The sequence below is a fragment of the Lathyrus oleraceus genome, chromosome 3 (genome assembly GCF_024323335.1).
Source record: "Lathyrus oleraceus cultivar Zhongwan6 chromosome 3, CAAS_Psat_ZW6_1.0, whole genome shotgun sequence".
In the NCBI taxonomy this organism is placed as follows: domain Eukaryota; kingdom Viridiplantae; phylum Streptophyta; class Magnoliopsida; order Fabales; family Fabaceae; genus Lathyrus; species Lathyrus oleraceus.
The window spans coordinates 424,029,327-424,101,415 of NC_066581.1; the positions used below are offsets into that span (position 1 = coordinate 424,029,327).

General features: G+C 37.2%; 3 protein-coding genes across 5 annotated transcripts; 1 reads left to right on the forward strand and 2 right to left on the reverse strand.

The window, feature by feature from the left end:
• Positions 1-20,912: 20,912 nt before the first annotated feature.
• On the reverse strand, positions 20,913-22,452 carry LOC127129357 (stemmadenine O-acetyltransferase-like). Its single transcript, XM_051058566.1, has one exon. It carries the CDS (start codon positions 22,420-22,422, stop codon positions 21,097-21,099), a length of 1,326 nt encoding a protein of 441 aa, XP_050914523.1. The 5' UTR covers positions 22,423-22,452; the 3' UTR covers positions 20,913-21,096.
• A 4,123-nt stretch (positions 22,453-26,575) lies between these two features.
• Positions 26,576-32,461, forward strand: LOC127128022 (mediator of RNA polymerase II transcription subunit 21). 3 transcript variants are annotated; one of them, XM_051057280.1, is made up of 5 exons: positions 26,576-26,770; positions 27,742-28,005; positions 28,728-28,805; positions 28,939-28,990; positions 32,074-32,461. In XM_051057280.1, the coding sequence occupies exons 2-5, from the start codon at positions 27,796-27,798 to the stop codon at positions 32,154-32,156; spliced, it is 423 nt and encodes a 140-aa protein (XP_050913237.1). In that variant the 5' UTR covers positions 26,576-26,770; positions 27,742-27,795; the 3' UTR covers positions 32,157-32,461. The 3 variants fall into 3 exon arrangements, with proteins under 3 accessions (XP_050913237.1, XP_050913235.1, XP_050913236.1); XM_051057278.1 differs by having other exon boundaries at positions 26,576-26,758; XM_051057279.1 differs by having other exon boundaries at positions 26,591-26,783.
• Positions 32,462-37,272: 4,811 nt separating this feature from the next.
• LOC127129358 (stemmadenine O-acetyltransferase-like) lies at positions 37,273-38,711 on the reverse strand. Its single transcript, XM_051058567.1, has one exon. It carries the CDS (start codon positions 38,681-38,683, stop codon positions 37,358-37,360), a length of 1,326 nt encoding a protein of 441 aa, XP_050914524.1. The 5' UTR covers positions 38,684-38,711; the 3' UTR covers positions 37,273-37,357.
• Between the last annotated feature and the right edge of the window lie 33,378 nt (positions 38,712-72,089).

The following is a 72,089-nucleotide window of genomic DNA, read 5'->3' on the forward strand; positions in this document are numbered from 1 at the left end:
CTGCTTTTCTTGAACCCCAAGGTTTTCTCTATTTTTTATTTTCTTGAACCCCGGAATTTTCTGCGCTAACGATCCTCGGATCTCTGCATTTGAACCCCGCTCTCCTTTTTCATTTTCTTGAACCCCGGAATTTTCTCTGCGCAAACGATCCTCGGATCTCTGCATTTGAACCCCGCTCTCCTTTTTCATTTTCTTGAACCCCGCTCTCCTTTTTCATTTTCTTGAACCCCGGAATTTTCTTTCCTTGTGATAACTCCGCTGGCAATCGTCGGAAATAACACCAATCACCACTCTGATGGCGACATATCAAAGGGTACATCTTCAACCAGACACTGACTGATGACCGGGAAGAAACTCGATGTTTACAGGCATCGAACGATGATGTTTTACAGGACACCAAAGAAAACTCGACCAAACATTAAACAATGACTGGGAGAAAACTCGATGTTTACAGGCATCGGACAATGATGTTTTACAGGACATCTAACAATGATGTTTACAGGCATCAAACAATGATGTGGACAGGCATCAAATAAGGATGTTTACAGGCATCTAACAATGATGTTTACAGGCATCAAGCAATGATGTTTACAGGCATCAAACAATGATGTGGACAGGCATCAAATAAGGATGTGGACAGGACATCGAACAATGATGTTTACAGGCATCAAACAATGATGTTTACAGGCATCAAACCATGATGTTGACAGGACATCGAATAAGGATGTTGACAGGCATCAAACAATGATGTTGACAGGCATCAAACAATGATGTTTACAGGCATCTAACAATGATGTTTACAGGCATCAAGCAATGATGTTTACAGGCATCAAACAATGATGTTTACAGGCATCAAACAATGATCGACCAGACACTAACTGATGACTGGGAAGAAACTCGACGTTTACTGGACATCGAACGATGATGTTTTACAGGACATCAAAGAAAACTCGACCAGACACTTACTGATGACTGGGAAATACTGTTGCTCAAAAATCCCGCTGCTGAACTCCTCGGAGTATCGTCTTCACTGTCCGGCAAAACCAATCCTCAAGCGGTAACCACGGCTTGAATCGCGCTGATCGCGTAACGTCCTCTGATTTTATTTCCATCTCTGTCCGACGGAAACATTTCCTCCAATATCGCACTACTGGGGAACATTGCTGATCTGACGTCGTGATGCTAAACTCCACAGAGTAACATCTTCGCTTTCTGGCACAACCACCTCTCAAACGGTAACCACGGCTTGAGACTAGCTCTATGCTTGCAATATGATGCATGATTGATTTTTTCTGCGTAATGTTCCATAATTATGGAAATGCTACGCGCTTTAGTATTTTTCTATGCAACATGCTATGCTATTTTTACATGATGAATGCATAAAAAGTATCCCCCTTAAGGGACTCTGCTGAGGAGCATGAGACACTCCGCTGAGGAACTCCGCCAATACTCCAATTCCACCCTGCTGGGGAATAACACTGCTGCTAGGAAAAGGTAACCCTTGCTGGGGAAGAACCTCCTTTGCACCCAATCCGTTCGGGAAACTGCTGGGGATAAGCACCACCAACACTCTGTGGGGATACAACAATCTGACTTGCTAAGGATATCAATCCCGACTCTGCTTTGGGAACCCTCACAGATACCTGACGACTTCATTGGGGAAATGCTCACAGATACTCCGCTGGGAAACAACAACCTCCATGTCTGGCAACTGGGGAAGCATCAATCTATCGTCCGCTGGGGACAACCACTCTGACCCTGCTAGGGAAACGCATACTACTCCGCTGGGGACAACCCATGCAATCCATAGGTAGAATCAACTCAGCTGGGGATGCACAAATCCGTCCGCTACGGGAACTTGTCCAATCCACTGGTAGGATGAACACTGCTGGAGATATATTTCATTGAAACCCGCTCCACTCGGGGAGTAGCAACCTTCTGGCCTGACTGCTGAGGAAACACCGTTTTACCTCTGCCGGGGATAACCATCCTGACTCGGCTGGAGAAATCACAGACCCTGGATCTGCTGGGGAGTTAGTCCTCCGATTCTGCTTGGGGACCTAGCCGGGAAATGAGAAAAGTTGGTACAAAACACCCGTCGACTCGTCGAACCATGGTATCCACCTCCCAATCTCATATCAGCTTTCCACTTTTGAGCATTCCCAGACTCGTCTGGACCTTTTCTGCTCCATCATCTTGTATTCCAAATCACTTCGTGCCCAACGAGAAACGTACTCCTGGGATTTATACATAATTTCGATTTTCCGACTTTGAAGAGTCTTCTTGGTTAATTCCAAAGGTCGTCGGACGTCTCGCGTCGTTTCTTCACCGTTCTCTCTTCATACACTCGTTCCTGATCGGACCCTGCGGGGAATTACATACTTTCAAACCTTCCGACTTTGAAGAGTCTTCTTGATTATTATCAAGGATCGTCGGACGTCTCGACGTTTTCGCCATTTTCGTTCCTGAGCGAACTCTCTGGGGATTTGCTACAAAGCTTCCACATCACAACCTGCAAGTGAGTGAAGAATATCTAACAGTACCTGCAAAACAGACCGTCAGATAAAACCGTGCCCCAGGCGTGTCAAGATTTCAACACTTGGGTCACTCAACCTTCCGAATAAGATTTCAAGCTTTCAATCTTATAAACATGCATTGGAAGGGACCTGTATGTCTTAAAATGCAAGATTCTTTATCAAAATAATCGGATGTTTTTGCAATCAAAGCGGTAATGAAAAAACAAAAACAAAATTATTTGACTGAATGTGCATTTTATTGATTTGAAGAAGTGTGGCTCCAATTGAGCAATACAAAGGAAGCAATTCCTGAAAAGAGGTAACTGCACAAAAGGAAAAATCTATCCTAATGGCAATGTGAAACCCGTGATCTCATCGAGTTCCAACTCGGTTACACCCTATATGTCCTCAGACTCTCCATGCTTTCTGCCTTCTGAACAAGACGATTCCAACTGATCCCTACCGGGTATTATCCACGATGCTTTAACCAAAGCGCAAACGATCATGCTAGACGCAGTTGTTCGTTTCAATCCCTCTTTTGCCTGGACCGCCCTTTCGGGTTTTCAGTCCACCGGGATACCCTTTTTTGCCCAAGTCGCCTTTTCAGGTTTTCGACTTGCCGGGTGTACATTTTCATTTTATCCCTAACTTTTGCCCGAACCTTTCTTTCTGTTTTTGGTTCGCCGGGATGCCCATTTTTGCCTGGACTATTTTGTTCTTTTCGTCCAGCGGGTCTCTTTACACGAAGTATTTTTTAACTGCGTCCGCATTCACAGGGGATGGAAAATCCTCGCCCTCCATGGTCGTTAACAACAAGGCTCTTGTCGGAGAAAACCTTCTTGACCACGAATGGACCTTCATAATTCGGTGTCCACTTGCCCCTTCGATCGTTCTGAGGAGGAAGGATCCTTTTCAGCACCATATCACCTACGTGATATACCCGAGGTCGTACTTTCTTGTCAAAAGCACACTTCATTCTTTGATGATACAACTGCCCATGACAGATGGCTGCTAGCCTCTTTTCCTCAATCAGGCTCAACTCTTCATACCGGGTCCTTACCCATTCCACCTCTTGCAACTTGACATCCATCAGGACTCTCAAAGAGGAAATCTGAACCTCCACAGGTAATACCGCCTCCATTCCATATACCAATGAGAAAGGAGTTGCCCCAGTAGACACACCGAAGATCAATACCCAGGATACCAGTTTCCTACTCAATCACACCGTCGTTGGTGTATTCAAACGTTATCCGGGCAACAAAATCTTATTCTCCTTAACCTCCCCATCAGACATCAGAATCCGTTCGGATTTGGGGTCAGGCCCCTCCTCCGGGATCGGTCACTCTCAATCTTTCGATTTGAGCACCTCGAGATGTCCTCATCAGGGAATTCAAACTTCATCGGTTGACAATCCTCAATGGGTTGCAGAGAGATGTAATCAGACAATACACTCCTCCCTTGATTGCTTTCTGAGAGTATCCAAAATCAGTCAACATTCTTTTGCACTCTCGCAACCTGTCCGGTCAATGCTGGATTCTCAAACACATACTCGATCGGACCCATCTCGGAAATCCACAAAGTGGTATGAATCAGTATATACTGTCCCAGTCGGCGAGCAGCCTATGCCAAAGTACAGCAAGTTTTCTCGAACAGTGAATGTACTGTTTCACAGTCAATAAACTTTTTGCTAAGGTAAATTGCATGCTCTTTTCGACAAGACTCGTCATGCTGACCCAATACACCTTGTAGACCCCTCGAAGGCCGTCAAATACAGAATTGACAATTGTTCCTTCCACAGGAGGCATTAGAATCAGAGGTTCCTGCAATTTATTCTTTTATTTTCAATGCCCCTTGGCAATCATTATTTCACCTGACCGTTTGATCTTTTTTTCTTGTATGGGTTCCCACGTGACTGTTAAAGGAGATGTGAACCATGACATGTAGTTCAATCCACCTAGGAAACCACGAACCTCTTTTTCTGTTCTCGGTTCAGGCATTTTTCTTTTTTTTTCTTTTTTGTCTTTTTTTTTTTTTTAAAGCAGGATGAACCTCGATTCCTCCCTTACAATGAACCCCAACAGCTTACCGGATCGCACTCTGATAGTGCACTTATCTGAATTCAACCTCAGTCTGAATTATCTTCACTTGTCAAATAACTTGGCCAGATCTGCCAGATGCCCCTCTTCTGCTTGGGACTTTGCTATCATGTCGTCAACATAGCATTCAACTTCATGATGAATCATATTATGAAACAAAGTCACCATGGCCCTCTGATACAGGCATCGGCGTTCTGCTTCTCTAGGGGACAGTCTTCTCTCCATGGTAGCCTGTTCACAACGTCACCGGTATCCGACCCTGGCATATCCTGACATGACCAGGTGAAGGCATCCACATGCTCTTTCAACAAGGCTACCATCCTGCTCTCGATTCGCCTCTGAAGCGGCCTCATTTTCCTATTTCCTTCTTGACCTCGGCGGTACCCCAATTCACGATCTCAATCGCTCCTCGTGCGGCCGAATCACCTTCTCCTCTTGTTTTGACAACCTGGCTAATTCCAGCATATCACAATCTTCTTCGCCTTCTTCTTCAGCCTGATTGCTCGGATTGTCGAAGTCATATGAGGTGTAACCAAATTGTTATCAACGAGATCCGGAGAATTATTTTTGAATTCGGAACGAGACAAATCAAAAAGGAAAAATGAAAACAAACATTGCCATTTTTATTTGTTTTTAAACTGCAAAAATAAATGAAAAACAGGGAACACCGCTTTTTGACTGAAAAACATCCATTTATTAATGATGCAGAAATGCAAATTTAAACATGAGGTGGCCCTTACAATGGACCATTACGTGTCGGGCAACACGTATGGCTTTCATGCAGATAAAACTGAAAACAGAAAATCATTACTCTTCCGGACGAGTGTCAGTGATGATCTTTTTAAGCCTTCCAGCTTCCTGGTACGCACGATTTTATCCATTGATCAATTCCCCAGTCACTGTCAGTTTCTTTACCCACTGTATAGGCGTGATCTGAATCTAGCATTCCGGCACTGACAAAAGTGAACGACGGACGACGTCCTCTGTTCTGCTCAGACGAGTCTTGACCTGGATGATAACCAATCCCAAACATATCCGCCTTTACCATAATGCCTACGATCTGTCCCCAGCCTGGGATCCCTCCATTTCTCACCACTTCCAATGCCTGCTTATAAGAAGAAATGGACGGCTTTTTCTCTTTTCCAACACCAATGTCATTTTCCACCTTGACGGTTTCAGCTACCAGACTGGGTGTTTCAAATTTTCCACCGTCCATTTCCTTCACCTTCTGGATCATATCCCCCATCGGTACACCACCCTCTGTGGCGATGGCCATACAACAAGTATCAACACTAGGGAAAGTTCCCTCTTTCCTCCGAGGTTTTGGGACCACAGGCCTCGGCATTTTTAACCGATCCCCATTCACCAACCCAATCGTCTTCCTATCCTCAGAAATTGCATTCATCTCCACCTTACCATGCGCGGGCATATGATTAGCATTAACATTGGGAAATTGTGCAAAATTAATGGCCTTGGAATCCACCAGGTCTTGGACAGCATGCTTAAAAGCTCTACAACCCTCAATGTTATGCCCAGACGCCCCCGAATGGAATTCGCACTTAGCATTCTCATCGTAGTTGGTTGGCCTCTGATCAGGTTCTAATGGAGCTAATGTCCTCAATTGTACCATTCCGAGATCTTTCAACTTCCTCAACAGAAGAGCATACGGTATGGGTGGCCTATCAAATTGACGATCAACCCCCTTTCCTCTTACCTGGTTCCCAGCTCTCTGTGCTCCCGGGCGAGGTGACGGATGTCTCGGTGGTACAGATGAACCACCAACAGGAATGGTTGCAGTGGCAGCATAAGGGTGATAACGATCCTTACCGCATTCTCTTTTAGTCTGCGCACCACCTGATTCAACCTTCTTCTTGGGCTGACCACTGTCAAGGGATTTCTTCACCACAGAGCCAGAGGGATTTGTTACTTCGGACGACGGAACCTTTCCCCGAACTTTCTCCTTGATCATCCAGCCCTCAATCCTTTCTAATCTCTCGGCCATGGCTTTCTGCCCCAAGGCAAGCCCTTGCACAACCCTGAACAAATCCCTCACCATCTCTTTCAGTTCGAGGATGTCGGCGTTGGGAGGATCCATCAGTTTGGATTTATTGCCCCTAGCAGGATATCTGAGCAAACGAGCTATGCGCACCGGTCGACACCTACAAAATAGCAAATGGGTTAGTATGCATGAATGCAACGTCTGTCCATATGAGGAAGATTCTGTCCTTTGATTCTGGTTTCATCGAGACAGCTAATATTTTGACATCCACATTCTGAAATTCAAGATGTCTCTCAACCAGATTCTCAATCAATAATACTCCCCATATGGCTAGACGTGAGTTTGATGCAGATGAATGCAAAATGAGAATGATGTATGAATGCAATGCACTGGGCCATCCTCCAAGTCATCTGATCATTTGTTGCTCTGAGTCACAGCCTTGATTTCTGAACTGATCATAACCATCTGAGGGAATATGTAACCACCAATCTGACCCACGGGTTCCGAAATAAACGGAAGACAGATACATCATCATCATCATCTGACAATCTTTGAGCAGACATTCTCAACCATCTGACTCGGCCCGGGGAATCCTGAAATAAACGGATCCCCACTGATAAATAACTCGGCCCGGGGAATCCTGAAATAAAGGATCCCCACTGATAAATACCACGGACAGCACTCCGGCGTCTCGGCAATAAATGGCCATAAATCCGACTTATAAATATAACTCTGATCCACGGAACCAAAAGTCACCATCTGAACATGCATCTGAAAGAATCAACCCTCCCCTCACAGGTAAATTCTAATCAGGTCATCCTAAGGCGGATAATGGTCTCGACAATCGAGCGGAGATACTCAATGGGTTTGCCCTTTCGGGTGTGCCATTGTAGCTCCCTTAAGATCGTCTAAACCAAAGATCCGGGAAATGATCGGTCACCAGAGTCAATAGCCCAAAAGAGATAATCCAACCTAAGCGGAATAACTCCACCCGGCAAGACTCTCTCAAATGAACCTCGTCCGGCTTGTGGTATGTCATATCGCAACATCATGCCCAACCGACATGTGAGCGACGCGAGACCACGCTAATCCTAGGTGTATACTCGGGCCTGGGTTTTAGCCCCACTCAGAACACCCACCCCAAACAGAGGAACCACCTGCATAGAGGACGGCAACAACATGATAGTATGATGCATGCAAATATTTAATGCAAATATGGAGGGTTAGAATAATAAATGCAATAAATAACACACACAAGCAACCTAAACTAATCCTAGAACGCTAGGAGAGACTCGCTTAGGGACGATGGACCAGCACAGGTCTACATCCTGTAATTCCCCAGCAGAGTCGCCAGCTGTCGCATCCTGCGAAAAATCAACCGGCGAAGCTCAAATAAAAACACAACACAGAGCCGCCACTGCGCGTTATTTATCCCAAGATAGGGAAAGGAAACGCTCAGAGAAACCTGGAAAGGAAATGGTCTCGCGACCAAAGAGAAAGGGTAAGGGAGTCGGTTACGCAAGGGGAAGGTATTAGCACCCCTCACGTCCGTCGTACTCGACGGGATCCACGTCCTAGAATAAAGAAAAGGTTGCTAAAACATCGCACACACACAGGGAACGCAGGTGGGGTTAGGAGAAGGGAGCTCGATAGGACATCGCATCCTATGCCTACATATCTCATCTGGACATGAGAATCAGAGCCACTGTAGTTCGGCTTACGCACGCCAAACAACACAAAACATACAAACAAGCAAGGGTGGCAAACATGGAGCCCGACAACCACTTGATGGAATTACGTCGGCATCCGAACCAAAACACGCACCAAACGGCAAACGTGGAGCCCGACTGCCAATCACTGGGCTTACGTCGGCATCCGAACCAAAACGCACAATCAGATAACAAGTAAACACACACAAAAAAGAAAAAAGGTTGCCCGGAGTGGTCTCGCACGACCACCTGCCTACATACCTCGTCTGGAACAAGGATCAGGGCGATGTAGTTCCCCTGAAAGGGACTAAATTACTAGCCAGAAACCAGGGGAAGACACACTACTAGGGAGCTGGACTCGAGCCTAGTGTTGTCATGCATCGTTACCCTAAGTTCAGTTTTCTATCCTACTTGCATAAGCAAACTACTCCTATCCAGGAAAGAAAGTAAGCACACAAGCATACAGAATAATTCAAGCATACATCAAATGAGAACAAGCATCTCAAACAGATATCCACATAGCACGCACTATAACCACACAAGGGGCTCACACAATAGGTTTGACTGCCTCAGCAAGTCATCTGTACGGGCTGTGTTTGCTCTTAACCTTGCCATTACAAGGCTAAGGTGAAGCAGATGAAAGGATGAAGTGAGGATGAGACCTCACAGCTCTTATCCCTGACCAGGGAGAGCTTCTGACAAATGAGCATGGGTCCAGAATGGGGGAACCCTTCTATACTCAGAGACTCTTACACAATGTGCACTGCACAAGATCTTGGGCTTGTGATCTCAATGCTACAACCATGTAATGGGAGCAAGGAGAAGACTCACAGAATAGTGGGGGATAGATTGCTTATCCCTAACTTCCACCAATTGCCTCTTTTAGAGGACTTTCACCTGCTTGGCACGAAAAATAAACAACCACAATCATTGCCTCTTAAGGAGGACTTCAGACATTTGCCCGGCCAAATAACAAGCCGGGTCTCCCAGACTACATGAAGTCAAGAGGACCTACCTCAAGCAAGTTGCTTAAGCAAAGCAAAGCAAAAGTTCACAAGGAACTGAGCAACTAAAAGTACCTGGAAACAGTCAAACACAGTTAGTACTCAGACATACAAAAATAAACAGCAAGTATTAATCAGTCAGACTATACAAACTAATGCACAACAAAGGCAAGCTATGAGCTCAAGCCCAAACTTCACAACCTACAAAACAAAGTTATGTTAGTGTAAAAACATCAAACAACATCAATTGAATTGACTTGGATCATTCTCCATAAACATTGCACCTTTTCATCCTGAAAAATCAATCAAATGTTAGAAACTAGACCACTAGGCCAAGCCTAGGGTCCAAAGGCAAGAAAAATTCCTAAACAGCAAGGTATATCCAACCAAAGTCAAATTAATGTCAAACAAAAGCCAACACAATTAGTCCCATGTTTATATCATTCATCATGTTCATTTTATGCACAAAACAAATCAAACTAGTTCAAATGGAACACCAAGCATCCAAACAGAACTATTGCATTCAAATCCATATCAAAACAATTCTAAAAATTCTCAAATAATTTACACCTAAACAGAGGATATTCAAGGTCTAGCATGTCAAATTTTAGCCTAATTGGACCAAGGGAACTATGTCAATGAAAATCAACAAAAACAGACACAATTACATGCTCCAAATCACAACATCAACACATGCTTCCACTTCAAAAATTCATAACTCAATCAAAACAATAAAGGAATGGATGGGACCAAAACAGGGATGTTCTATCCTGTGTCTATTACATTCCTACCAAATTTCATGATCATTCAATACCATATGAGCATTTCACATCCAAATTACAAACATGTACCACATGGACTTGCATATTTGACCAACAGAGATGAAAAATAGCAATCAAATTGAAAATGCCACATAAAATTCCACAAAAATTCACATAGCTTCTTAACATGTTAATGAACCATCATGCAAAATTTCATATCATTCTAACAAGTCTAGGTCATTAAAAAAAATCCAGCAAGTTGACACAATGAGGTGTGACACAAATTGTCACACCTAGGTTCCAAAATTCATAACTCAAACACCAGGAATCCAAAATTCATGAAATTTACATGTAAATAAACATCAACCAGTCTACAACTACCACATAAATTTTCAAGAATTTATTTCACAGCATGAGGATTTCACAATGGATATGGTAGAATGTATCAAAATTGCACACATGTTAATCAACCCTAGGTCAAACTAAATTCTCTCCAAGCACAACTTCCAAAAATAGGTCAACAAAATTCTACAGAGAATTAGGAAGTCAACACAAAAATTCCCATATTTTTCTGATTTTTTATGAATTTTTTATGAATTTTCTAAAGTTTATATGATTTTTTAATAATTTTTTAGAATTAATATAATTAATTGGATTTTAGTAATGGCAAAGTGGTGAATAACTGGCGCGGGCGGTAAACGTCTTATTTGAATTTTCAAATGGATTTTCAGATCAAACACTCAACCTTCATCGTTTTCACTCAGCAACTTCCAGAAACCTATGAACATGAAGATCCATGAACCTCAACCAAAACTCTCGTGCGAATACTCGTTGGAACCGTCTCACTACGCACAATCCAAATATCAACCTAATTTAACCTAAAAGTTCCTAAATCTCACGGATCGATCGAGTTAGGGTTTTGGTTCGAAACTTAAAATCAAGATTATGCGAGCTACAGTCATCCATTTCACAAACCAAACACATCACTACGATCTACAATCAACACACTATATAACGCATACAACAATTAAGGCATTGGTGTGATTCGAAAAATTGCAAACCTGGAATGGCAGCGTTGAATTTCTGGTTCTTCACGTGTTTTGACCTTAAACAGATGCAGTAGTATCTTGTGGAAGGTGAGTAGAACACTTGAATTCAGTTCATGTTGCTCCTAGTGCATGAAAACTCAATTTGCCATTGATGAGTGCATTTTGGACAGTCACGATTTGCACCTCTTTTCACTCCAACTTCCACAAACAGTTGATGATGATGATGAAAGGAATTCAAACCAAAAAGAAATTCGAAGATTGATCAAGAATGGATGAAGTTTGATGAAGTTTTGTTCAATGTGTTCTTGAGAATTTGAGAGAATGTGGAAGGTTTTTGGATCTGATTTTGGGAAGTGTGATATTCTGTTATGATTAGATGATGATTATGAATATATATGATTGCTTAATCACCACTTAACCATGTTTAATTAACCAAATGGAATGTGTTAGTGAAATGGTTAATTTTCAAGTTAGGGACAAAATGGTACTTTCACATATGAGCCAATGCCAGCTCATTGACAGCTCACACACTCTCAAAATGACATGTGTGAGCTGTTGCAACTTGTTTCACTCTCATTGGATGCATATTTTGGAAATTCACTATGTGATGGCACTTTGTCCAATTTTACAAGTTCATTTTTCAAGCCAATTCCCAAATCACAAGGCCTAGCCATGTTATGATGATTCCAACAACTTTCAAATACCATTTATGAGGTGTTGCAAAAATCCCCACTCAAAAATTCCAATTATTTCACAAGTTGGACAATTTTGCCCTTGGTCCATTTTAACTGTCCAGTTGAAAATTGACTTTTTGCATTGACCACTTTTGAGAAAATCCAATTATGCACCATGAAAGTACATGTCAAATGGAGTTTGTGCATATAAAGAACTTGCAATTTGGACAAAACCATGTGGAAATTATGGCCTCCTGATTATGGGTCATTTCTGAAATTCACTGAGCCCTAATTTTCCAACCATACATGGGATTTTCAAGTTCTTGGACTTTTTGGAAAGGTGAGAACAAGATCTACAACTTTCATGTTGAACAAATTTTCATTTGAAGCTTCCTTGGACACGTGGTCTTGAGGTCAAAAACTTTCCATTTTAGGAAACTTCAATTACAAGTCACTTTCTATTTTTGGCAGTTTTTGTCCTGACTTGATTTTCTTCATTCTTAAGCTTTGAGATGTCATATAACACTTGTTCCAACATGAATGAAGTGTATCCAACTCATTTCCACCTCCAAATCCATCAGATCATGTACAGTTGACCACAGTTGACTTTTCATCTGACAGATGAATCTGGCAATGCATAGATCAATCTGAACCCCAATCTCCTGATGAAATGGCCCAAGGGTGAAACCCTAGCCTCAATAAGCACAATATAATCAAATAATGAACCCCATAGCCATCATAGACCCCATCTCTTGATCATGCCCTGATTGGCCCAATGCAATTGATTAGGGTTGACCAGTGATCAAAACCCTAATCTCAAGGAATCAGCTTCAATACTTGATGAAATCAAACCACGATGATGATGATGTATCATTGTAATCAAGATGAAGACCAATATCCTTGGAGAATCATAAAACCCTAATTTGAACTGCCCCATCCTCAGATGATCAATGACCAGTCCAATGAAACCCTAGCTTGCACTTTGACTTCCTCATTTTCTGATCAAGACTTGGGAGGGTGACTTGCACAATGTAACCACATGATATGCAATATGCAATGCCTAATGACCTAAAAATGATATGCAAATATGTTAAGCTAGTCCCAAGAGAGGAGGGCAAATTTTGAGGTGTTACAGTAAGGGTCACCAGACTGTCAAGATCAAACTTGTCCAAATATTTATGGATCTAACATCATTTTAAAGGAAAAATTGCAAGGATCACAAATATGACCTCCATTTTTCCATCTCTCACTCTATAATCAGAAAAGTGAAGATCAAACTAGAGGTGTTCAACCTGAGTTGCTTCGAATCAAGCTCAAAACAACTTAGTCATGTTGCCTACATTGGTAGGACTTTAACTAACACAAAATTCAGTTTAGATCTAGAATATGGAGAGAGAATCGAAGAGATGAAGTTTTGAGAAATTCACCTTCTGTGTGCTGCTTCTGAGCTTGGTTCTTGATGCAATTCTTCGTGCTTTCTCTTCCTCTTGCTTACAGAATCTCAATGGAGTGGAAAATGGAATGAATCTTTGGAGTTTTTGTTCACAAACTTGAGTTAAACAAAAACTCGATTTCTCAAGAAATCTTCAAATAATTCTATGGTGTGAAGTTATGAAAAATGGCTAGCAAAGCTTGGGCAGTGTCCTCCTTTTATTCCAAGCAAATGATCTTTGATTTATACACTAAGCAATTGATATGTGCACCTTTCCAAATTTGAATCAAAATGAGAAATTCTTGGTGCATGGGTGATTGTACAGGCCCAATTAATGATTGGAATCCACTATAAATCGTGTAAGGAGGTTGTTGAAGTCATCACACAAGACCATGCAAAGTTGTGCATTATTTGGAGCTCAAAACTGGCCAAACACAAGCTATGGAAAGACCTCATGAGCAAATCCCACATTTCTCATCCAAATGATGTGATATTGGACTTTTTGGAAATCTCTCGTCATAAGGAACAACTTTTATGTTGGGACTTTTTCAATTTGAAGCTTGGAAAATATAGGTAACTAGCCTTAAAGATGGAGGTATCAAACATACTTAGAAAATTTTCTAAGTTATAAGCCAAATGCCGTCTCTTTCCACCTTGAATAACTTTTGATGTGAGCTTCAAACGAACTTGGATCCTTCTACAAAGTTGTATCTCATTTAATTCACTTAAATTTGACCATATGTTTGGTACTATTTAGAGTTTGGTTGATGGAGTTATGGATTTTAGAAGTTGAGGAAATTTACTTGTTCAATGATGAAGACCAAAATGGACCTATAATATTTCCTCATGGTACATGACTTTGAAAGTAAAATTTGATCTTTCTCAAAGAAAAAAAGTTGAATAATACATCTTTAAATTAATCATGAAACTTGGATAATCTTAATATCATAAAAAATGAGGAAGTTATGGTTCTTGGAAGTTGACCTTCTATCTAGGGCACAAACAAACTGACCTATAATCTTTCAACACAAAAAGTGACTTTCCAAGCAAAATTATATCTTGAAGACAACATGAAAGATATTTTTAATGTCATAAAGAGTAACTTTTCTCTTCGAATCATTTTCATATGACAAAAATTATAGGAGATAGGATCCAGGAAACCCTTGATTTGACCAGTTGACTTTTCTGGTCAACTTCCTTGAACTAACTTTCACACTTGAAGTTACTTTTCTATTAGGGGATCATGGAGAATCATATATTATTATAATGATGTAAAATGAAGTATTCCTTGATATATTTGACCAACTGTTGAAGAAACTTTTGAGGAAGGCACACAAGATACCTAGATGAATTAGGGATTCCTTGACAAACAAACTTCAAACTCTTGATCGAAATGACAAATAAAGAACATGGGGATCCATATATGCTGTTTAGAACCAATGTGGACCTTTGCTTGCTTGATCTCTTGCATTTAGGGTCTCAAATCCTAGTTGTGGGCTTGGTGAGGCACAAATGGACACGCACACTACCTACAAAAGAAATAAAGTTATACTAGACATATTTTTGTATTTTGGTTAGTAAACAAAGAAAATAAAGTATGATACAATCATATATGCTTGGTGATCTCGCCCAATGCAAACCCAATGAATGATAGGTGAGGATAATACCAAGGTGTAATCCCAATGCCAATTCAAAGCTATGAGATGGCATTAGGGATCTTAGGGGTTAAAATTGGGGTCTTACAGTAATGACAGTCCCGACGTTGTTTCCCTATAATGACATCAAGGCAGTTTCGTGGGTGTATGACTCCATAGTGTATATCCATGGACAAAATATGCAAGAAAAGCCTATGATATCCAACGAATCAATGATCGATATAGCTGGAACCGGTGGGGTCACTGGAAGAGGTAGGATCTATTTTCCCACACCTCTCCCAAATGACAATAATGGCCCTTAGGCCCAAGACAAATGCAAAGAGATTGATAATCTTCAAGTGTTGCATCAGTGATAATTTATCCTCTAATGCGTCATATTTTGAATCTATTTACCTATGGATAGATAATCCTCAAGTGTTGGTCCATTGTTCATAACCCTAATTTAATATAACTTTGCTAACTTTGATTATTACTAACCATTGTTATTATCATTGGTATGTTGTTATTTTCTTTTATGTCATTTACTTTGTTATTTATATTTAAGTACTCATCATCATATCCATTGTATAAACTCATCATGCATGTTTATTTTATTGTCATTTATCTTTATTGTTATCATACATTAAAAACAACAAAAACATGATAAAATGATAAGACCGAAAATAATTCATTTCACTTAATCAACTTGGACTTAGAGGATCTCATCCTATGACCTTTGCTTGGAGGCCTTTTTCCCATTATCTTTGTAATACTCTGTTGACTTTGGATTGCATTTGTACTTACATGTCGATTTTAAGAATGACATCATGGCACCACCTTAGGAGGACATGTTTGTAAGACCATTATCCGTTGTGTAGCTTATGTCACTTTTGCACACACAAGACTTTCTCTTGGGCTACCTTACAACGAGACCCTTTTATTTTGCATACTTATTGAATTCCATTAACCAAATTTCATAATCAAATAAATAAACCCTTGATCCAACATCAAGTGGCATTTTCATAATCAAATTCAAAAATACAATAAGACTATTATTATTATTGTGCACCACGAGCCTTAAGTGATGGGGGAATGCCTAAGAATGGAGCATTCCTACCCTTACTCTGGTTATTTTGGATGCAAGACACTTGGCTAGTTGTCTAGAATATTCACCCCCTCCCATAAACTTTAATGCAATCTAATCACAAACATTATTTTCATAAACTCTTGTTCAAGGTAAAAACAATTCAACCCATCAAACCTTATTTTTTGTGCCTTAGGGCACCACTCTGAACACCCTTTCTCAAAGGTAAAATCAACCAACACATAAACATTTTCTACTTTGAACTACGAAGCTATGATTCCTCATCATCTGATGAGTGATACGTAGGCACAATGGCCACAATCCTTGGTGAGCATAATAAATAAAAACTCCTAGAGTCCAATCATTTTTTATATACACTTTTGAAAATAAAGCAATAATTGTTATAAATACCCGCATACATAAACAACTCAAATGGTTCCCATGAAGTACCATGGACTTAAGGGGTGTCAATACCTTCCCCTTGTGTAATTGCCTTCCGAACCCAAATCTCGGTTGCGAGACTGACTCCTTATCTCATTTTTGCGCTTCCCGTGCGCATTTTTTTTCGAGGGTTTTATCGATATTTTCCCCTCGCCTCTCTGATAGTGACATTATAAATAAAATTTGGTGACGACTCTTCTGATTTTTTGCCATTCGAAGGAGGGGCATCTTCTCTTTCGGACTCAGTTTCATTATCGTGAAATCCACGATAGCGACACTTTTCAGGTGTTGTTTGCAAGTTATATGCAAGAGAAGTTGTGTGTTAATTTTTCAAAGGATTCTGACTATTGTGATCTTCCATTGTGGATTGTGTATAATGAAGAGATTGCACCTAGATCTTAGTTTTTATTATTAGGCACCTATGATGTTTTTAGGAACCTATGTTATATCAGTACTAAATTAATATCATGTATAATGTATTTTCTAGATGTATATTATACGAGGTGCTACAATAATATTGTTGTTAGGAGTGTCATTCTTCCATGCCTAACACGCATTGATGTGCAAGTTGTGGCTAATTGGCTTTATGATTTAGTGACTGACTAAGACACTGAGGTCGTCCCTATGGACACCAGAGTGGGTGGTGAGATATATGACGAGTTAGATCAAAGAGAGTGACACTCTCTAACACTTACGCATCATACCCACGCCCTATCTCCCAGTCATCCACTTCTCATCTTCCACATTATTCACCTGCACACACCACACATTATTATACTGACACTTTTTCAAGTTCATCATCATGGGTATGCCACTGCCTCCTGCACATGCTCCCCGTCAAGGACGAGGCCGAGGCCGGATTGATTCTCTTATGTTCAGGTTATACCTCATTCTCTTGCTCTAATTTCCTGACGTTGATGACAATGTCAGATTTAAGTGTAGGAGAGGCGTTTACTGCTTTTATTCAATTTTCTATTATGTTTTAGTTTTCTTTCTTTTATGTTATTACTATATTTCCTTTATAGCATAGGGTATTGAGTCTTTTGCATGTGTTTTCGAGTCTTTTATGTGTGGTTTTCTGCTTGTTATTGGATTTCCTGATTACTTGAGCCATACCGAAATTTTTTGAAAAATTTGAAAATACTTAGGAAGCTTAGCCTAATTTGAAAGTATATAGGCTTAAAATGAAGTGAGGCTAGGTTAAGGAGAATTTGGAAAATCTGACAAAATCGGTATTGTCCTAACACCTCTAGCCTCCTGAATATGCATGTTAGTTTAAATTTCCATTGAGCCTTAGTCTTGAACTCCTATTTGGTAGTAATCCTTGAATATTTTTATATCCAATCAGACACCATCTATAGGAACACATTTGAGTGGGTTGGTCGATGAACAATAAGTGAATGATCGGTTACTAATAATAAAAAAAATGAATAGAAAGGGAATCTCGTATTTACTAAGTTAGGTGACCCTCACCTGGTCATTTAGCCCAAATAAGTGGTTGAACCTTCAAAAGAAAAAAATGCATCTTTGTAAACGAAAGAAAATTTGTGAAAATCTAATGAGATGTGTTAATCATAATCACTAACAGACCACCTGCCATATGTGTAAGATAAAGGGCCTTAATATGACTGTCCCAAACGAAAGAGGAAGAAACAAGTAGGAAACTTATACTTTGTTTCGATGGAATGGTTTGACATAGTAAGCATATGAGGGAGACTTGTGACCGCAAAAGTGGTTTGTGTTGTCACAATATTCTTAGTGTCGACATTAGTACCTATCGAGTCAATTTTAGTCGAACAGATTTTTATAGCCACGTATGCGTAGTTGATTGCTTTGTTTCCCTTATGTCTTTATGCTATTGTTGTATTTCATTGATTAATATTCTAGCTAACTTGCTTGAGGACAAGTAAGGGTTCAAGTGTAAGGGAGTTTGATAACTCATAAAAGTATCATATTTCCGACTTGATTGACATGTTATTTTGAGTCTTTTTCTTTCCCTTTTTATGTTTGTATGCTTGTACTAGGTGTATGTTTCAGGTATCTTGGTTGTAGGAGTGTTTGTGCGAGAAAACGGTGCAAAACACAAAAAAATGGGAGCAAAAATGGCATTATGCTCTGTTATGACGCCCAACTTGTTGTCATGAGGTCCGTCATGACGTGGTACCCTGAAGACCGTCAGCACTAATGGACAAAACCAGAAAGAAGTTGACTGCTGGCTAGATGACGAGTCATTCGTCATCTAAATAACACTCGTCATCCTTCCATGACTCATGCTGATCAAGGCCTCCAGGCCATGGTGCTCATCATGGTGCTGCAGCTCAAAAATTTTAAGGACGTTTTTAGACTTGGCAATGTATATTTCCACCACTTTCTCCTTTTCCTCTTGCACGATTTGGGACAACCCTGTACAAATTTGAGCACTATAAATAGGTCCTTTGAATTCAGTTTTCATATCCAAGTTTTTTTTAGAATTTATTTTAGGCAGAAATTACTTTCATTAAAGCGGTTATTTTCTCACACTGAGAGATTTCTGCACTTTAGATTTAGATTCTGAAAATTTCCAAAGTGTTATTAGATCATTTGTGTTATAATCCTGTAGGCATTAGGTTTTCGTATTTTTATTCCAACAATTATTTTGTACTTGCTTAGAGCTTTTTCTTTATTATTTCATAATTGCTCACTGCAATTCTAGGTTCCATTTTGACTAATTTTACTACTTTCTTTATACTACTTACATGTGCACTACTTTATTATTATTATCATAATTAGTATGTCTAGTATGTTTAGTTCTAATTTTCAGTATTGTTTCTGTTATGTTTCAATTATGTCTGACTAAATCTTTCGAGCACGGAATGTGAGGACCGTCATATTGACAATTCTCACATATAAGTCGTAAAAATTATGATTAAAATGAAATTTATTTATGCACTGATTTTATTATATTTTTAATTAAAATATTCACTATGAAAGCATAACTTACAGATACTGGTTCCGAATCGAAAGAACAAAACCTATATCTGACTTAGAAAAAATCAAATTTTAATTATTTGCACGGCAAAAACACCATTTGTTTAATTAGTAAAAATACAAAATTTTAAAAAGGGATTTTAAGAACATAAACGAACACGCGAAAGCGAACGTTTATGCGCTTAAAATTCGGTATTAAACGAGCAAAAGTCGGTAAAACTTTAAATTTCTTTTTTCACCTTAAACAAATTTTTGAATAATTAAAAGTAATTGATTTTCAAAAATAGAGTTTTTCACTTTAACACGATGAAAACGTGAAAGCGATATTATATATTTTAGGCTAAAATCCAATTTCGGTTGCACGAAAGTGAGCAGTTCCTTTAAATTAATTCTTTTTATTATAAAAAAACATTATCCCAATTTAATCATAAACTAAATGACTTTGCGAGTGTTGTTGGTCTATGAGAGCCACATCCAGGTCTCTGTCTCTTAATTGAATTTTAAAACTAGTTTATTTCATTTCTTTTGCATCCGAAATTATTATCATTGGCCTTAGATAATGATAGGTTGATAATTGGTCTCTGTGGATTTGATTTTTTTTATATTACTACGATATTTACGTGCACTTGCGAACCTATCAGAATTCGCTTGAGTTGGTCTCCCATATTTTTTTGTACTTATTAGTTTGTCTTGTCTGTATTGTATAGGATTTTTTAGTGGTTGGGTTTTAAGATTGCTTTTCCTAGAGATCATAGACTTCTTTTTGAGTTTTTCTTCATTTTAGGTGATAAGGCAAAGTCTAAGGGTGATTTTGTTATGATTTTCCAAGTTATAGTCCGTTTTATTTAGAGATCCTGTAATGATGCCATCAAAGGTGCTTAAAAACATGTGAAATAAGTGGATGATAAGAGTTTTTTTTTTTAAAATGGCTTCTAGATATATTAAGAGTGAAGTCTTACACTTTCTTTGTTTGTCTTTAAAACTCTATCTTTTATGTAAACCAATAGCATATTGAGTATTTGTCTTAATTTTGAGGTAGATATTAGTTTGTGGTTTTATTGCTCTCTTGATGGATTCTAATTCTTTGAGGGTGGTTCTGGCGGTATAAACTCTAGTCTGAGTTCTATTGGGTTGGATTTTTAACTACTTGACTCTAGCTGCTTGGCCTACTTTATTTGATTTGTTGAATTGGTGGTTGTTAGATTTTCTTATAATTTTGCTTGTATTCTCGATAGTACATTACACAATTCTTTTTTATGATGGTTATCACCTATTTATTAATATACGTTTGAAAAAAAATAGTCTGATTTTCAGTAGTTTTTATAAATGCTTTTTTTAAGTAAACAACGGAAATTATTAATGAAAAATGAGAATGCTTAAAGTAGAAATAAAATAAAATGTAAAAGGATTGAAATATAATAACTTTACTATAAAATATGAGTAGAAAACACAAGTATATCAAACTAAGACTTAATATTCATGCATCAATCATAAAAGATAATTATACAAACTTAAGAACAATCCATTATGTCTAACATTGGCCAAATATATCTTTGCAGAAGCAAATTATTATTATTATTATTATTATTATTATTATTATTGTTATTATTCTTATTATTATCTAGTAGTAGTAATAGTAAAAAAAATAAAAATTACAACTAATAAAAGTTGCCATTCCAAACCAAACCAAACATGTAATCAACAAAAAAACACAAAATTATGAGATCTTTTCAAGAACAATCAGAAGTAGCAATCCATGAGTTTGTCACAACCTTTGGAGAGGCACATCGAAGAAGTTCCACATATTCATGCTCAAATTTAGTCATATGATTCTCTTCCAAGTTAACAATCGCATCAATCCCTTTCCCATCTTTTCTATCCATTAGAAATATGAGATTCTTCCAAGAACAACCACAAGTAGTAACCCATGTTGGTTTTCCCCATCCAAAATCTACATCATAAATTGGAAAATTACACCAACTACTAAAACCAACCCCATCTTTTTTCTTAGATTTAAGATTAATAGCTTTATTTATAAACTCATATAATAACGAACAATCATTCCCTCCAAATAACTTTGGATAAACGTCACAAAATTCAGACAACCCTTCTTTTATTTTGCATACTACATCTTTCAACTCCATTTCCTCCTTATCAGCGAGCATAGATGACATCCAAATTATATTTCCCACACATTTTTCAGACAATGGAGGAATCATTCTTTTGCGAAGGTCTACGGCCATGAGAAACGGTGATGTCTTGAAATTTAATCCCATTGATGAAACTACATGCTTGTAAATCCAAGCTTTTACAACCAGGACTCGCGAAGGATGAAGTACAGAACTAGAACTTGCCAATTCCTTGAGAAACTTAATTACTGAGGGTTGAAATGCAAATCTTTTACACACCACATTCTTTTGTCTTTTGTGAAGAGATTCTGGGAAAACAGGTAAGTTTTTTTGTGGAAAAATTGAAGCTCCTCCTTCAAGTAAAGGAAAGGGTGATATTAATAACTCTTCTCCATTTTCTTCTTCTAATTTTTGACTGATAATAGCCCATTCCTTCATGAAATTGATAAGTGTGGAAGCATCACCACATTTGTGATACATGCAAATACTTATAGCCATTCCTCCACATTCAAAACAATTGATTTGAATGGCTACTAAAGCTTCACTTGGATATCCTTCTTTCCATTGCAATCCATCGGCGAACAAAGGGTTCAACATTTTTTCCTCCGAATGTTTAAGAATATTTGATAATTTATTTTTTATCTTTGTCACCAGGAATGACACACCTTGGTCATTACATTCAATATTGATTTTATCTTTCAATCTGCCAGCAAAAATATAGTATTTGGATAGAACATGAGATAATGATTTTTTGAGTTGTGATATTTTTGAATTTTGGTCACTACTCTCGTTTGGGTTGTAAAAGAAGAGTAGTGGAATGTTAAAAACAAACATGTTGTCTATAAAAGAAAGTGGATATATTCTAAGATGAGAAGGAGTTGGTGACGAAGGTTTAATAGTTTCACTCGAAACTAATTCATTTTCCATGATTGTTAGCTTCACTAGTATTGTTTATGCTATCACTCTTATCTATTATTTTTATTTGAATACATTGCTATTACACATGTGTTTATATAGTGTATGGATTATGAGTGTATCTAAAAATAATTAATTAAAGAAAGTTAATTTGGTGTTTCTCTCGAAACTTATATTATTTAGTCAAAACTAATATGAATCCTTTCATGTACTTTTTGTTTAGTCATTCTCACTTTCTTAATTTAGTGGTTGATTCCTCCATTAGAAGAAACAACATTACATAAAAGAAAAAAAAAGAAGAAGAAAAGATAGATCAATAGATAATGTTATTCAAAAAGTTATTCAAAGTTATTCAAAGTTCATACTTATTTATAAAGAAAAGAAAAGAAAATAATAATTTGAATAATACAGTTGTGATTTGAATTAATTTAATTACATTCCTTATTCATGTAAAAATTGATTTGAATTATTCTATTAATTGGCACTAAATATTATCTTTTCACTTTTTTTATTAAAAATAATCTTTTTTTAAAACTAATCAAAATAGACATTTTATTTTATCATAAAAAAAATTTTTTTTTTTGAAAAGAGGTAGCAAACAAACTTAAACAACAAATCCAATATCTTATATACTATATTTTTAAAGGCAAAGAGAATATACTAGAAAAAGAGAAACAAGTTGTAAAATCCCGACCAAATCAAATAAATGAAGTTTTAATCATTTCATAAATTATTAGAATTAGATGGATAAAGGATACAATATACTTTTTTTTTCATATTAGAGTAATTTAGTCATTTAACAAGAACTAATGTATCATAGTCCTAATCATATTAATCAATTAGGGTTTAGCAATTATTTACTTCATTTATAGAAAAGTTTGAGACAAAAGGGCATATGTTGAATTTTCCTATTTCAAATGCATGGAAAAACTATCATTTTACCATGAGGACATTTTAATCATTTTTTAAAGATTATATGAAATTCCAAATACACTTAAGATTAATGGACGCTTAAGATGACAATCAAGATTTTAACATACTAAAACTATAGTTAGTTAGTAAATGACATACACGACAAAAAAAACATTTATTTGCCACGTGAAAAAGCACTTTACAACTGAAAATATCACGTCGCAACAAGCAAATTAGTGATGTGATCAAACACAATGCAGAAACGTAAGTCGCAACTTATTTGCACGTAAAAATTAATGTGCAACTTTGGCATGTGTTATTCACGTCGCAAAAGGTTGTCATTGGGTAATTATGCCACTAATATCTACATGGGGTGCAATATTATTCAGCTACATATCAAAGTGCATAGATAGGTGCAAGAAATAGGATGCAGTTTTGATTGGGTTGCGACGTGAAAAACACTTCACAATGTTGAATACGTGTTAGTCTTCTGCCACATGATTTATTTAGCAATTTTGATTTTTTATATAAAAAATATATATTTATAAAATGATTAATAAAATATATTAATAATTATATTTCAAATAATAATGAATAAAATACAAAAAATATATTTTTATGTCAAATAATAATTATAAATATGAAAATTCAACTAAAAATGATTATAATAAATATAAAATTTAATATTTGAAAATTAAAAAATAAAATAATAATAAAAATATTCAAAAAATATAAGAAAATCAATCATCAACATCAATCTCATCTTCTTCTTCATCTTCATCCCCCTCATTTACTACTCCTTGACCACCAACTGTTTCAAATCAGTCATTTTCGCAAAATCTACCAAATCCTTGATTTTCACCAAATATTTGTGAGGAGTTATATTCTCGCATTTGCTCTTGCAAAACTCTTAATGCCTCCTACAACTCAATTTGTCTCCCTCATTTCCTCAAATTAGGTCTTTTGTGCCGCCTCCTGTGCCGCCACATCGCGTCATGCCTATGTTAGAGTTAATTGTCTCACTACTTCTATCATTTCATCAACATATTATATGTTCATCAACAACACCTAATTTCATTAAATCTATACATTTAGTTTATGCTTAATACCCTTATTGGTCCCTTATCTTTACCTCGAGGTCCATTTTGGTCTCTCAATTTAAAAAAGTTTCAAGTTGATCATCTAATTGTTCAAACAGCGCCATAAAAGTCATTTTCGTGTATTTTGCTCAAACGACGTTGGTAAACAATCATCTTCATCACCAAGGTCTCCAAAATTTAAAAATAAAACCCCAAAAATGTTTTGGGTTCAACAAGAAATCGAACCATGGTCACCATGTTTACTTGGAAAGATAGTGTACAACTTGGCTAATTAATGTTTGTTTATTTGTTTCACGAATAAAATATATATTAACAAACCATACGTTTTCCATCAATTCAATAAGATGCATTAACCCAGATTCATAACAGATGCATCAAATTCATCCAATTAAACATTAACCCAGAATCAATAAGTTTATTTGGGAAACTGCATTTGCAATACTCATAACTATCTTAGGCCTGATTCTGATTATGCAAGAATACAAACTTTGGTTTTCAATGAGTCCAACTCAACACAAACCTCTTCTCCCCTATCTTTAGAAAAAAAATCAACAACTTTTAAGAAGAGAACCAAACAATATATAAATGGTTTTGAATCTATCAGAATAATCATGTTTTCCAGAAAATCCATTCTCATGTGACCAGAAAAAAAAACACGAAAAAAATGAGTTTGTTAGATCTGAAAAAACACTTCACTTTCTATGGTTCTTATCAGAACAACCCAGTTAACATCATAATTCACGTATTCCCTGTTAGAACTGGAAAAATACTTCGCATTCTATGGTTCGTTTGTTGCCGTTCTTACTTTGCTTTGTTGGGTTACTTTGAGTTTTGTCGCAAATTCCATCGGCTTTGAACTTGCCATGAACAACAGGTTCCAATTTTTCGATTATAGATCTGGAATAAAACAAAACAAAATCTTCACAAATCTAGAACAAAACAAAACCTTTATAAATCTGGAACAGAACAAAACAAAACAAGATCTTTATAGAGCCGAAGCATCTCTAACATTTGTTAACATTTAGGTTCACATTTTGTCTATATTTGAGAAGCATCTCCAACATGTTGCAACCATGGTGATGATGCAGGAAAAAGAAGAGAAGCAAGTTAAAGTTAAAGTTCACGTTTTGTAAACATTTGGTCCAATGTTCATCTTCACTCCTAATTGTTCATGACAATTTTTTTACAATGAATCATTTTAATACTTCATCCACACAAAAAAATTTAAAAATGAATGAATTTCAATTGAATAATTAAAATTCTTTAAAATTTTAAATTTCTTAAAAATTATCAATTACCTCGTCCAAACACATTCTTAGTTTATATATATATAAAAGGCAATCTAATTAAAATTATAAACTCACCTGTTCTTTAGTAACATTCTTACTCATTCCTCCCCTTTATTTTTCATAATTCTTAATTCGGCCCCAAAACTCTCTATTTTTTATTTAATTAATTAAAATCAAATAAAATAATATCATTTTAATTTACTAAAATAATATCTAATAATTTTAGCCCAATTCTACCGATCTCTAATTACTCATACACTCTCATCTCGAGATCACACACCCCCATCATCCAAATTAATTCAATTATCATACACCATAGTTAAATTAAAATATAAATAAATCAATTAAAATATAACTTAAAAACAAGGTGTACATACACGGACGGTAATGAAAACGCCTGATTTTAAAAATAGATAATGAACTAGTTTGTCATGGATTTTAAAAAATGTTATATTTTTAATATTTAAAAAAATATTTTTTATGAAAACTTTCTTTAATAACAATACAAGTTATTTTGAACTCATACTTATTAAATAAAAAAATAATTTTTATATCCTTTCACATAAATATTTATTATTATAAACTTAAATATTGTCAAATTCACGTAATTTTTTAAATAGAAATATTTCAAAAGTAATTTCATAAAAAGGTTATTCAAAATAATTTTAAATTTAAGAGTTTTTTTAAAATTTTGATATAAAAAATTCATTACAATATGATAAAATATTTAAAATAATGTTTTGTAAAAATATTTAAATTAATTTATTATTATTATTATTATTTTAATTTTTGTAAACTTTTTCTTTAACAAAAGATAAATAATATTATAAAAATGATTTATGAAAAAACTGAAACCTTTACGACGGATCCCTACAATTCATATCCGACCCGGCCCCGGCTCGACCCATTAACCGGCGGTTCCTTACGATTCGTGGATTGAGCTCTGAAACACGATGGAAAGAACAAATAATTGTTTTGCCTTTCTCTGCTATTGAAAAGTGAAAACAGAATAAAAAGTGATTTGGAGAAGCAAAATTGCGCCTGCAGGTACAGCATCTTGTGAGTCACATTGGTATTCAATTTTTACTCTTTTCTTTGTTGCAACGTTTCTTCCTTCTATCGTTTGAATAATCTTCTCAATGTTCAGTATATTATGTTGTGTAATTTCATTCAACACTGCTTTACCATTTTCTATTCTTCCTTGTTTGTTATGGTGTTTTCACTGAATCAATGTTAATAGCTAATATGTTTGCAAGGTTGGTTCCAGCTATGTTTAGATGGGTGAGAAGATTCACCTTTTTAAGTATAATGGATGCCAAGTGTTTGATAAATTGCTTATATGGGAAGTGCTTGAAATTGAAATTTCTACTCTCGTATGTTACATGGTTGGTTCTTAATGTGGCTTGTAAGTTAATCGCATTCTGGAAATTTCTGGGATAAACAGGTTCATTATGTGATTTATTTTGAGTTATTGGTTTTCGATTTTTGAGTCGAACCAATTGCAAAATGTTTATCTATGTGTTGACAATATAAAAAATAGGCGCCGTGTATGATAATTCAGCACCAGGGAACCAAAGTAGTGTGCCATTGTCAATTTGAAGGCGCTGGGTTCCATTTCCGGTCAAATCTGGTCAATGATTTTCATCGAGTTTTTTCCCCTAGGAGCTTCTATATTACCAGATGACGTGAAGTGAACTGTTTAAATGGTCTGTGTTTTTCGGCAAAAGGGACACAAATTTGTGCAAACCAATTTGCAAAAGTAACATGAATTGGTTCACAGTTCTCATGGCAGTGCGAATTATGTTACTATGGACTAAGTAATCTATTTTGAAGTATTTCCTTAAAGAATGGAAGGAAGTAAATTCCTAGATTAGGAGGTTACATTGTGTGTTTGTAGATGGTGTATAGATAACCATTCTGTTTGTTTCTTATTTTGCAGTTGTTAACTTGAACTTTATTAGGTTAAAGTTTCTACTTGGAAGTTGTAGATGGTGTATAGATAACCACTCTGTTTGTTTCTTATTTTGCAGTTGTCAACTTGAACTTTATTAGGTTAAAGTTTCTACTTGGAAGTTGCTCTTGTAATGGATATAATCTCTCAGCTACAAGAACAAGTTAATTCGATTGCAAATTTAGCTTTTAATACCGTTGGGACATTGCAAAGGGACGCACCTCCTAACCGGCTCTCACCAAATTACCCTGAACCACCACCTGCACAGCCTACGGAGGATGGGGCAAACTTTTCTGAAGAACCAAAGCTGATGAGTGCTTCTTTGGTGAAAGCTGCTAAGCAGGTATGTAGCATTTTAGTCAGCAATAAAAAGGAGCCAATAGGTTGGTGTTTGAATTATGTTTAGAAAGTTTCTAAGAAGCTTTATATATTTTATGTAGTGCTGTAGAATTGGTGGATAGTTTTCTGAATATTATTTCAAACTCATTAAGTGTTGAATCACTAAACTATTAAAATAGACTATGCTATTTCTAACGGGCTGTATATAATTGGCTCTTCTAATAATTACAAACGATATGGTCATATTTACAACCACTATCATACTTATGCAATACTGCTCAAATTTGATGGAGTATCAATTCTAGGCACATGTTGGAATATATTCTACTCAATAGCGAAAAGAATATAAACTTGCTTATTGAAATGTATCATGTATGGGAAATGTACATACACACACGCGCGCGAGTCTCCTAGCCGATCCCAATAGTTAGGGAATAATCAACTAAGAAAGGAAAGGCAAATTAATATAATCTAGAAATAATAACACAATATCCTAATGCACACGGTTCTCGGAGAGGATAACTTGCACAATGCTCATTTTTAAAGTTTAGCCAAGATTGGACATATTCATAGATCCTAATTAACCAAGAAAGTTTAGACTATTTAATTCTTATTTTGTCCAGATATACCTCATTATGTGTCCTACATTCTATCTTATATCTTAAATACTTCTATTTGAAATCTAACGCGGGGTCCGTTGATATATATCTGCTGTTTCTTCTGCAGTTTGATGCATTGGTTGCATCGCTTCCAATATCTGAGACAGGTGAAGAGGTACAGCTTAAGCGGATTGCAGAACTTCAAGTAAGAAACTCTCAGCTCACTTACTGTTCTTTATATGTTATTGATTGGCAGTTGTTAACTACGGCTGGTTTAGTTTTTTAACAAATAGTGTTATGTTATGGCTTTTTCATTGTTCCTTGATTTTACCTTATAGGCTGAAAATGATGCAATAGGTCAAGAACTTCAGAAGCAATTGGAAGCTGCGGGTTTGTCTATTTTTTTCTTTGTGTATCTTGAGTTCTCTAACACAAAAAATGTTAATTCATGTTAAATGGAAAAAATAAGATTTGTTGAGTTCTTCCTAAGTTATATTATTTGAAAAAGATGCCCGGGGTATATTATATTTGTGTATAGCAAATAGCAGAGTAGTGTTAAATATAAGAAAATTGAATTGAAAGTATCAACTTGGTTTGTTTAGGTAAAGAGTATTTCATATGCTATACTGCTGCAGTTGTTTGGTGAAATTTAAAATGAGAATGGGTCATGCTCAAAGGAACAGGGAGTTTCCTGTTCCTTCGAGCATGAACAAAGTTTTTAGACCTCGGTTGCAGAAGTTTGTGTTGGTGTTTTTAGATAGTAAGAGGATTGGGAAACTCATATGGAACATGTGGCAGTTGTGATGAAGGTTTTAAAGAGAAACAAATTGGTAGCTAATAAAAAGAAATGCCAATTTTCTCAAAGAATGGTAGAGTATCTTGGGCACTTCATTTTAAGAGAAGGGGTGGTGGTTTATCCAGGGAAGGTGGTCAGTGTAAAGCATTGGCCCGTACCTAAAAACATGAAGGGAGTACGTGGATTCCTAGGCCATAAAATGGCGAGTTTAGTGCTTTGGTTTCTTTTCCAGTGTGGGAGAAGGGTGAATTGATAATCGAAGAGGTGCACAAAGATCCAGTTCTGATGAAGATCATAGGAGATTTGAAGGGGAGCAAGAGTTTAGTGCTTTGGTTTCTTTTCCAGTGTGGGAGAAGGGTGAATTGATAATCGAAGAGGTGCACAAAGATCCAGTTCTGATGAAGATCATAGAAGATTTGAAGGGGAGCAAGAGGCGAGACCTGGTTTTACTTGGAAACAAGAAGTGTTGTTATACGAAGGGTGGTTGGTGCTTTCTGCTCAATCATCTTTAATTCCTAAGATGTTAGAAGAATATCACAATACCCCACATGGAGTACATTCAGGTTTTTACTGTATAGGCGTTTGGCAACAAGTATTTATTGGGCAGGGATGAAGAATCGGGTATAGGAGTTTGTATGGGCACGTGACACTTTCCAACATCAAAAATATTTAGCTACTTCACATGGGGGTCTGCTGCAACCGCTCTCAATTCGGTGGCAGCACGGGAAAAAACTTCGATGGATTTTATAACGGGGTTATGAAAATCCAAGGGGTATAAGCTATGAAGTCCGGATTCGGACACGGACACGGGACACGACACGGACACGGACACGAGGACCCCGCCAATGTAAAAATCATAGGACACGGACACGACTATATATATTTTATATATTAATATAATAATACAATTTATGGGCAAAATTTGTAAAAAATTTAAAATAAAAAGCAAAATTTATGTTTATTTAAGAGAAAATAATCAAAAATTCTTTCAATATTTTCAAACAAATTTCGAATATGATAATTGATATTCATAGATACCTTGTGAAAACCGAAAAATTGGTGTGCAAAGATGAAAATAACCGGAGAAGATAAAAGAATTTTGTGGAGACAAAAATAGTGAAATATAAAAAAAACAAGGAATCCTTGTGTTGTTTTTATAGTAAAAAAGTGGAATATGAAAGTTAAAAAACGTATTTATTTTTTAAATTTTGAAAATTTTTGAGCTGAGTTTTTATTTTTTACAAAAATTCTGGAATTTTCTGAATTGGACCGTGTCCTTTGTTTGAAATAAGGTGTCGTATCCGTGTCTTTGTAGCAGTTAAATTTTTTATTTTAGTTGGACACTTCAAAAACGTGTCTGATACGTGTCGTACGTGTGTCGTAGGCGTGTCGGTGTCCGACACGTGTCTGACACCGACACGCCGTGTGAAGGGCGTGTCATAGCCTTATAATAAGGCTATTTTGGTAGTGATGGACCTTCTCACTAAGTATTGTCACTTTGGGCCTTTAAAACATCCTTACACTACGCGGGCAGTAGCAGAAGTCTTTGCCAAAGAGGTGATCCGTTTGCATGGTATGCCAATATCCGTTGTTAGTGACCGTGATCCGATTTTGTCAGCAATTTCTGGAGGGACATGTTTCATTTGCAGGGAAATGCGCGGACAAACTGAGGTGGTGAATTGCTGTTTAGAGATGTACCTTTGTTGCGTCATCGTCATCGCTGATCATCCTAGATCATGGTTGTATTGGGTACCGTGGACAGAATTCTGATTTAACACAGCTTTTCACGTAGCTACAGGTTGCACCCCATTTGAGTCAGTATACAGAAGGTAGCCACCAACCATTACCAGACTGATGGCAGGGGAGAAAAGGGTGGAGGTTGTTCAGAAGGAATTGAGTGACCAAGATGAGGCGTTTAGGCAACTGAAACACAACCTTCAAAGGCACTGGGCAGGATGAAACAATTTGCTGATTACAAAATAGTGATAACAATTTTGGAGTAGGAGAATGGTTTTTTTAGGCTACAGCCGCACCGTAAAAAATCAGTTGTATCGTGTATCAACGTGAAACTAGCAACAAGGTACTATGGTCCGTATCATATAATAGAACGGGTGGGAGCAGTAACCTACAAGCTTAAGTTGCCGGAGGGATAGGGAGTGCATCTGGTCTTCCATGTGTTGTTGTTGAAGAAGGTAGTAGGGGAATATTAGGATATGGAAGGAGAGTCTGCTGGAGTGTTCGATCCGGGAGAGGTATTAGCAGCCTGTATCACTGACAGGGGAGGTGATTCCGTGGGCCGGTGGTAGAACTGCAGAGGTGTGATAGAACCAACCTATCAAGGAGGCTACATGGGAAAACACAATCTTGATCAAAAGATGTTGATGTTAGTTACTTATTGAGATACAAGTTAGTTAGATAAGCATAACTTGTATTCAGATTTCATGTACTGAATATGAATTTCCATTCCAATGTGTGATAACCGATAAAAACTTCTCTTTTTCTCACCTTCCTCACACCATGAAAATTTTCAATAACTTAATATTTTCATACTACTGATGCAATAATAACAAAACAATATACATGTTTACCCTTGTTTGGATTTTACACTTGATCTTTATTCGAGTAAAGGGTAGATGCAGCCTAACAGCTAACATTTTCTTTGGTTTTTTGATGCCAGAGAAAGAATTAAATCAAGTTCAAGAGTTGTATAGCCAAGCAACAGATAATTGTTTGAACTTGAAGAAACCAGATATCAGTTAGTTGTTTTTACTTGAAGAAACCAGATATCAGTTAGTTGTTTGCTGGCATAGCTCGGAAAAGAATCACAAATATGAGCTTATCTCATCTCGACTCAAACCAGGGCCTGCTGCTGAAAGATGTTACTTTTTAGCATGAAGTCTTTATTATGAGAAATATTATACGCTTTCATGTATTGTAAATTGGTCATGTTGCCATGGCATTTTGTAGAAACCTGTAAAGATAATGATGGTAATTGCTCTCCCCGTAAGGAAAACTTATTACGGTTAGCCATTTATTATAAAGGGAAAGTTATCTTTGATATTTTAGATACCTTATTTGTATACTGTTGTGGTTTTTTTATAAGTTATTCAAGGAATATATATATATATATATATATATATATATATATATATATATATATATATATATATATATATATATATATATATATATATATATATATATATATATATATATATATATATATATATATATATATATATATATATACATACGCGCGCGCGCGCGGGGGTGGTCATTAATGTTAAAATTTGAGAAATGCTGTAAAACAACAGCTACATGGTATAACTACATTAGTTTGCTTTTTAAAAAATTTTTTTTCTACAAACTTATTGCATGATGGCATACTGTTCATACAGAGATTTTTTATCTACAAACTTTTTTTTTTAATTCTTTATCACAAATAGACCCTCAATTTAAGATTGCACGGAAATCTAAGCAAAACAAATTAATAGAATAATAAAACTAGTATAATTTATGGATACTTATACGATGTAAGTGTTAAAAGAAGTGTAAGCATATCTTTTCTGTTTAAGATTTTAAGTTGTGAACCCTCAATATTGCAGTTGCAATAAATGGATCAGTCCTGAATTGCACTCTGATTCTAAATCATAGAAATAAATTCCTTCAACATTCACACAAAGACAGCAGTCCACATGACGACATCATCATCTTTTGCAAAATTCTAAACAGTAGTATTTCAACGGTTGAGATTTGAATCAAAACATATTATTAACAATTTTGAAGATAATAATTTCTTATCGGTACTACTTAGTCTAACAAAACCCTAAAAAAACAATAATAGATAGTTCATAATGGAATTCCAATTTCAATTTAGGTTTCAAAAAGCAATAAAAACGGGTTCTTTTGGTTTTCTAAAAAAAAACCATAATTTTTTTTCTTCTAAAAAACAATAATCAATACAAAATTATAATTTGTTATCAAATACAGTAAAAAAATTAAGTATATTAATTGATTAAAAATTATTTAAAAAATTAATATATATAATTGTTTGCTTTCTATTCTTTTGTTGCTAGGGTCACCTATGAGACAACAAATATTGGTTAAGAAAGCAATCTCTCTAGGTGCAAGGGTGGTGCACCACCCGAGGGGCCAAGTTCTTGCCTATAAATAGAGACTTCTAGTTTATTGCAAATGGAGTTTTGGTAGAATGACGTAGTACATAATTGTACATGGAGCTTTGGTGGAGTGACATAGTACATGATCTGGTGTGACAGAATCCGTCTCTTGTTGATTGAAGATTGCAAGTATATGAAGAAGTTATCATTAAATTTTCATTTATTTTTCATTATGCGTTTAAGAATGTTTAACTTAAGAATCAGTGTTGATGTATGTACTGAGCTCATCATGAGCTAAACTCTTACGTTGAGCAATGTGAACTTAATATGAATTGATCTTTTGTTTCATTTGATGTGGTGTTAGTGGATGATTTTATCATACATTATAATGTTATAAACTGATTCTTTGCTTGATCATCTTAGGAAAAGATAAAAGCTCGTTAATGTGAGAAATCCATGAACAAGTGGAACTCATGATAACTATGATTGAAAATAGTAGGATAGGCATATTCACTAGATTAACTACTTTAGGCATAACAAATTATAATCATTGGGGATATTCAGAATGAAATTAGACATGCATTAAAGTTAAATATGAGGCTTAGGAATTTTTCCCTTGCTTTCTTGCATATGTTTATGATGTTGTAGGAATACACATTGAGATCACATTATGACCTCATTTGACACGACATATCACATCATATTCACATATTAGATAAGTTATATTAATTGATCATTGTCCAACATATTCTCCATTACTGATTTCACTTATCAAACCTTAACTAAGTTCTCACATTGTTTACTTAAAAACTGAACTTGTGACAACCATAAATTATTGTTATCTTTGTTCATGCCCATTCACTAAACATAGTTTTGAAAATAAGTCTAAGTTGTTACACTCCTCGTGGGAACAATATCCTTACTTTTTATCACTTGCTACTGTGAATAGTGTATACTTCCGCATTATATAGTTTTCACCCAACAATCCCCCTCTCAAATAGGTGACTTTAGGCCGATTTCTTTGGTGGGATCTTTGTATAGGCTGATGACTATAGTGTTTGAAATTATACTTGGGCTAGTGATGAATAAACTTATTTCCCCTAACCAATTTGTTTTTCTTAAAGGGAGAATGTTGGTTGATGGTGTGGTGGTTGTCAATGAGGTGATAAACTTGGCCAAAATATCTAATAAATCATGTCTTATTTTTAAGACGAATTTTGAAAAAGCATATGATTCAGTCAGTTGAACCTTTTTGGATTATACACTTATAAAATATAGCTTTAGTAAGAAGTGGATGCCTTGGATGTGAGCTTGTGTGTTTGCTGGTAATCTTGCGGTGCTGGTTGATGGGTGTCAAACTCAAGAGATTAGCAGCCAAAGGGGTTTGCAACAAGGGAATCCTCTAGCTCATTTCTTTTCTTTCTTGTGGTTGGAAGGTTAAGTGCCTTAGTTGCTAGGACCGAGGAGATTAGTATTTACTCTGGGTTTAGGGTGAGAACGTTCGATTTGGTGGTTTCTTATCTCTAATATGCATATGATATCCTCTTAGTTGCAGTTTATACTCTTGAGAATTTATGGAGTTGTAAGTCAATTCTAGGTGGTTTTGAATTAGCTTCAGGTTAATTGATTCAAGAGCAGTATTATAGGGGTTAATGTGAATTTTGTCTTTCTAATCTCTACAAGTGAATTCCTTCACTATGAGATTGAAACCCTTAATTTTAAGTACCTTAGTTTTTTGGTGGGGCTAATCCTAGACTTGAATCTACTTGGGGCCCTTTAGTTAATTTTTTGTCCAAAAGGCTCCATTCTTAGAAGTATAGATATGTTAGTTTGGGCGATATAATGACTCTTATAAATTTTGTGCTTAATGTCATTCCCATTTTTTTCTTGTCTTTTTTTTTTAAATGCTTGTAAAGGTTGGAAAGAAGCTTGTTAGGTTTTAAATATGGTTTCTTTGGGGGTGAGTGAAATGTGAATCTAAGATATCATGAATTAAGAAGGATGATGTTTGTAAGCTTAAGAGTAAAATGGGATTAAGGGTTAAGGATCTTGAGTTGGTTAATCTATCCCATATGGTTAAAAGGTTTATGGAGGTTGCATATACATGATTCATATCTTTGGTGTGATATTATTGTAGATATGTATGATGATATCCTTAGGAATGTTGGATCGGCTATCTAGATTTTCTTTTGGAAGGACCATTTGTTAAGATCCATTCACCTAAAGGATAAGTTCATTGGTCTGTTTTCTAATTCTATTTAGTCTGATGGGTTGGTGGGAGATATCATCCTAGTGGTAAATGGGGATTTAGTTTAGGATCTTAGGTGAATACACTATTCTCTTTTCGGGAGTTACTTGTATTTGATAGCCTTCTCTCTATGATCCTAGGCGTTACACTTTCCAATGACAAAGATAAATGAATTTAGAAGCGTTCGAGAAAGGGTATTTCTTCTGTTGCCTTTGTTTACCTTATTCAACTAATTAGTTATATATCTTCTTATATGTCTTTTATGGTTAACACCTTTAGTTTTTCTCTAATTAGAGTATCTAGGATCCTTTTAAGGAGATTTTCTTCTTATGGAGGCTTTTGCAAGACATATTCCCCTCTAGATAGAACATATCGAAACACATGGTGATTGCCGATTCTAGTGGGATCTCTTGTCCATTGTGTAGGAATTTGGTTGAGTTGGTCTCCCATATTTTTTGTACTTGTGAGTTAGTTTTGTTGTGTGGTATGTGATCTTCTAGTGGTTGGGTTATTAGGTTGCTCTTCCTAGAGATCATAGACTTTTTTTTGTTTTCCCTCTATTTAGGTGGTAGAGCTAAGTCTAATGGTAGTTTTGTTATGATTTGTCATCTTATAGTCCGTTCTATTTGGAGATCCTGTAATGATGCCATCATTAAAGGTGTTTCAAAATCTATGAAAGAGGTGGAGGATAAGAGTTTCTTTTTGGCTCAGAAATGATTTCTAGACAGGAGTGAAGTCTTACACATTTTTTGACTGGATTCAAAACTCTATCATCTGCCAAAACCAATAATAGAGAGTGTCTGCCTTGATTTTGAGGTAGATATTGGTTTGTGGTTTTGTTGCTCTCTTGGTAGATTCTAATTTTTTGATGGTGGCTCTGGTGGTATAAACTCTAGTCTGAGTCCTATGTGGTTTGGATTTTTAGCTGCTTAGACTTTATCTATAGGGTTTCTTTGTCCTACTATGTTTGATTTGTTGATTTGGTGGTCGTTAGATTTTCTTGTATTTTTGCTTGTATTCTTGGTAGTCCATTACACTTTTCTTTTTAATTTGTACTTTGATAACTATCATCTATTTATTAATATTTTTTGTTATTAAAATAAATAATTCCTTTATAAGTGTTTAGTTTCTTTTAATCCTTTGACTCCTTTTGTTTGAAAAAAATAGTTTAGTCTTCAATAGATTTTATAATGGTTTTGATTTTTTTTAATAAAATAAACAACATAAATTACTTAATGGAAAATGAGAATGTTAAAATTAGAAATAAAATAAAGAACAAAAGGATTAAACTATATAACTTTATTATAAAATATGAGTAGAAAACACAAGTATATCAAATTAAGACTCAACAGTCATGCATCAATCATGAAAGTTAATTATACAAACTTAAGAATAGTCTTCCATTATGTTTAATATTGCTCAAATTTATTTTTGCAGAAGAAAACTATTATTATTATTATTATTATTATTATTATTATCATTTACTATTAGTAGGAGTAATAGTAAGAAAATTAAAAATTACAACTGATATAAGTTATCATTCCAAACCAAACCAAACATGTAATCAACAAAATACATAAAATTATGAGATCCTCTCAAGAACAACCAGAAGTAGCAATCCATGAGTTTGTCACAACCTTTGAAGACGCACATCGAAGAAGTTCCACATATTCATGCTCAAATTTAGTCATATGATTCTCTTCCAAATTCACAATCGCATCAATCCCTTTCCCATCTTTTCTATCCATCAGAAATGTGAGTTTCTTCCAAGAACAACCACAAGTAGTAACCCATGTTGGTTTTCCCCATCCAAAATCTACATCATATATTGGAAAATTACACCAACTACTAAAACCAATCCCATCTCTTTTCTTAGAGTTAGGATCAGTAGCTTTATTGATAAACTCAGATAACAACGAGAAATTATTTCCACCAAATAGTTTTGGATAAATGTCACAAAATTCAGACAACCCTTCTTTTATTTTGAATACTACATCTTTCAACTCCATTTCCTCCTTATCAGCGAACATAGATGAGGTCCAAATTATATTTCCCACACATTTTTCAGACAATGGAGGAATCATTCTTTTGCGAAGGTCTACGGCCATGAGAAACGGTGATGTCTTGAAATTTAATCCCATTGATGAAACTACATGCATGTAAATCCAAGCTTTTACAACCAGGACTCGTGAGGGATGAGGTACAGAACTAGAACTTGCCAATTCCTTGAGAAACTTAATTACCGAGGGTTGAAATGCAAATCTTTTACACACCACATTCTCTTGTCTTTGGTGAAAAAATTCTGGAAAAATAGGTAAGTTTTTTTGTGGAAAAATTGAAGCTCCTCCTTCAAGTAAAGGAAAGGGTAATATTAATAACTCTTCTCCATTTCCTTTTTCTAATTTTTGACTGATAATAGCCCATTCCTTCATGAAATTGATAAGTGTGGAAGCATCGCCACATTTGTGATACATGCAAATACTTATAACCATTCCTCCGCATTCAAAACAATTGATTTGAATGGATACTAAAGCTTCACTTGGATATCCTTCTTTCCATTGCAATCCATCAGCGAACAAAGGGTTCAACATTTTTTCCTCTGGGTGTTTAAGAATGTCTGATAATTTATTTTTTATATTTGTCACCAGAAATGACACACCTTGGTCATTACATTCAATATTAATTTTATCTTTCAATCTGCCAGCAAAAATATAGTATTTGGATAGAACATGAGATAATGATTTTTTGAGTTGTGATATTTTTGAATTTTGGTCACTACTCTCGTTTGGGTTGTAAAAGAAGAGTAGTGGAATGTTAAAAACAAACTTGTTGTCTATGAAAGAAAGTGGGTATATTCTAAGATGAGAAGGAGTTGGTGACGAAGGTTTGATAGTTTCTCTCGAAACTAATTCAATTTCCATGATTATTAGCTTCACTAGTATTGTTTATACTATCACTCTTATGTATTATTTTTATTTGAACATATTGCTATTACATATGTGTTTATATAGTGTATGAATTATGAGTGTATCTAAAAATAATTAATTAAAGAAAGTTAATTTGGTATGTGGAATTTGATAGAAGGTAAGTATTATGTAGTCAAAACTAATATGAGTCCTTTCCTGTACTTTTTGTTTAGTCTTTTTAATTTAGTGGTTGATTCATCCTCTAGAAGAAACAACATTACACAAAAGAAGAAAAAGAAAAAAAAGATAGATTAATAGATAGTATTAGTCAAAAAATTATTCAAAGTTCATACTTATTTATAAAGAAAAGAGATTTTTTTTAATAATACAGCTGTGATTTGAATTAATTTACTTACATTCCTTATTCATGTAAAAATTGATTTGAATTATTCTATTAATTGGCACTAAATATTATCTTGTCACTTTTTTACTAAAAATAATCTTTTTCAAAAACTAATCAAAATAGACATTTTATTTTATCATAAAACAAAAAAAATTAAAATAATTTTTGAAAAGAGGTAGCAAACAAACTTAAACAACAAATTCAATATCTCATATATATAGTATTTTTTAAAGGCAAAGAGAATATACTAGAAAAAGAGAAACAAGTTCTAAAATCCCGATCAAATCAAACAAATAAAGTTTTAATCATTTCATAAATTATTAGAATTATATGGATAAAGGATACAACATACTCTTTTTTTTATCATATTAGAGTAATTTAGTCATTTCAGAAGAACTAATGTATCATAGTCCTAATCATATTAATCAATTAGCGTTTAACAATTATTTACTTCTTTTAAAGAAAAGTTTGAGGCAAAAGGGTATATGTTGAATTTTACTAATTCAAGTGCATGGAAAAACAATCATTTTACAATGAGGACATTTTAATCGTTTTCTTAAAGATTATATGAAATTCCAAATACACTGAGGCTTAAGATGACAAACAAGATTTTAATATGCTAAAACTATAGTTAGTTAGTAAATGACATACACTACCAAAAAAACATTTATTTGCCACGTGAAAAAGCACTTTACAACTTAAAATATCACGTCGCAACAAACAAATTAATGATGTGATCAAACACAATGCAGATATGTAAGTCGCAACTTATTTGCAACGTAAAAAACAATGTGCAACTTTGGCATGTGTTATTTGTAAGACCCCAATTTTGACCCTAAGACCCCTCATGCAAATTCATCATATGCATTAGCATTGCGATCACACCTTGACATCCTCATTACCCCTCTTTCATTGAGTTTATTTTGGGAGAGATCACCAAACACCATGTGATTGTATCATACTTATATATTATCATTTTACTAACCAAAACACCAAAAATATATCTTTGTGTTTGCCTAACTCTTTTGTAGGTAGGGCATGATCATCAAAATTTATCAAGTTCACACCTAGGGTTTGAGACCCTCATGGCTAAGAGCACAACCAAGGATTGATTCACAATGTCTCAAAGCATCATATTTGAGTCCCAATGATCTCTACATGTCATATTGATCAAGTTTTCTTCAAGAGTTTGGAGGTGATTTGCCTTGGAAACCCTGGTTTGACTAGGTATCTTGAGTAACTTCTCCAATAAGCTATCTCATCAATTGATCAAATTTATCAAGGGACACTTCAAAATTCATCATATTATGCATATATGATCTACCATAAGCCTAAAAGGTCAAGAGAATTGAAGGTTAGCAAATCGGTTGATGGTGGTTGGTCAGATGAATTCATCTGATCAAAACTGGGTCTCCCTAGACCATATATCCTACAATTTTCACCATATGAAAATGATTTCAAGAGAAACGTTACTCTAAATGACATTCCAAACAACTTTAATATTGAGACCTAGAGCTAGTTTTGCTTGAAAAATCATTTTCTATGTTGAAACATTATATGTTATTTTGTCTAAACCCTAATTTGAAAGTCAACTTCCCAAGGCCATAACTTGCTTAATTTTTATAAGATGAAGGATTTTCATGTTGTAAAATCAAATTCAAGATGTCTACTTTAACGTTGATGTTTGGAGTAAGAGATGATTCAACTTTTATGAGCATGTGATATAATGATACATTATAGGTTATTTTTGACCTATACCAATGAACAAGTGATTTTTCCAAACTTCAAAAATGCATAACTCTATCATTCTAAATCCAAATGACATGAAATTGGTAACAATTTTTAAGGTATTTTAAAGACCTACAACTTTGATGAAGACACTTTTCTCTTTTGAAGTTCACATAAAACGTTAAGCAAGGTGGAATATTGAGATATATGGCTTGACACTTAGAATATTTTTCAACATGTTGAAATTTCCAAACTTCCACCTTAATATTAACCATGATCCAAGTTCCAAATGAAAAAATGTCAACCATCAAAGTTGTTCCCCTTGATCTAAGCTTTCCAAAGAACCTAAGTTCATGCATTTTAGACAAAGTTTGCTAGGTGTGCATATGGCTTTAACAGAGCTGCATGATTGGAAGAAATCAAATGCAAAAAATTGCATTTCACATTGCCTTGACATCCAAGCCTCATTTGAACTTCAGAACATATGCAAGTGGATCAAATTAGATTGCTTCATGGGCCTGTACACGCCCATGCAAGCTTATGCATGAAATATCCAGATTTAGCAATTTTTCAAGTGTGCAAATATCAGTCCCAATTGCTATAAATACAGGCCCTTGGAGCTCAACTCAAAGACACCTTGCGCGCCAGCTTTGCCCCCAATTGAAACCCTCACATTTCAAAGGAAAACCTGAGAATTTTCAACTTGAAAATTGAGTTTGAATCTCACTATTTGGAGATTCAAGAACTCCAGGATCCAAAGCTTTGTACCATTGTCAAACCTCTCTTACAAGCTTCTCAAGTGTGATTAGATCAAGGTTGAAGCAAGCAAGATCCATTTCTGCACAACATTGAAGGTAAATTTCATAAAACTCCATCTCTTCGATTCTTACTCAATTCTCATCAATTCTATTGAATCTTTGATTGTCTGAAGTCCTACTAATGTAGGCAAGAAGATTGAGTTGCTTTGAGGTCAAACCGAAGCAACTCAGTTGTCACACCTCAAAATTCAACTCCTCATATCTTTTTATATATTTGGAGTTAGTTGAAATTGAGGTCAGATTCGTGCTCTACGCCATTTTTTATTTCAGATCATGTCCTCCTTTTTCATTTTCTTGATGGTGATGAGTTGACCAGTCCGGTGGACCTCGTCTGAGAAGGTGACCGGAGGTCCACCGCCGGTGGTGTGCTGGACAGGTTCTGAGCCATTGATCTCTTTTAAAATGTTTTAATCTTATGCGTTGCTCCTGAATACCAAGCCTACGCCACGTTGACTACAGTGCATCATGGAACGCGCGCGCTGATCCACTTGATTGCCACCTCAATTAATGAGGAAGATCAAGTGACTCACGTTTTTTTGATTTTTTGATTTTTGTTTTAATTCATTTGATTTTCATTAATTCATATTAATTTTAATATTGATCCAAAAAATATGAGAGTTTCACCAAAAATTTTCAAATAATTTCCTCTTTCATATTTTGAATTAAAATTATTTTTGGATCATTATTAATATTTTTCATGATTTAATTGATTTTGTGATTATTTTTAATTGTTAAAAAATACTTTTAAGTCTTTAAAAATTCTGAAATTTTTTCTCTAAGGTCCTTTGACCTTGTTTGACCTATGAATAATCTCATGGCCATTTCTTTGGTGTTTTGATGAGGTTTTAGGAATTTAACAAACCATATTTAATTTAAATGCATTATTTTAGTATTTTAAAATTGAATAAATGCCAAATAATTGTGTTGACCTCTTGTGATGGTTTGTGTAAGTTTGACTTACGTTATTGGGCTTTGATCAAGGTTGATTTGACTTTGCTAGGTTAATATAATTGGATTGAGGGGATTGATGGAATGTACATTCCATCTCCCAAAATGAATGAATGATATTAATTTGGTAAAAGTCCTCCTTTGATCAATTTGAGTTTTGATCCATTCCCCTCACTCTTCATCTAATTTCCCTTCTTTATGCATTCATTCCATTTGGCCTATGATATCTTAAAGTCGTAAAGTTAGTTGATTGAAAAATCAACATGAGTATGGATGAGATTAGGCCACCTTTTTTGCATATTCTTTTTGTGTGTGGTATGTTTTATGAGCATAGTCCATTATACTATGTCTCTAACATGCATTAACACCAAAATTCTATTTCCCGACCTCAAATAGTTGTGACTTTTACATAAGTCCAATTACGATTGCTTAACATAGCGCTAAATTTTTGACACCAAAAGGCATAGCATTCTAGTTAGTGAGATTGTAAGTCTCCCCTCTTTCATGGTATTGTGTGGAAACTTGGCCTTTTTTCCTTCATTTGGAAGATGTCTTGGCTCAAGGATCCATGCTTGTGATAAGTGAGTTGAGTGTTCTCCAAAGAATGACTTAAAACAAAAGCAAAAGCAAAAGCAAAACAATACTAACTTCTAACTTATTAACAAAAAGCATTTAATTTCAAGTCTTTTATTTTAATGCACTTTAATCTTTTAAGTACTATTCATTTGCCATTATTCATACGATTCTAATTGTTTATGTTAATGCCATTTTTACTTTGTCCACTTGGACCATATTGCGTGGTATATCTTGCTTGTGTATATTTTGTTTGTTTGTGTGGTCTTTGACCATCAATGTATATAATAAGAAACAAAAACCCTAAAAAAATATTGTGTGGACTGTTGGTTTGATCTTGAACAATTGAACTTAGAATCTAGGCAACATCCCTATGCAAAAAGGACTTGGCCAATGCCAACTATCATGTAACCAAGTGCTTGCAATTTGAAACTTCATCTGATACATCTTTGAAGATCCATTTGAGTTCATCTGCAACATGATCATTGTGAAGCTGTTATTTTGAACCCGTGACTTGTGGAATTCATCTGCTACATGGGCCAATTTGTAGAAGATTATGGAGTGGCTAAAGCTTGGATGGGGCTATCGTTATTTGATGCCTTGCTCTTCAAGATAATATTGTATGCATTGTTTGTTGTTTGATTCTAATATCCAAGGGAATTTGGGATTTCTATATGGCATTCTTGCCTATTGGATTGCTACCCATTTGTCAGATCTTTTCAAATCTTAACTTTTAATTTTGTACATAGGATTAGTCTCTTCATCTCCTCCCCATTTCTTTAATTTCAAAATCTCTCCCTCCTTTTAAAAACTTCTTTGTTTGAACTTGTTATTTTCTAAATTTTAACCACTTTGCAAACTAGAAACTTTGGCCTTGTGCCATTGCATTTTCAAACTTTCTTTCTTAATCAAACTTGTAAATAGACTTAACTATACTTGACCTAAACTTTCAAAAAAGGCAAAAAGAACTAACTCATTCAAGCCATTTTCTAGGTGTTTGTGCCTTTCAAACTTAATTTTTATTAAAAACAATGCATCCACTTTGAAATTTGTATCACGAACTACGAGGTTTTGATCCCTCATTTTTATGTTGGTACGTAGGCACAAGTCCGAAGGTCTTGTTAAACACAAAAATATAATTAACGAATTCTTTTCTCATCCCCCCATTCTATTTGTTTGTAAACATTATTTTATACAAAATACATATGCACACAAAAAAGGGCTCCCTAGGAGTACCTAGGACACTTTGGGTGCTAACACCTTCCCTATGTGTAACCAACCCCCTTACCTGTAATCTCTGGAATTTTATTAGTTTTGATTTGAAAACTTCTTACTTTTGGGTTTTGTTCGTACTTTTTTCCTTTTCCCTTGGAAACAATAAAGGCGCGGTGGCGACTCTTGTCATTTGATGTCTAGCTTATCCATAGCTTGATGATCATGAATTTACTGCTACAGAAATTAAGTGGTGACTCTGCTGGGGAGTAGTCTCTAGTGGGTTTAGCCTACTTTTTTGTGTGTATATAATTGTATATATGTGATGTTTGTATATTTGTTTGTGTGATATAATCTGCTTGTTGTGCTTGGTGATCTCTGAGTGGTGAGATAAGTTCTAACCCAAACTTGAGTACAATTAAGATAGGAGGATGATATAGTCACGTTCGACTTGTGTGAAGTAGTCCTTAACAAGTTGGCTTGAGACCCATCTGCTCAGTGGAGACTCTTTTGGATTTGGAAATGTCACACAAGTATTTGTGGTTAGGCTTGCTTTCTCTAATTTGGGTCCGAGAAGATGAGGACCGTAGAACATTTACCCCTCTTGGCCTATTTAGGACGTAGTGCGGAGACTGTTCAAGTGTAGACTTGATAATAGTTGTTACGCGATACTACACTCAGACGAGTTTCTCTTGAGAATATTATGGGTCGATGAGTCAGTCATCTTAACCTGTCATATCCGATAGATGGAATTAAGACTCTAGGAACTTTTTAGAACATGATCTACAAGTTTTTATCCTTAGTTCACTCCTTTGGGATGGTTCTTACCCAGACTCCATGCTCGTGACTCACAACAAACCCTTGATTCTTGGTTGATCCAATCAAGTCTTGTCAATATCAATAGAACTTGGATGTTGATAAGGTGTAAACCATAATCCACCAAAATGGATGACTGATCTTGACAATGACTTGATTCATCCCTTGACCTTTATTTGCTTGCCTTGTGTGTGATCCCTTATTTATGATTGTTATATTCATGCATTCATACACATCATAACATTCATCACATGGAAATTTCAAGGAACTGAGGTATTATTTGCAAATATTTTCAGACCATGGATTATGGACGAAGGAACACTAAGAAGTACAGTTTCAGATGTCCCAACTTGAAAGAGTTAAGGAAGCTATCATCTTTTGTATTAGATCCCTTGGACTTCAAACAACGTCATGGGAAGTTATTGTCTATCTTGTCTGCTGATGTGGTTGAAGGACTTTAGAGTGTGTTAGTGCAGTTCTATGATCCTCTATACCGTTGCTTCACATTTCCATATTATCAGTTTGTGCCTACATTGGAGGAGTATGCCCATCTCTTGGGGATACCTATTTCTAGTAGAGTGCCATTTAGTGGATTGGAAGAGATTCCAAGATCTCATCTTATTGCTGAAGCTCTTCACTTGAAGAAGTCTGAGATAGAGGCTCATTGGGTGAAGAAAGGAGGTTTTTATTTGGGTTTCCATTTATTTCCTCATCAAGGAAGCTACTACTTTTGCTCAAGCCGGTAGTGTGGACGCTTTTGAAGCTATATTTGTGTTGCTCATTTATGGATTAGCTTTGTTCCCTAACATTGATGGTTTTGTTGATGTTAACACCATTCGACTTTTCTTGATTAGGAATCATGTGCCTACTCTGTTGGGTGATATGTATTTCTATTTGTATCTAAGGAATTCTAAGGGTGGTGGAACTATTGTCTGTTGTATTCCTCTTTTGTACAAGTGGTTTATTTCGCACTTGCCTCAGACGCCTGCTTTTGTGGAGAACAAACAATGTCTACAGTGGTCTCAGAGACTTATGTCTCTCACTAATGATGATATAGTTTGGTATGATCCTTCTTTGAGCAGTTTGGAGATTATTGATTGTTGTGGTGAATTCTCTAACGTGCCTCTCATTGGTACACAAGGAGGAATTAACTACAACCCTGCTTTGGCTCGTCGACAACTTGGGTTCCCCTTGAGAGACAAACCTAATAAGACTTTGTTAGAAGGTCTTTTCTATCAAGAGGGTAAAGATCCCCAACATTTGAAGCAGAAGATTGTGCATGCTTGGCATAATGTGCATAGGAAGGGAAGATCCGAGCTTGGTCCGTGCAATTGTATAACTTTGGAAGCATACACTCTTTGGGTGAAGAAGAGAACTTTGGAGTTGAAGATGCCTTATCCTTGTGAGAGACCTATGTCTATGGTTGTGGTTGAGCCATTAACTCTCCCTAACCAAGATGTAGAGGAGTTGGAAGACGCACTCGCCAAGATGAAGCAAGAGAAAGATATGTGGGAAGAGAGTTTCCGTGCTTTGAGCAAGAAGCATGAGGAGTTGCAGTTGGAGTCTAAGGACAAGGAGGCACTTATTGAGCTACTTGAAGACCAAGTGACGAAGAGATAGAGAGAGCCAGAGGTTTCATCTTCTATAAAGCCTCATCCTTCCGTTGCTTGGAAGAATATTGTTGATCAGCTTGTCCTCGAGAAGACTCAGATGAAGGCTTCTTTTGAGACTGAGATTCAACGCATTCGAAGGAAATACGAACCTATAGCCAGATCTTCTGACGTTGTTGTTAGGGATCCTTAGGATGACTAGTCTCCTTTTCTCTTGTAATTTTCATTTGGTTTCTGAAGTTGTACTCAGTGTAATCCTTCCAATTATATAAATGAAAAGAGATTTTTATGATCATATCAAATTATTGCAATTATTGTTAAGTATATATATATATATATATATATATATATATATATATATATATATATATATATTATATATATATATATATATATATATATATATATATATATATATATATATATATATATATATATATATATATTTGTAAATGATATAGTAAGTTCCTTGAAAATAAACAAACAAGCATTGCATTTCATGCATCATCTTCATAAGCAGGTTTCTCTTTCGCCAGATGTCTCATTGGTGTTTCTTCTATGCTTCAGCCAAGCTGACTCATCGGTACAACACTCATGGCAATCATCTGAGAATCATGGAACATATTGAGCAATAGAACAGAGAGTTGAAGGATGAGATCGCTCGACTGACTGCCATGATGGAGTCGGTGATAGCTGCCTAGAGTCAATCTTCTCCAACACCCGCAACTCCTCCTTCTTAGAGGACTGTTACTTCAGATGTGGCTACCTCTACCATGCCTGCTGCCATCGCTAATTTTGCGCCTACCATACATGCCGTATTCCTGTGAGGAATTCCGTCTAACTTCATGCCTGAAGGCTTTGCGCCTACTTTTGCTTCCATGCCGATATCTAGCCCGGTCATGTCTGTGCCACCTCCCGTTATGCACACATTACCTCGTGTAGAGGACACCATTTATCATTCCGATCCGTCAGAGGGTCCGAATGTTTACGAGAAAACGGATGAGATGAAGGATCAGTTTCTTGAGTTGCGCAAGGAATTGAAGACGCTGAGAGGGAAGGATTTGTTTGGGAAAAGTGCTGCTGAGTTATGTCTGGTGCCGAATGTGAAGATTCTGGTGATGTTCAAAGTGCCTGACTTTGAAAAATACAGAGGGAACACATGTCCGCTCAGTCATCTAGTGATGTATGCCCATAAGATGTCTACCCAAACTGACAATGATCCACTATTGATTCACTATTTCAAAGAAAGTTTGACCGGTGCTACGCTCCATTGGTATATGGGTTTGGACAGTGCAAGCATTCGCACTTTCAACGACTTGGAAAAAGCTTTTGTTAAACAGTATAAGTACAACGTGGATATGTCGCCTTATAGAGACCAGCTGAGGTTTATATCTCAGAAGGATAAAGAAACATTCAAAGAGTATACGCATAGATGGAGAGAATTGGCTGCTTAGATTACTCCTCCTTTAGAGGAGAAGGAAATGACGAAGATCTTTTTGAAGACCCTGAGTTCATTTTATTATGAACTTATGATTGCTAGTGCCCCCAGTGACTTTACCGAAATGGTAAACATGGGGATGAGGCTTGAGGAAGGTGTCTGTGAAGGATGTTTGTCAAAAGAGGAAGCATCATCGAGTAAGAGATATGGCAACAGTTTTTGGAAGAAGAAAGATAGCGAAGCTAATGCAATTTCTAGTGGGAGGCAGAGGAGGCCTCAGATCAGAAGGAATCAACCACCCCGTCAACATCATCATCAAGTATCTTCAGTCATTCCTGTATTCTCGAATAATCAAGCAACACCAATTCAACAACAACAACATCAACAACATCAACAACAATAACCACAACAACACACAAACACCTACAACAACAACAATACCAACAATCATCATCAACAAAACTTTGAGAGGAAGAAGGTCTCTTTTGACCCAATTCCTATGACTTATGCAGAGCTGTATTCATCTTTGGTTCTCAAGAACCTACTCCAACCAAGAAACCCGCCACAAATTCCAGAACCACTTCCATGGTGGTACAAGCCTAAACTCCGTTATGCTTTTCACCAAGGGGCATCTGGACATGACATAGAGAATTGCTATCTGCTCAAGTATGAGGTTCAGAAGCTGGTAAATAGTGGAATGGTGTCCTTTGAGGACCGTGCACCCAACGTGAAAGCAAATCCACTGCCCGCTCATGGGAATTCTTCTGTTAATATGGTGGACGGTTGTCCTGGAGAGTTTAAAGTGTTTGATCTTTGTTTCATCTGGAGGTCCTTGGTACAGATGCATAAGGACATCTGTATGGTGAGTGATTGTGAGCATGACCATGATGGTTGTGCTATCTGCAGTGTCAACCCGAGAGGTTGTGAGGTTGTGAAAAGGGACATCCAGCGGTTGATGGATGAAGGCATGGTTCAAATTGTTCAGTCCCGTCATGTAGATCACGATGTGAATGTCATAGTGCCCATTTTCAAGAATCCCGAGAGAGTGGTGATTCATTACGACAACAATAACAGTAACAACATCAGCAACAGATCGGTATCATCGTTGGTTATACGGTTAGCGGGTCCAGTCCCGTATTCATCCGCTAAAGCTGTTCCTTATCAGTACAATGCGACAATGATGAAGGATGGTGAAGAGGTCCACAACCAGTTCTGTAGTAAGTATTACTGATGTTACCAAGGTGACCCGCAGTGGTCGTGTGTTTGGGTCGGTGTTCCCAAAAGACAAAGAAGATTCAGCTGTCAGTAAGGAAGTCGAAGTTCCTGTTGTAGATTCGATTAGTGCTTCAAAGGGTAAGTATGGTGAATCCAGAAATTTGAAGGCTAATGATGATGATGAGGTACTAAGATTAATCAAGAGAAGCGAGTTCAATGTGGTGGAGCAGTTGCTCCAAACCCTCTCAAAGGTTTCAATATTGTCTCTGCTTATGAATTCAGAAGCGCACAGAGAAGCATTGCAAAGGTTTCTTGAGCAAGCATTTGTGGAACATGATGTTACGGTGGATCAATTCGATCATCTTGTGGCTAACATCACCTCCTGCAATAATCTCAGTTTCTATGATGAGGAACTCCTTGAGGAGGGTAGGAATCATAATCTGGCTTTGCATATCTCTATGAATTGCAAAGATGATGCTTTGTCAAATGTGCTTGTTGACACCGGGTCTTCATTGAATGTACCGCCGAAGTAAACTTTGTCAAAGCTATCATATCAAGGAGCGCCTATGAGGTATAATGGCGTAATCGTCAAAGCTTTTGACGGTTCACGCAAAACAGTGATAAGTGAAGTGGATCTTCCAGTGAAGATAGGTCCGAGCAATTTTCAGATTACTTTTCAAGTAATGGATATCCACCCAGCCTACAGTTGTTTATTGGGAAGACCATGGATCCACGAGGCGAGAGCTGTTACCTCCATGTTGCATCAGAAGCTCAAATTTGTGAAGAATGGCAAGCTTGTCATTGTTGGTGGGGAAAAGGCGTTGTTGGTTAGCCACCTGTCATCTTTCTCTTACGTTGAGGCTGAGGATGACGTTGATACTCCGTTCTAAGCCTTATCTATTGTTGCTAAAAAGAGAGTTGGGGCACCTATGTCCTTATTGAAAGATGCAAAGAAGATTGTTGAAGAAGGCAATATTGATCAGTGGGGCGCGTGGTAGAGGTCTCCGACAACAAAGGTAGAACCGGTTTGGGTTTTCAACAAGGTTCATCAACTACAAGGTCTGAGGATATGCAACTTAGCTTCCATAGCGGAGGGTTCATTCATGGCAATGAACAACACTTAGCTGCTGTGCTAGAGGATGACGAAGAGGAAAACTACACAAATTTTGTGACACATAGAAAGGCTTGCAACAATTGGACTGCTGTTAATATTCCTGTTATTTTGCATCGATCTAAGTAATGACTTTTATATGTTTTCAAAAATCCTTCTCCTATGCCTAAAGGAGAAGTGAACATTATTTGGGCATTTTGAAAATGAGCATTAATAAAATTAATTTTATTCATCCACATCTATGATGTTTTGTTTTTACATTTTGCTTTATTATGAAAATGGTAATCACAAAAAACATAAATAAACAATATAATTGTCCATCTGTATAATGTTTGATCACAAATTCACTTCTCTAAAATCAAAATATCAAATCGTTATGCAGGTTGGTTTCTAACCCCATTGAATACAATGATCCTTCTCCTTCTCCAAATTTTGAATTCCATGTGTTTGAGGCCGAGGAGGAAAGTGATGAAGAAGTGAGTGATGAATTATCTCGTCTTCTTGAGCATGATGAAAAGACCATTCAGTCGTTCAAAGAGCAGATTGAGTTAGTCAACTTGGGTTCCGAGGATGATGTGAAGGAAGTCAAGATTGGGTCTCGAATGTGTCCAGATGTTAAGAAGGGGTTGATTGATCTTCCTCGAGAATATTCAGATGTGTTTGCTTGGTCCTATCAAGACATGCCTGGTTTGGATTCTGAGATTGTGGAGCATAGATTGCCGTTGAAACCAGAATGCCCGCCAGTCAAGCAGAAGTTGAGGAGAACACATCCTGATATGGCAGTAAAGATCAAAGAGGAAGTGCAGAAGTAGATTGATGTCGGTTTCCTTGTGACCTCCGAATATCCGCAATGGGTGGCCAATATTGTGCATGTGCTAAAGAAAGATGGAAAAGTCCGCATGTATGTCGATTATAGAGATTTGAATAAAGCAAGTCCGAAAGATGATTTCCCTCTGCCACACATTGATATGTTGGTAGACAATACTGCAAAGTTCAAAGTCTTTTCGTTTATGGATGGATTTTCCGGATAAAATCAGATCAAGATGGCACCCGAAGATATGGAGAAGACCATATTCATTACACCCTGGAGAATATTCTGTTATAGAGTGATGCCTTTCGGTTTAAAGAATGCCGGTGCGACCTACTAGAGAGCAATGACTACTCTTTTTCATGATATGATGCATAAAGAGATTGAAGTTTATATCGATGACATGATTGCTAAATTAATTGATGAAGAGGAACATGTTGAGCATTTGCTGAAGCTATTCCAGCATTTGAGGAAGTATAAACTCCGCTTGAATCCCAATAAGTGTACTTTTGGTGTTATTTCTGGTAAGCTGTTGGGCTTTATTGTCAGTGAGAAGGATATTGAGGTTGATCCTGCCAAGGTCAAAGCAATACAAGAGATGTTTGCGCCCAGAACTGAGAGGCAAGTCAGAGGTTTTCTCGGCCGCTTGAATTATATCTCAAGATTCATTTCACATATGAGTGCCACATGTGCGCCTATATTCAAGCTTCTTCAGAAAGATTAGTATTGTGATTGGACCGAAGACTGCCAGAAAGCTTTTAATAGTATCAAGGAATATCTGCTTGAGTCTCCGAATTTGTCCCTGCCTATTGAAGGAAGACCATTGATCATGTATTTGACTGTGCTTGAAGATAGTATGGGTTGTGTTCTAGGTCAGCAAGATGAGACTGAAAAGAAAGAATTTGCAATTTACTACCTCAGTAAGAAGTTCACCAAATGTGAGACTATGTATTCTATGCTTGAGAAGACTTGTTGTGCATTGACTTGGGTTGCTAAGCGTATGCGTCAGTATCTGTTGAATCATACCACTTGGTTGATATCCAAAATGGATCCAATCAAGTATATATTTGAGAAGCCTGCTTTAAGTGGGAGGATTTCCCATTGGCAGATGTTGCTATCAAAGTATGATATTGAATACCGATCTCAGAAAGAGATCAAAGATAGTATCTTGGCTGACCATTTGGCTCACCAACCAATTAAAGATTATCAATCTGTGCAGTATGATTTTCCTGATGAAAAGATCTTGTTTTTGAAAATGAAAGATTGTGATGAACCATTGCTTGAAGAAGGGCCAGAACCTAGTTCCCGTTGGGGCATGGTATTTGATGGAGTTGTTAATCAGTATGGGAATGGTATTGGGAAAGTGATCATTACTATTCAAGGCACGCATTTTTCGTTTACAGAGAGATTGACTTTCAAGTGTACAAACAACATGGCAGAATATGAAGTTTGCATTAAGGGGCTCGAAGAGGCCATTGATATCAGAATCAAGCATTTAGATGTCTTTGGAGATTCGACTTTGGTTGTGAATCAGATCAAAGGTGAATGGGAGACGAATCAACCCGGTTTGATACCATATATAGATTATGCGAGGAGGATTTCAACTTTCTTTACAAAGGTTGAGTTTCATCATATCCCTCGAGATGAAAACCAGATGGCAGATGCTCTCGTAACGTTGGCATCAATGATCATAGTGAAGTATTGGAATGAGGTTCCCAATTTGACTGTGATGCACATTGATAGACCAACTCATGTGTTCACTGTTGAAGAGGTCAAAGATGAGAAGCTGTGGTATTACGACATCAAATGTTTCCTTCAAAGTTAGATTTACCCGTCTGGGGCATCTTTGAAAGATAAGAAGACTTTGAGAAGATTAGCCGGAAATTTCTATTTGAATGGAGAAGTATTGTACAAGAGAAACTTCGATATGGTTCTGCTCAGATGCGCGGATAGACACGAAGCAGACTTGTTGATGACTGAAGTGCATGAAGGTTCCTTTGGTACTCATTCCAATGCACATGCAATGGCGAAGATGATGTTGCGAGTAGGTTACTATTGGATGACAATGGAATCTGACTGTTGCAAGTTTGTGAAGAAATGCCACAAGTGTCAAATATATGTGGATAAGATTCATGTTCCTCCGACACTGTTGAACGTTACTTCTTCCCCATGGTCTTTCTCCATGTGGGGAATTGATATGATTGGCATGATTGCGCCCAAAGCGTCGAATGGATATCATTTCATTTTGGTGGCTATTGACTACTTCACAAAATGGGTTGAAGCGGCATCGTATGTGAATGTAACCAAGAAATTTGTTGTAAGGTTTATCAAGAATAAGATTATATGTTGTTATGGTGTGCCAAGTAAGATCATTACTGATAATGAATCGAACTTGAATAATAATATGATGGAAGATCTTTGCAAAGACTTCAAGATTGCACATCATAATTCTTCTCCCTACAGACCCAAGATGAATGGGGCTGTTGAAGCTGAAAATAAGAACATTAAGAAGATTATTCAGAAGATGGTTGTGAAATATAACGATTGGCATGAGATGCTCCCATTTTCTTTGCATGGATATCATACATCCATCTGCACTTCAATAGGGGCAACCCCTTTCTCTCTTGTATATGGTATGGAAGCAGTGCTCCCCGTAGAGGTTGAGATTCCTTCATTGCGTGTGCTAATTGAAGCCAAGTTGACTGAGGCTGAATGGTGTCAGACCAGGTTTGATCAGTTGAATTTGATTGAAGAGTAGAGATTAACCGCCATGTGTCATGGTCAGTTATATCAGCAGAGGATGAAGAAATATTTTGATAAGAAGGTCAGACCTCGTGTATTCAGAGAAGGTGACCTTGTGCTCAAGAAGATCTTGTCGTTCAAACCAGATTTTAGGGGAAAATGGACTCCTAACTATGAAGGCCCATATGTTGTTAAGAGAGCCTTTTCAGGCGGTGCTTTGATTCTTACAACTATGGATGGTGTAACACCCTTCTAAAATACCCCAAATATTTAATTAAAATAGCAATATATCAATCAGAGTAATTATGCAATTAAGGGTGTCACACAATCATTTCACACCGTGTTCCAAAATATATGGTCATACTCATTTATTTAATCAAAATAAAACATTTGCATAATACGCAGCGGATACAAACTAACAACATTCAAACCATGTAACATATTACATGTGAACTTATTCAACAATCATCAATGAAAAACAAGTAAAACATCCCGTCCCGATGTTACATCTACCAGAGCATGACCCACTAAGGAACTACACTAGACTCCAAGGACTAGCTTCTACTCAATCACTGCTCGTTACCTGAAAACATAGTTGTAAGGGTGAGTTCCTCAATCGATATAATAAGCATTATAAGATATCATGTCATGTTAAGTAATCTAACACATCAATCACCCTAATCACATCACACATTCGGTAACGGCACATCAATTCAAATATCATACTCAATACAAATACAACTCATGCTCATACTCAATATCAACACAAACACACGTATAATATTGGAATACATCCATTCATATTATACGCCATACACATATTATGCAATGAGACTCCATGCATGCGGTACCGACTATTTGTGAACATATAGTTCACCTCACCGTCCAAATCCAGGCACGGCTACCAAGCCCACTAGTCCCACTCATTTGAGACCTAGTGACTCACTCACTAATTCCTCACCATGGGAATTAGCTACCACCCCAAGGGCCATGCTATGCACGCTAATTCACCTAGCATGCAAACATCAACAACAATCCATAATGACTAACTCACTAATTCCTCACCATGGGAATTAGCTACCACCATAAAGGCCACAATATGCATGCTAATCACCTAGCAATGCTAAATCATCAACCACAATTCAAGAATAGACATATGCTCACACTCTAAGCCATAAAACAGTCTATTCACAAATGCACACATAACTGATACATTCACAGGATCATGCATACTATCACACATCATCAGTATTTTATCACATAAGCATATCAGATCATGCCAAAGAACAACCACAGTATTAGCACACTCTACTAATACCTATACTACTCAAAACAACGGGAAATGATCCCTAATATATCATACATCAGCTGAATTACGTTACTCAGCTGAACAGCTAAAAACTGCACAACAACAGCTCAGGAAAATCACAATCCTGCCCATACGCGTATTGCCTAGTCCCATACGCGTATGGCCCATCTCCTGACCGAATCCCATACGCGTAACACCATCTCATACGCGTATGCTACGCGTATCACTTCCCCATACGCGTACCAACAGAGACCAAACCACGTTCAAAACATCATCTTCTTCATCCATACGCGTATTGCCTAGTGCCGTACGCGTACCAGACCATCTCATACGCGTATTGCCTAGTGCCATACGCGTATGACCAGAAACCAGAATTTCCAGATCTGCTATGGCTTTCTCTGCTACGAGATCTATCCAATTCAACCTTCCACAGTCCAATTTTACACATTATTCGTTCATATCATCTAACACAAATCATACCCTATTCGCTTTCACAAATTCTAACATTTTTACATCTAATTCCTACGAATTCCTTTCAATCATAATCCAATTTCGTTCATCCAAAGGTTCACAATTTCATCATGCATCATTCAATTCAGAGGTAAATCAATGGTTTATCACTACCCATTACATGTTATCCCATAATACCCATTCAACGATGATAAACCCCCCTTACCTGAGTTAATCCGGCAATCCTGCAGCTTCAAGCTCTTCCTCTCTCCAACCCTTGTTCTCTGGTTCTCTTTGCCCTTTTTCCACTTTTCTGTCCCTTTTCCTTTTCACGTGAAAAAATAAACCTTTTTACTAAATGGGACCTTTTCTAAATTCCAACTTTTATTCCAATAAAATAATAATAATAATAATAATAATAATTCCAATAATAATATTCCAATTATTTAATTAAATTAATAAATATATTATTAACTTAAATTAAATAATTATCTTATTTTATCGGGGTGTTACAACTCTCCCCCACTAAAAGAGTTTTCGTCCTCGAAAACATACCTCAAGCGAATAACTCCGGATAAGACTCCTTCATCTGACTCTCAAGTTCCCAAGTCACATTGCCACCTGCTGGTCCTCCCCAAGCTACCTTTACCAAAGCAATTTCTTTACCCCGCAACTGCTTCAACTCTCGATCCTCAATCCTCATAGGTGATGTTTCAACAGTCAGGTTATCTCTCACCTGGACATCATCTACTTGGACCACATGCGACGGATCATGAATGTACCTCCTCAACTGAGACACATGAAAAACCTCATGCAAATTCGCAAGTGACGGCGGTAAAGCGATACGATAGGCTACCTCCCCCATCCTCTCCAAAATCTGATAAGGACCAATAAATCGAGGTGTCAACTTCCTCGACTTCAAAGCTCGACCAACCCCAGTTATCGGAGTGACACGAAGAAACACATGATCTCCCTCTTGGAACTCAAGTGCCTTCCTCCTCTTGTCGTGATAACTCTTCTGACGACTCTGAGCAATTCTCATCTTCTCCTGAATCATCTTAATCTTTTCCGTAGTTTGTTGAACAATCTCCGGTCCAACCACATCACTCTCACCGGACTCATACCAACATAAAGGTGTCCGACATCTCCTACCATACAAAGCTTCAAACGGTGCCATACCAATGCTCGAATGAAAACTGTTGTTGTAGGTAAACTCAATCAAAGGTAAATAACAATCCCAAGCACCTCCTTTTTCCAAAACACAAGCCCTCAAAAGATCCTCTAGTGACTGAATCGTCCTCTCAGTCTGACCATCAGTCTGCGGATGATATGCAGAACTCAATCTCAGCTTAGTTCCCATAGCCCTCTGCAAACCTTCCCAGAACTTCGATGTAAATCTAGGATCTCTGTCCGAAACAATACTCGACGGAATACCATGCAAACTTACAATTTTCTCAATATACAGCTCAGCTAATCTCTCTAACGGATAATCCATTCTGATCGGAATGAAATGAGCCGATTTTGTCAATCTGTCAACAATTACCCAAATAGCATCACAATTCTTATTTGTCCTCGGCAAACCAGAAACAAAATCCATACTGATACTATCCCACTTCCACTCTGGAATAGCCAACGGTTGCATTAGCCCAGACGGCTTCTGATGCTCAATCTTTGACTTCTGACAAGTCAAACAAGAATAAACAAAACTCGCAATTTCTCTTTTCATTCCCGGCCACCAAAATAACTTTTTCAAATCATGATACATCTTCGTAGCTCCAGGATGAATACTCAGGCCACTACGATGTCCTTCTTCAAGAATACTCTTCTTAAGTTCGGTAACATCCGGAATACACACCCGATTACCAAATTTCAAAACACCATTCTCATCAACTCTGAATTCACCACCTTGACCTTGATTCACTAGAGTCAACTTATCAACCAAAAGCACATCGAATTTCTGGCCCTCTCTGATCTCATCCAGAATACCACTCGTTAACTTCAACATTCCCAATTTAACACTATTGTGAGTACTCTCACACACCAAACTCAAGTCTCTAAACTGCTCAATTAAATCCAATTCCTTAACCATTAACATAGACATATGCAATGATTTCCGACTCAATGCATCAGCCACTACGTTTGCTTTACCCGGATGGTAATTCAAACCAAAGTCATAATCCTTCAGAAATTCTAACCATCTCCTCTGTCTCATATTCAGCTCTTTCTGATCAAACAAATACTTTAAACTTTTATGGTCACTGAAAACCTCAAATCTTGACCCGTACAAGTAATGCCTCCACAACTTTAGAACAAATACCACGGCTGCCAACTCTAAATCGTGTGTCGGATAGTTCCTCTCATGAACCCTCAGTTGTCTCGAAGCATAAGCTATAACCTGCTTATTCTGCATCAACACACCACCCAAACCCAACAATGAAGCATCACAGTAAACCTCAAATGATTCCGACGAACTCGGTAATATCAGAATAGGAGCAGTAGTTAACCTTCTCTTTAACTCTTGGAAACCTTCTTCACATTTTGAGTCCCAAACAAACGCTTGCCCCTTTCTAGTCAACATCGTCAACGGTAACGCCAACTTAGAAAATCCCTCAATGAACTTCCTATAATAACCAGCCAAACCAAGGAAACTCCTTATCTCAGAAACTGACTTCAGAGCTTCCCACTTAGATACCGCTTCTATCTTAGAAGGATCAACAGCAACACCACCTCTTGAAATCACATGACCAAGAAAACTAACCTCTTCTAACCAAAATTCACACTTAGACAGCTTAGCAAATAACTTCTTTTCTCGCAGAACTCTTAAAACCACTTTCAAATGCTCAGCATGCTCTTCTTCAGATTTCGAATACACCAAAATATCGTCAATAAATACCACAACAAACTGATCTAGGTACGGATGGAAAATCCTATTCATATACTCCATAAATACTCCAGGCGCATTAGTCACACCAAAAGGCATCACAGAATACTCATAATGTCCATACCTTGTTCTGAAAGCAGTTTTCTGAATATCCTCAGTTTTCACACGTATCTGATGATACCCAGATCTCAAATCTATTTTGCTGAACACACTCGCACCAACCAACTGATCCATCAAATCATCAATCCTCGGCAAAGGATACCGATTCTTGATCGTCACTTTATTCAGTTGCCTGTAGTCCACACACAACCTCATAGTACCTTCTTTCTTCTTAACCAATAACACTGGTGCACCCCACGGTGACACACTCGGACGAATAAATTTCTTATCCAACAGATCTTCCAACTGACTCTTCAATTCAGTTAACTCAACTGCAGACATACGGTACGGAGCCATCGACACCGGCCTAGTACCAGGTACCAAATCAATCGAGAATTCAACTTCACGCTCTGGCGGCAATTCATTCACTTCTTCCGGAAACACATCAGGGAAATCACACACCACAGCTAGATCGCAAATCACCAGTTTATCTTTAACCTCCAAAGTCGCTAACAGCATAAACAACTCTGCCCCATCTGCTACTGCCTCACTCACCTGCCTCGCTGATAGAAACAAACTCTTTCCTTCCTCAATCTCAGGAAAAATCACAGTCTTATCAAAACAATTGATATAGACTCGGTTAGACACCAACCAGTTCATACCCAGAATCACATCAATCTGCACTAGTGGAAGACACACTAGGTCCAACCCAAAGTCTCTACCAAAAATACTCAAAGGACAATTTAAACAAACTGAAGTAGTAGTCACTGAACCCTTCGCAGGAGTATCAATCACCATACTACCATGCATCTCAAATATCTCTAACTTAAGTTTCACAGCACAATCCAAAGATATAAAGGAATGAGTCGCACCTGTGTCAATAATAGCTACAAGAGGAAAGCCATTAATATAACACGTACCTCAGATCAAACGATCATCTGCCGAAGTCTCAGAACCCGATAAAGCAAAGACCTTGCCTCCCGACTGGTTCTCTCTCTTTGGCTTAGGACACTGTGGGCTAATATGACCCACCTCTCCACAATTGAAACAAGTCACAGTCTTCATCCGGCACTCTACAGCCAAATGACCACCTTTTCCACACTTAAAACACTTCTTCTCAGTACTGGTACACTCATGGATACGATGTCCAGCCTGACCACATCGGAAACACTTAGCAGGGGCACTAGAGTCTCCCCCACTAGGCCTCTTCATTCCACTCTGTCTCTGGAAACCTTTGCCAGCTGCATACGGTTTCCCACGATCATTCTGATTCTTGCCTTTCCTATCAACCCTTTGCTGATAGCTCTCTGCTCTAGCCTTGGTATCCTGTTCAAAAATCCTGCAACAGTCAACCAAATCAGAAAACACTCTAATCCGCTGATATCCAATAGCCTGCTTGATCTCGGGACGCAACCCGTTCTCAAACTTCACACATTTCGAAAATTCTCCAGCAGCCTCATTATAGGGAGTATAATACTTTGACAGCTCTGTGAACTTAGCCGCATACTCAGTAACAGACCGATTGCCTTGCTTCAATTCTAAGAACTCTATCTCTTTCTTTCCTCTGACATCCTCTGGAAAGTACTTCCTCAGGAATCTCTCTCTGAACACAGCCCAAGTGATCTCAGCATTCCCAGCAGATTCCAACTCAGTGCGGGTAGCAACCCACCAATCATCTGCTTCTTCTGACAGCATATGCGTACCGAACCTGACCTTCTGGTTATCGGCACACTCAGTCACTCGGAAGATTCTCTCGATCTCCTTCAACCACTTCTGAGCGTCATCTGGATCGTATGCTCCCTTGAACATTGGAGGATTGTTCTTCTGGAACTCACTCAGTTGACGAGCAGCTCCCATTCCCGCAACATTCGGATTTCCTCCAAGTACTCCAGCTAGCATACCCAGAGCCTCAGCAATCGCAGCATCATCTCTACCTCTTCCAGCCATCTCTATTCTGAAAACCCAACAAGCTAAAACAATAAGTACTGATAGGGTTACACAACACCTATCCCGTACAGGGGAACAGAATAATTACGACTCGACTCGACCGACTATGCTCTGATACCACTAATGTAACACCCTTCTAAAATACCCCAAATATTTAATTAAAATAGCAATATATCAATCAGAGTAATTATGCAATTAAGGGTGTCACACAATCATTTCACACCGTGTTCCAAAATATCTGGTCATACTCATTTATTTAATCAAAATAAAACATTTGCATAATACGCAGCGGATACAAACTAACAACATTCAAACCATGTAACATATTACATGTGAACTTATTCAACAATCATCAATGAAAAACAAGTAAAACATCCCGTCCCGATGTTACATCTACCAGAGCATGACCCACTAAGGAACTACACTAGACTCCAAGGACTAGCTTCTACTCAATCACTGCTCGTTACCTGAAAACATAGTTGTAAGGGTGAGTTCCTCAATCGATATAATAAGCATTATAAGATATCATGTCATGTTAAGTAATCTAACACATCAATCACCCTAATCACATCACACATTCGGTAACGGCACATCAATTCAAATATCATACTCAATACAAATACAACTCATGCTCATACTCAATATCAACACAAAACACACGTATAATATTGGAATACATCCATTCATATTATACGCCATACACATATTATGCAATGAGACTCCATGCATGCGGTACCGACTATTTGTGAACATATAGTTCACCTCACCGTCCAAATCCAGGCACGGCTACCAAGCCCACTAGTCCCACTCATTTGAGACCTAGTGACTCACTCACTAATTCCTCACCATGGGAATTAGCTACCACCCCAAGGGCCATGCTATGCACGCTAATTCACCTAGCATGCAAACATCAACAACAGTCCATAATGACTAACTCACTAATTCCTCACCATGGGAATTAGCTACCACCATAAAGGCCACAATATGCATGCTAATCACCTAGCAATGCTAAATCATCAACCACAATTCAAGAATAGACATATGCTCACACTCTAAGCCATAAAACAGTCTATTCACAAATGCACACATAACTGATATATTCACAGGATCATGCATACTATCACACATCATCAGTATTTTATCACATAAGCATATCAGATCATGCCAAAGAACAACCACAGTATTAGCACACTCTACTAATACCTATACTACTCAAAACAACGGGAAATGATCCCTAATATATCATACATCAGCTGAATTACGTTACTCAGCTGAACAGCTAAAAACTGCACAACAACAACTCAGGAAAATCACAATCCTGCCCATACGCGTATTGCCTAGTCCCATACGCGTATGGCCCATCTCCTGACCAAATCCCATACGCGTAACACCATCTCATACGCGTATCACTTCCCCATACGCGTACCAACAGAGACCAAACCACGTTCAAAACATCATCTTCTTCATCCATACGCGTATTGCCTAGTGCCATACGCGTACCAGACCATCTCATACGCGTATTGCCTAGTGCCATACGCGTATGACCAGAAACCAGAATTTCCAGATCTGCTATGGCTTTCTCTGCTACGAGATCTATCCAATTCAACCTTCCACAGTCCAATTTTACACATTATTCGTTCATATCATCTAACACAAATCATACCCTATTCGCTTTCACAAATTCTAACATTTTTACATCTAATTCCTACGAATTCCTTTCAATCATAATCCAATTTCGTTCATCCAAAGGTTCACAATTTCATCATGCATCATTCAATTCAGAGGTAAATCAATGGTTTATCACTACCCATTACATGTTATCCCATAATACCCATTCAACGATGATAAACCCCCCTTACCTGAGTTAATCCGGCAATCCTGCAGCTTCAAGCTCTTCCTCTCTCCAACCCTTGTTCTCTGGTTCTCTTTGCCCTTTTTCCACTTTTCTGTCCCTTTTCCTTTTCACGTGAAAAAATAAACCTTTTTACTAAATGGGACCTTTTCTAAATTCCAACTTTTATTCCAATAAAATAATAATAATAATAATAATAATAATTCCAATAATAATATTCCAATTATTTAATTAAATTAATAAATATATTATTAACTTAAATTAAATAATTATCTTATTTTATCGGGGTGTTACAGATGGTGAAGAGTTCACTCGTCTTGTGAACGCAGATGCAGTCAAGAAATACTTCGCCTAAAAAGAAAAGAACAACTCGCTAAGTTGAAAACCCGAAAGGACGGCTTAGGCAAAAAAGGAGCGTCTCAGTGGATTGAAAACCCGAAAGGGAGGTCCAGGCAAAAATTAGAGACATAAAACCGAAAAATTTCCCGATAAGTTGAGTACCCCACCCTGGGGCAACTTATGTAAAAATTAGGGATTATGGCAAGTAACTACATTCTGCTGATCTTCGGTTTTGAAGACTTATCTTGAGCACATTGTCAGACTTTGGTTCACTATCTCCAGTAGTCGCCAAAAGCACAACGAATATCAAGAGTTGGAAGAAGGATTAATGATCATTTGTATTCAATGTAACCCTTTTCCATGTAAATTACCATTTTCAACTTTGTAAAGATCTATGGAGTCTTGTCATTTACAGACTACCATTCTATTAAATAAAGTTGAGCCTTTATCCAATTGTTTCTACTCTTATTTATTTCAGCCAATAGTTTTAAATTCTATTATGATCATTTTTGATTTTTTTTTTATCAAAATCATTTTCTTAAACATATAAAAGCAAGAATTTTTCAAAGGCAGTTTTAAAAGCAATATCAACAGCATTTCGAAAAGCAACAAGTCCTTAGCCGGGTTCGTTGATCCAGCTCCCCTGCGGAGTGTTTGATCCCCAGCGGAGCTTCTGTACTTTTCCCAGCTGAGTTGGTTGATTTAGTCCCAGGCAAAGTTTGTGTGTTCCTCAGCAGAGTTAATTTTCTGTTTTGATCTTTAGCATAGTAAGATCGATTTCCCCAGTAGATCACGTTGGTTTCTCCGCCAGTAGACATCTAACTCACTCCCAGTTAGAGATTCCTCTTGGTTTCCGAGCAGCTGTGTGTGTTTATCCTCTGTATGGTTATCGCCCATTTGATGTGGTGTTGACCTAGAATTCCCTGCAGATTCGATAATGTTTCATGTCCTCAACATATCTCCTCCTTCCCCGAATAATATTGAGCCTTTGGGATGTTGATTTTCCCTGTTCTCCGACAGTTGTATCCCTTTGTTGTGGATTGACCGAGGATTGTACCGATGATTCAAATTTTTTGCGACACCTTTGTATCCTTTGCGATCGTTTTGTCAGCATAATAATCATACATGTACATATACATATACATATGCATATACAATCATATAATTGTATGATTACATATTTTTGCATAATCATATTTGTTGATTCATTGTCTGAGATTCTTATTCTTTGTTATGGCGGTACTTTATCCCCATACAAATCTAGCGTCTGTCATCCTTCAATTGTAGAGTGTCGGCTCCTTAAGCAGAAAGATTTTAACTCTCCTTTCCCCACTGAGTTATTTCCTCGTGGATGAGTATTGTTTTAGTTTCCTCCCCAGTTGATTACCTGGATGGAATTACTCCCCTTGAGCTATATCCTCATTGGGTTGAGTCTTGATTGACCTTTTCTTTCTAGATCTTACCTAGATAGAGGCTTTTTGTAACACCCTTCTAAAATACCCCGAGTATATAATTAAAATAACACATATCAATCAGAGTAAATCATGCACCAAGGGTGTCACTCAACATTTCATACCATAAAACTGTCATGCTCTTTATTCAATCAAAATAAACATTTTTGTTTGCATAATTCGCAGCGGATATAAATCAACCAACCATTCCAACATATAACATATTACAGATAAAAAGGTTCAACAATCAACAATAAAACATTTGAAACATCCCGTCCCGATGTTACATCTATCAGAGCATGACCCACTTAGGAGACTACACTAGACTCCAAGCATTAGCTTCTACTCAACTCATTGCTCGTTACCTGAAAAAATAGTTGTAAGGGTGAGTTCCTCAATCGATATAACAAACATTATAATTTATCATGTTATGTTAAGTAATTTAACTCATTAATCACCCTAATCATATCATGCATTCAATAACGGCACGTCAACTCAAATATCATGCTCGATAACAACGTAAAATGCAACTCAATAACGACATAAAATGCAACTCAAATGAGACTCGACTCGTCATGCATGTGGTACCAATCGGAGTAAAACTCCCAACTTAAAATCATTGCCATTTTAGTGGGCATCAAGGCATAAGCCTTCAACTTTCAACTTAAAATTTTGCCAATCCAGGCCAACGTGGTGTGAGCAAAGCTCCGACTTAATGCATATGAATGTACATGGCATACACGACTTTAAATTCCGACAACATAATAATAACAGCAACACAACAATGTTTTCAACATAATCAACTTATAATCGACGTTGGCTCATCAAGCCTACAACTCAGTATTTTCAACAACTTAACACAACTTATCAACATATTTATATCAACACTTCATAACATAAACTCAACAAAATTACTCATCGAAATCAACGAGAATAAGCCAATCACCAATTATGTTCACAACATTAAAATGTCAAATTTTCCAATTTCCAACAGTGTTAACCGGTTAACGCCCTGGGTTAACCGGTTAACGTAGGACAAAAATACATTTTCTGGCAAAACGCAACAGTGTTAACCGGTTAACGCCCTGGGTTAACCGGTTAACGCAGGCAAAACAGCACATTTTTACAAAATATAACAGTGTTAACCGGTTAACACCCTGGGTTAACCGGTTAACGCAGGCAAAACAGCAGTTCCTGCGCTAACACAAGGCAGAATGCAGAGTTCTCCGCATTTTCCGCCGTTGGAGGACTTCCGGACCTCCGATTCAACTTCCGTAAAAAGCTATACGTTCGGAAATTCACAACTAGCCCAAACACATATTCAATTACAGCCTAAACACAGTTTCATCCAACGTAATTTTCCAGCATTCATAATCCCAATTAGGGTCAATTCAACGGCTATCACTACCCATGACATGTTAATCTATAATACCCATTAAACGACGATAAACCCCCCTTACCTGAGATAATCCGGCAATTCTTTGAGCTTCAAGCTTTTCCGTTCTTCAACCTTTGCTCTCTAGCTCTTCCTCTTTGCCCTTTCTCCACTTTTCAGCCGCTTCTCTGTTTCACGTGAAAACTCTTTACCAAAAAATGAAAACCCTTTTCTCTTATTCCAACTTATATATTTTCCACTAATTATTATTCCAAATAATAATAATAATAATAATCCAATAATTCAATTTATTTAATTAAATTAATAAATATATTATTAACTTAATTTAAATAATTCTCTTATTTTATTCGGGGTGTTACAACTCTCCCCCACTAAAAGAGTTTTCGTCCTCGAAAACATACCTCAAGCAAATAACTCTGGATAAGACTCCTTCATCTGACTCTCCAGTTCCCAAGTCACATTGCCACCTGCTGGTCCTCCCCAAGCTACCTTCACTAAGGCAATCTCTTTACCCCGCAACTGCTTCAACTCTCGATCCTCAATCCTCATAGGCGATATTTCAACAGTCAGGTTATCTCTTACCTGTACATCATCTACTTGGATCACATGCGACGGATCATGAATATACCTCCTCAACTGAGACACATGAAAAACCTCATGCAAATTCGCAAGTGACGGCGGTAAAGCGATACGATAGGCTACCTCTCCTATCCTCTCCAAAATCTGATAAGGACCAATAAATCGAGGTGTCAACTTCTTTGACTTCAAAGCTCGACCAACCCCAGTTATCGGAGTAACACGGAGAAACACATGATCTCCCTCTTGAAACTCAAGTGACTTCCTTCTCTTATCATGATAACTCTTCTGACGACTCTGAGCAATTCTCATCTTCTCCTGAATCATCTTAATCTTTTCTGTAGTCTGTTGAACAATGTCCGGTCCAACCACAACACTCTCACCGGACTCATACCAACATAAAGGTGTCCGACATCTCCTACCATACAAAGCTTCAAACGGTGCCATACCAATACTCGAATGAAAACTATTGTTGTAGGTAAACTCAATCAAAGGTAAATAACAATCCCAAGCACCTCCCTTTTCCAAAACACAAGCCCTCAACAGATCCTCTAGTGACTGAATCGTCCTCTCAGTCTGACCATCAGTCTGCGGGTGATATGCAGAGCTCAATCTCAGTTTAGTTCCCAAAGCCTTCTGCAAACCTTCCCAGAATTTCGATGTAAATCTAGGATCTCTGTCCGAAACAATACTCGACGGAATACCATGCAAACTTACAATTTTCTCAATATACAACTCAGCTAATTTCTCTAACGGATAGTCCATTCTGATCGGAATGAAATGAGCCGACTTTGTCAATCTGTCAACAATCACCCAAATAGCTTCAAAATTCTTAATTGTTCTCGGTAACCCAGAAACAAAATCCATACTGATACCATCCCACTTCCACTCTGGAATAGCCAACGGTTGCATTAGCCCAGACGGCTTCTGATGCTCAATCTTTGACTTCTGACAAGTCAAACAGGAATAAACAAAACTCGCAATTTCTCTTTTCATTCCCGGCCACCAAAATAACTTTTTCAAATCGTGATACATCTTCGTAGCTCCAGGATGAATACTCAACCCACTACGATGTCCTTCTTCAAGAATACTCTTCTTAAGTTCGGCAACATCCGGAATACACACCCGCTTACCAAATTTCAGAATACCGTTTTCATCAACTCTGAATTCACCACCTTGACTCTGATTCACCAGAGTCAACTTATCAACCAAAAGCACATCGGATTTCTGACCCTCTCTGATCTCATCCAGAATACCACTTGTTAACTTCAACATTCCCAATTTAACACTATTGTGAGTACTCTCACACACCAAACTCAAGTCTCTAAACTGCTCAATTAGATCCAATTCCTTAACCATTAGCATAGACATATGTAATGATTTCCGACTCAATGCATTAGCCACTACGTTTGCTTTACCCGGATGGTAATTCAACCCAAAGTCATAATCCTTCAGAAATTCCAACCATCTCCTCTGTCTCATATTCAGTTCTTTCTGATCAAACAAATACTTCAAACTTTTGTGGTCACTGAAAACTTCAAATCTTGACCCGTACAAATAGTGTCTCCATAACTTCAGAACAAATACCACAGCTGCCAACTCTAAATCGTGCGTCGGATAGTTCCTCTCATGAACCCTCAGCTGTCTCGAAGCATAAGCTATAACCTGCTTATTCTGCATCAACACACCACCCAAACCCAACAATGAAGCATCACAGTAAACCTCAAATGGTTCCGACGGACTCGGTAATATCAGAATAGGAGCAGTAGTTAACCTTCTCTTTAACTCTAGGAAACCTTCTTCACATTTCGAGTCCCAAACAAATGCTTGCCCCTTCCTAGTCAACATCGTCAATGGTAATGCCAACTTAGAAAATCCCTCAATGAACTTCCTATAATAACCAGCCAAACCAAGGAAACTTCGAATTTCAGCAACAGACTTCGGAGCTTCCCACTTAGATACCGCTTCTATCTTAGAAGGATCAACAGCAACACCACCTCTTGAAATCACATGACCAAGAAAACTTACCTCTTCTAACCAAAATTCACACTTGGACAATTTAGCAAATAACTTCTTTTCTCGTAGAATTTCTAAAACCACTCTCAAATGTTCAGCATGCTCTTCTCCAGATTTCGAATACACCAAAATATCATCAATAAACACCACAACAAACTTGTCTAGGTACGGATGGAAAATCCTATTCATATACTCCATAAATACTCCAGGCGCATTAGTCACACCAAAAGGCATTACAGAATACTCGTAATGTCCATACCTTGTTCTGAAAGCAGTCTTCTGAATATCCTCGGTTTTCACACGTATCTGATGATACCCAGATCTCAAATCTATTTTGCTGAACACACTTGCACCAACCAACTGATCCATCAAATCATCAATCCTCGGCAAAGGATACCGATTCTTGATCGTCACTTTATTCAGTTGCCTGTAGTCCACACACAACCTCATAGTACCTTCTTTCTTCTTAACCAATAGCACGGGTGCACCCCACGGTGACACACTCGGACGAATAAATTTCTTATCCAACAGATCTTCCAACTGACTCTTCAATTCAGTTAACTCAACAGCAGACATACGGTACGGAGCCATCGATATCGGCCTAGTACCAGGTACCAAATCAATCGAGAACTCCACTTCGCGCTCTGGCGGCAATTCATTCACCTCTTCCGGAAACACATCAGGGAAATCACACACCACGACTAGATCGCCAATCACCAGTTTATCTTTAGCCTCCAAAGTCGCTAACAGCATAAACAACTCTGCCCCATCAGCTACTGCCTCATTCACTTGCCTTGCTGATAGAAACAAACTCTTTCCCTCCTCAATCTCAGGAAAGACCACCGTCTTATCAAAACAATTGATAGAAACTCGGTTAAACACCAACCAATTCATACCCAGAATAACATCAATCTGCACTAGTGGAAGACACACTAGGTCCATCCCAAAGTCCCTACCAAAAATACTCAAAGGACAATTTAAACAAACCGAAGTAGTAGTCACTGAACCCTTCGCAGGAGTATCAATTACCATACTACCAAACATCTCAGATATCTCTAACTTAAGTTTCACAGCACAATCCAAAGATATAAAGGAATGAGTCGCACCTGTGTCAATAATAGCTACAAGAGGAAAGCCATTAATATAACACGTACCTCGGATAAGTCTGTCCTCACTGGAGGTTTGAGTTCCGGTCAATGCGAACACCCTTCCAGTCTGAGATTTCTTTGGCTTCTGACACTGACTTCCAATATGCCCTTCTTCGCCACAATTAAAACAAATCACTTCCTTGTGCTTGCAATCAGCTATTGCATGGCCAATCTTACCACAGCGAAAACACCTCTTTACTTCAGCAGTGCACACATTACTCTTATGACCAGCCTGACCACATTTGAAGCAAACTATACCAGCAGGAGCACCTCCTCCACTAGCTCTCTGAGCCGGAGCAGCTCTTTGCTTCCCTTTTCCAGCTGGAGCATCATACGGCTTGCCACAGTTTTGATGTTGCTTGCCTCTGCGATCACTGACAACCTTGTAATGAGCATTATTGTCTTCTTCAAATATCCTGCAGCTATCAACCAATTCAGTAAAAATGCGTATCTTCTGATACCCAACAGCCTTCTTAATTTCAGAGCGCAATCCGTTTTCGAACTTGATGCACTTTGAAAATTCAGCACCAGCACCAGTGTAATGAGGATAAAATTTGGACAGCTCCACAAATTCGCAGCATAATCAGTGACAGACATGTTTCCTTGCTTCAGCTCAAGGAACTCAATTTCCTTCTTACCACGGACATCTTCCGGATAGTACTTTCTCATGAATTCCCTACGGAATACATCCCAAGTAATGACTTCACCTGCCACGGTCAACCTCTCGTGAGTCTCTAGCCACCAGTCATCAGCTTCGACTGCTAGCATGTGAGTACCATACCGAACCTTCTGAGCTGGAGTGCAATCCATAACACGGAAGATTCTCTCAATCTCTTTCAACCATCCCAAGGCTGCATCTGGATCATGCTTCCCTTTAAACACCGGCGGATTCTCTCTCTGAAAAGTCGCCAAGCTACGTGATCTAGCATCTCCACCAGCATTTGGCAAGTTCTGCACAGCCTGTGCCATCGCTTGCATTGCGGCAGCCATTGCGGCGTCATTCCTTCCAGCCATTTCAACTTATCACTACAACATAACTTAAAGTTAGATCGGTAACAATACACAATTGTTAGACAGTAACGACACGACAACTGGCCGGACAGACCGACCTGCTCTGATACCACTAATGTAACACCCTTCTAAAATACCCCGAGTATATAATTAAAATAACACATATCAATCAGAGTAAATCATGCACCAAGGGTGTCACTCAACATTTCATACCATAAAACTGTCATGCTCTTTATTCAATCAAAATAAACATTTTTGTTTGCATAATTCGCAGCGGATATAAATCAACCAACCATTCCAACATATAACATATTACAGATAAAAAGGTTCAACAATCAACAATAAAACATTTGAAACATCCCGTCCCGATGTTACATCTATCAGAGCATGACCCACTTAGGAGACTACACTAGACTCCAAGCATTAGCTTCTACTCAACTCATTGCTCGTTACCTGAAAAAATAGTTGTAAGGGTGAGTTCCTCAATCGATATAACAAACATTATAATTTATCATGTTATGTTAAGTAATTTAACTCATTAATCACCCTAATCATATCATGCATTCAATAACGGCACGTCAACTCAAATATCATGCTCGATAACAACGTAAAATGCAACTCAATAACGACATAAAATGCAACTCAAATGAGACTCGACTCGTCATGCATGTGGTACCAATCGGAGTAAAACTCCCAACTTAAAATCATTGCCATTTTAGTGGGCATCAAGGCATAAGCCTTCAACTTTCAACTTAAAATTTTGCCAATCCAGGCCAACGTGGTGTGAGCAAAGCTCCGACTTAATGCATATGAATGTACATGGCATACACGACTTTAAATTCCGACAACATAATAATAACAGCAACACAACAATGTTTTCAACATAATCAACTTATAATCGACGTTGGCTCATCAAGCCTACAACTCAGTATTTTCAACAACTTAACACAACTTATCAACATATTATATCAACACTTCATAACATAAACTCAACAAAATTACTCATCGAAATCAACGAGAATAAGCCAATCACCAATTATGTTCACAACATTAAAATGTCAAATTTTCCAATTTCCAACAGTGTTAACCGGTTAACGCCCTGGGTTAACCGGTTAACGTAGGACAAAAATACATTTTCTGGCAAAACGCAACAGTGTTAACCGGTTAACGCCCTGGGTTAACCGGTTAACGCAGGCAAAACAGCACATTTTTACAAAATATAACAGTGTTAACCGGTTAACACCCTGGGTTAACCGGTTAACGCAGGCAAAACAGCAGTTCCTGCGCTAACACAAGGCAGAATGCAGAGTTCTCCGCATTTTCCGCCGTTGGAGGACTTCCGGACCTCCGATTCAACTTCCGTAAAAAGCTATACGTTCGGAAATTCACAACTAGCCCAAACACATATTCAATTACAGCCTAAACACAGTTTCATCCAACGTAATTTTCCAGCATTCATAATCCCAATTAGGGTCAATTCAACGGCTATCACTACCCATGACATGTTAATCTATAATACCCATT

What these genes read in the sequence shown, in the direction of transcription:
- LOC127129357 (XM_051058566.1), bottom strand. Translation starts at nt 22,422, where the DNA reads ATGGAAAATGAATTAGTTTCGAGTGAAACTATTAAACCTTCGTCACCA.
- LOC127129358 (XM_051058567.1), bottom strand. Translation starts at nt 38,683, where the DNA reads ATGGAAATTGAATTAGTTTCGAGAGAAACTATCAAACCTTCGTCACCA.
- LOC127128022 (XM_051057280.1), top strand. Translation starts at nt 27,796, where the DNA reads ATGGATATAATCTCTCAGCTACAAGAACAAGTTAATTCGATTGCAAAT. An exon ending in TGGTGAAAGCTGCTAAGCAG is followed by an intron (nt 28,006 to 28,727) that starts GTATGTAGCATT and finishes TTTCTTCTGCAG; the next exon opens with TTTGATGCATTGGTTGCATC. An exon ending in AGCGGATTGCAGAACTTCAA is followed by an intron (nt 28,806 to 28,938) that starts GTAAGAAACTCT and finishes TTTACCTTATAG; the next exon opens with GCTGAAAATGATGCAATAGG.